This window comes from Camellia sinensis, chromosome 5 (genome assembly GCF_055761805.1).
Source record: "Camellia sinensis isolate YWXY chromosome 5, ASM5576180v1, whole genome shotgun sequence".
NCBI classification, from domain to species: Eukaryota; Viridiplantae; Streptophyta; class Magnoliopsida; order Ericales; family Theaceae; genus Camellia; species Camellia sinensis.
The window spans coordinates 190,315,761-190,387,849 of NC_138965.1; the positions used below are offsets into that span (position 1 = coordinate 190,315,761).

Below are 72,089 nucleotides of genomic sequence, written 5' to 3' on the forward strand. Positions count from 1 at the left end.
TAATGGCATGCGAACAATGCTAATGCAACATAATCAACCTAGCAATGCTAATGGCATGCAAACACAATACAATGCAACATAAGCATGCAAACAACGATGCAATGTAACAATATGCAAACAACATGCGAACATAATGCAATGCAACAACATGCTAACAACATGCAAACAACATACTATATGGACTTAAACCGAATATGGACAGACCTCAATCATGCCCAAAACAGTGGCCAAAACACTCTTGAAAGATGGCATGAAAGGCTAGGAAATGCAATGCTCACTCATTGACTCACAAATTAATCATAAGAGTACAACTCTCAAAAGTGCTCAAGGAGTGACAAACATGGAAGTGTAACAACACTATATGCTCTGAAATCAAGTATTAAATGATGCCAAATCATCTAAATAGCTCAAAAATAGCATGCTAGAGGCCCTAAGGCACAAGGCTACTACAAGGAATTACACAAAAGGCATGCAACACATGGCACCAATGATTGAACTAACCATGGACAGAGCTCAAATAGGTCAAAACAAAGACCAAATCATGCTGAGATGGGAGCTCAATGGTTTAGACAAGCATGCATACACATTAGACCACAAACAAGGCAACAATGCATGACCCTTAAAAGCATTCAAAGGGTGAAAGAAGTGAGAACATGGCAATGCTCTGAAATAACATGTAAAATGATGCCAAATCATGTACATGTTACAAATGAAGCATGTTAAGAGACTCAAAGCTTGAAACTAGCATAGGCACTTACATTATAGCTATGCAATACATGAAGCATATGGCCAATACAACCCCAAACAATCATAGAGCATGTCAAATCAGGGCTAAAACATACACGGAGTGTAACCAAAACAAACTAGCATGAAGAGCCAAAACAATAAGCATGCAAGGCCAACAAGGAGGATTACACTACGCCTACTAAAACCAAGCATGAGATGACTTAATAAAAAAAAATCAGATTTGTATCATGGAAAAATAGGACCAAATACACACTGAAATGGTGGCCCAAAAGGCTAGGCAAGATGGCATGCACAATGGCTCATACTTAAGGCACAAAGCACCAACCCTCCAAAGCATTGAAAGAGTGAAAGATGTGATTGTATGGCCACACAAAATGTACTGAAATCACATATCAAATGATGCCAAATCATGTGAATAGCCCAAGTAATGCATGCCAATGGCTTGGAAACTCAAAGCTAGTGAGCTAGAATGCACTATGGCTATACAAAGCAAGGCATGCATGACCAAAACAACATAAATTAGAGCTTAAGCATGGTAAATCATGAACAAAATCTTGCTGGAGTTGAGCCAAAAGCATGCTAGAATGATTGTTAAAAGCATGATGCATGTTAGGCTAGTGAATGGAAATGCACTACAATTTTAGAATGCATGCAAGGGGCTATCAAACCAAACCAAAACAAAGCTAAGGCATGGCAAAAAAACACCAAAAACAAGCTGAGATATGGCCAAAACATGCTAGAAAGACAAGCACAAACATGAGGCCAATAAGGCAAGCATCCAAGATACAAGGGGAGGGGATGACCCCCTCTTATTTGGGACCTCAAAACACACTTTCCACCACTGAAATTCCTCTGAGTTTCAGTGGTGAGAAGGCCAAAAAGAGGTGGTCCCAAAAGCTTAAAAGGATAGCACAAAACAAGGCCAAACAAGGCACAAGAGGGGGGTAGACCACCCCCAACACCAACAAAGCCTTAAACAAACATTTCAAACACTTGAAATCAGAACTTTTTGTAGTTAAAAGTTAGGCCTAAATCAGCATGCAAATAGGGCCAAAATCTTAAACAAAAACCAAGGTTTAAGGGATTAGAAACTTACCCTTGTAGAACAACTTCAAGGAAGCAACTCCAGCAACCTTTTTGGATCAAAAGTAGTCCAAAAACTCTAAAACCAGCTTTAAGGTGCCTCGGCTCCAATAGTATGGTGTTTCACTATGTGTTTGTGTGCAAAAGTGTGAAGAATAGGCACTTTTGAGCACAAAAATGAAGAGAATGAGCAATATAGAGATAGATGATATATCTATAGCTTCAAGCAAGTTTTTCTGAACCTGGACAAGGGAGAGAGGGCCTTCCTTTTATAGAAGACCAAGCCTCAAGCTTGTTAAACAAGCTTGAAGCTAGATACAATCCCTCCATACAGTGTATGGAGGATGGTTTCTGTGCTCACCAGCTGTCATAGCTGGCACCAAAATATCTGTAGGAAACTGCAAGAAAGTTGCCGACCAGTTAAAGTGGTCGGCCAGCTACTTGCATTGGTCAGCCGACCAGCACAAGTGGTCTGCAAAGAGACCAAGTGGTCGGCAATGGGGGGGAAGGTGGTCTGCACCAAGAAAGCAAGGTGGTGGCATGGCTGCCGACCACTTTTGGTGGTCCAAAGACCACCAAGACCAGTTGGCCGACCAGAAAACTGGCTGGCGGGGGAGAAAAGTGATTTTTAGGGAGAGAAACTGTTCTACAACTCTTATTCCACCCTCAAAGTAAGGAAAACAAGGTTTGTGCCAAACAAACCAAAAAGGATGCAAGACAAGAGTCTGCGAGTCAAGGCACGCAGCTGAAAATCTCAAAAACTAGTCTACGGGTACCAAAAGTAGTTTAGAGGAGGGAAAAGTGGTCTACGAGACCTCTGTGTCCCTCTAGACCAAGGCAACAAGGCATGGTTTGAAAACCAGGCCAAAAGGAGAACGTTAAGAGGTCCCAAGACAAGGCACGCAACCGAAGGCTCTAGAAACCAGCAACTAGTCTACAAGAGGGAAAAGTGGTCTACAGACCTCTCTTTCTCCCTCCAGGGAAGGGAAACAAGGTATGGTCCACAAACCAAGCCAACACATAAAAAGTTCAGAGGCCCAGAGGCAAGACACTCAATCGAAAACTCCGGAAACTCGAAACGAGCACAAACATGCGCGATCACTGCGTGCTCAAACGATGACGTCTGAGTCTTAAGGTCGGTCAAAAATGGGGTGTCTACAGATACGAGTGCTTTTGCTTTCACCCATTTTGTGAAGTAGTCCGTTGTCGCGAGAGAGAACTTTCTATTGCCTGGCGCGGTTGGGAGTTGTCCCACTATATCCATGCCTCACATTGCAAAGGGCCATGAGTTGGTCAAAGGTAGGAGCTCTCTGGTCGGTTGATGTATTTGATGTGCGAACTTTTGACATTTCTCACACTTTTTGACATATTTTTTCGCGTTTGCTTGCATGTACGGCCACCAATACCTTTGTGAAATTGCTCGGTAAGCCAGCGATCTTCCCCCTTCATGGCTTTCGCAAACACCTTCGTGTATTTCGAACAAAAATGCCTCGACCTTACTGGGATGGACACACTTCAAGTAAGGTCTTATGAAGGATTTTTTATACAATGTTAGTGATGGAGAGAGCCAAAATCATTGTGACTTTGCTCTAATTTTGTTGGCTTTTTTATTTTCTTCAAGTAAGATGCCATCTTTTAAAAATACTATGATGGGATCCATCTAGGAAAGGCCTAGATCGACACAACATGCTTCTTCTACTTCTAGCTCTTCAATACTTGGCCTGGGTAGGAAGTCAATTAACAATGGGTGTGGGATAGACATATCTGCTATTGACGCAAATTAGCTAGCTCATCTGCTTTACTATTTTCCTCTCGACCAATTTGCTCTATCCAAATTGCTTCAAACTTCATGATCTCCTTTCTGACCAACTCTTGGTACTTGATCATTCTATTATCCTTTGCTTCATGCGAGACACTGTATACCATCAGCTCGGTGGCCTTCATGCGAAATGTTGACTTCAAACCCGCTAATAATGCTTCGTACTCCACCTCGTTCTTGAATGCTAGAAAGCCAAGGCTGATTGCATATTCAATGGTCAAGCCTTCCGGTGAGATGAGAACTACGCCGAGTCCTGTACCGTGTCTGTTGGATGCTCTATCAACGAAGAGCTTCCATATCTCTCCTACGAATAACTTCCAGTAAATCGAGGGATCTGATGGCGCCTTAGCATTAGGGGCGTCGCCCCTGAGGCTATCTTCTTCAAAGTTGTTGGTCGTCGTTATGATCTGGTCCTCACTGTTTAGGACTAGACTTTCAATCGAGTCTTCGTTTGTCGTACTGTGGGTTGCTCCTTCTTCCCTTTCTGAAAGGCTAAACGGTTTGTTATGCAGTTGAGTGCCCTGCTGTGGGGGCTGCGTTATCCCTACGGCACCTTCCCCCCTTTCCCCGGTTAAGTCGATCGGGCAAACCTGATGACTTCTTGGGGCAAATTCGGTCACGAAGTTTGCTAAAGCTTGTAATTTTATTACGGTTCTTAGCCGAAACTTAATGTCAAATTGCCCTAACTCGACTGCCCATTTCAAAATTCATCCAGGAAAATCCGCCCTCTCAAACAAGGCTTTTAATGGGAAAACTGTTCAAATAATCACAGTGTTGGCATGGAAGTAGTGCAAAAATTTTCTGGAAGTCATCATCAAAGCTAAAGCCAACTTCTCCAATGGTAGGTATCTTGTTTTGGTGTCTAACAATGTCTTGCTAACATAAAACATAAGCAAGTGTTGTATTCCCTTATCCCATACTAACACTTCACTAATTGCATACTGGGAAACCACTAAGTATAAAAAGAGTTCCTCCCCTGGTAATGGGGTTACAAACAATGGTAGGGAGGCCATGTATTCTTCTAGGCTTTCCCGAGCGCGGTCGCACTCGTCATCCCACTCAAACTTGGCTTTTAGTGCCTGAAAGAACGGTCGATACCTATCTGACGACCGACTTATGAATCGATTTAGCGCAGCTGCTAAGCTAATGAGATACTGTACCTCCATGACTGTGTTAGGCCTCTCAAGATCTTGGATGGCTTTGATTTGAGATGGATCAGCTTTTATACCCTGGTTGGTCACTAGAAAGCCCAGGAATTTTTCTGACCCCACGCCGAACGCACTTGGATGCGTTCAGTCGCAGCTTGTCAGACTTCAAAATTTGAAACATCTCATTTAGGTCCTTGAGATGGTCCCCCTTATTCTTACTTTTGACCACCATATCATCTATGTAAGCTTCTATTGTTCTGCCCAACAATGGCTCAAACATTTTGGTAATCATCCGTTGGAATGTTGCCCTCGCATTTTTTAGGCCAAACGGCATGACCTTGTAACAATATAATCCCCTGGGAGTTGTAAAAAATGTAACTTCTTGGTCCGGTTTATGCATAGCGATCTGATGGTAACCGTGATATGCATCAAGAAAGCTAAGTTGGTTATACTCTGCAGTTAGGTCCACCAGTTGGTCTATTCGTAGTAGAGGAAAGCTGTCTTTTAGGCATGCTTTGTTGACTATTTTGTAGTCCACGTATACGTGCCATTTACCATTCTTTTTTGGTACCACTACTGTGTTGGAAATCTACCTGGGATAGTGTACTTCTCTAATTGCCCCTGTTTCCAGCAGGTTTCCCACTTCTTTCGCCACTATCTCTGCATGGTGGAGTGTCGATAGGCAAGTTCACTGTATAATTGGTTTGGCGATTGGGTGGACATTGAGTTGATGGCAGATGAAGTTGGGGTCAATACCAGGCATGTCATACGGCGTCCAAGCAAACACTTCGATGTTAGAGGTGAAAAATTCCATGATCTCTATTCTCTTAGTGCTGGACAGAAACGAGCCAAGCAAAAAGAATCTCTCTAGGTTTTTCTCATCTATCCTTACCTCTACCAAGTCTTTCACTGCCTTCTGTGTGGCTGCTTTGCCAATGTTTGCGAACAGCTCGTTGCTTTCTGGCTCTTCTACCATTTGTACGAACCCTTTTGTAGCCTCACTATTGTTTACTGTAACGAAGCACTGTTTGGACATGATTTGGTCTCTTAAGACTTTTTCAATCATTCCGATTTTGTTAGGGAATCGTAACACCTGGTAGTAGGTTGATGCCATCGCTCGCATGGTGTGCAACCATGCTCTTCCCAAAATTAGGTTGTAAGTCGAAGGGACTTTCAATACCTAAAATTCCACCTGTTTTGTCATCGTTCTTGCTTTGACTAGCAGAATTATCTTGCCAACCGGCCACACTGGCATTGAGTTGAAGCTAACTAGGGAGATGTTGTGGGTGCTAAGTCTTTGTCCTCCAATTTTAGTTACTTGAAGGTCTCGTAGTATATTATCTCGTATGAGCTCCCTTAATCAATTAGGATCTATTTGATGTCAAAATTCTTGATGTGCAGAGTAACCATCAGTGCGTCGTTGTGAGGGCTTTGTAACCTTGCTAAGTCTTTGTCAAAAAATGTGATGACATTTGTTGCCTCTGCTTTTCTCTTTTTTACGGTAGGTTGTACACTCAATGCCTCTCTCATGTGCTCAACTTTCTTAATCTTCCCTCTGAATTCACATACTCATTCAGGTTCAATGATCCTATGCATTACATTGATTACACCTTGGGGTGGACCGTCGATTGATATCCCATCCGGCCTGTTGCGGTCCTAGGAGGCTAGTTGTGTTTTCCCTTCAATATATTGGTCCAGGTGGCCTGTGGCCACTAACTCCTCCAGATGTTTTCTTAATGGCGTACAGTTTTCAGTTCGGGGCCCCTTTTCATTATGGAAGGTGCAACGGTATCTATTATTGTAGCCCCTCTATGCTTCTCCCAACTTGGTTGGCCGCCGAACGAAGGGTTCATCGTGTATCTCGCTAAGAATCTAGTAGATAGGTTTATTGAACACCGTGGTGATGGCAGTGCGGACTCTCAACTTTCTTGCTTGGGGGTCCTCTTTGTTGGCTTGCCTTCCTCGCCCATTTTTTGCTCGGTTGTTCTTCCTGCCCGACCGTGTTGACTTTTGCCGCAGGTTTTTTGCTCGACATCGCTGTTGTACCATCTTTTGCTTTGGTGCGAGTGACAACTTCTTCTACTCGGATGTGCTGATGCACTCTTTCCATTAGGGCCCCCATTGTGAGGGGTGGTGTCATCATCATTAAATCCTTCAATTTATGGCTAGTTGACAAACCTCATTTGTACTGTGCGATAGCTAGGTTTGTAGGGCAATCTCCAATCTGATAAGAAGTCTCCCATTACCGGTTATTGTAAGACCTTAATGTTTCCTTCTCACTCATGTCAATGGAGAGAAACTGGTCAATCTCCACTGGCGTCCTGGTGTTCATTCTGAATCTGGTCACAAATACCTCCGTTAGTTGCACCCATGAAGCTATGCTACCTTCTGGTAACATTTCAAACCATGTTAAACCCAAGTCACCAAGGCTGGAAGGAAATATGATACACATTAGAGCCTCGTTTCGCCGATACACGGCCATAACCTGGCGAAAGTGGCTCAAGTGCATGTAGTGGTCTGACTTCCCCTCATAAGTAGTGAATTTGGATTAGTGGAAGCCTGAGGGTAATGGTGCGTTCTCTATTACCGGAACAAACGGCGAGCTCTGCAACCTTGCTAATGTTTTGTCTGTTGGTTCATAGGCAAGGCGTGGTTCTAGCATTCCAACCTCGACACTCCCATATGTTCTAGGAGCCAACCGTTATAGTATAGAGACTCTGCGGGAGTCACGAGCCTGAGTGTCTTCTCTCATTTAAGCCCTTTCCTCTAGCATTGTCTGCAGGTCGATCGTCCCATGTAACTCTGTGTGCCTAGATGTTGTTTGGTGCGAATGTGAGGGTCGATAACTGCTTCCCTCTGTACATGACCTTTCAGTCCTCATTCTCTCAGACCTAGAGTAATGAGTCCTAGAGGTTCTTGACCGTGTGTCGCTTGTCCTGAGGCTTCTGCTTTCCGTTTGAGAGGGTGTGACTTGCTTGTCATGATCTTCTGAGTGGCAAGAGTGCACTCTGCTTTTGCCCACCTCTTCTTCTGCACCTCTTTGCCTTTTATCTGGCGCTTCATGGTCTCCATATCAGCCGCCATCCTCCGTATTAATTCGTCTTGCTCCCTTACGCGATTTTTCAGAACCTGAGGATCCATTTTCCGCCTCTGTCTGTCAGGGCTTTAGGAGTGACGAGGACTTGAGCCCCGCTTTTCTCTTGTATCTCTTTGTAGGTTTCATCGCTGGAGGTCTAATTCTGCAATGTGCGGGATAAAAGGTAAACCTTCGTGCCTTCCGTCCCCTTCCGAGGTTTACCCATCAATAGTAGAATGTGGTAAGTCTTCATCGTGCGCTATAAATTTTAACTAAAGAGGAAACTCAATCAAAAGGTTTTGTTCTTTGTATGATTTCCCACAGACGGCACCAATTGTACGAGCACGAAATAATCTTCTCTTATAATCCTGTTGATCAAGTTTGCACTCCTCTAAACGTCGTCGCTTTACTACTTGAAAACATAAATGTAAGCTAGCCAGCGGGTGTGTGCTGGAAACCTCTCCGATGCCTAAGTCAGCAAATAGACAATAGACACAAAAACTCTGTGTATTTGAGAGAAAAAATTACACTACCTGTGCATAGGTCCTGTTATGAGCTTTTATAGATTCCGCCGGGAATAATCCTAATAAGACTTCAACTTTCCTTAGTAGAATCCTCCTAGGAATCACAGTTCCAAGGATAATGCCTATCCTGGTTACACCCTACTCACTGCTGACCTAGTGAGATGGTTTTTACCTTGGTTCGGTCGAAGTGGTTAATCGAGCTAGCTTGTCTCTACCGTGCTCTTAATACAATAATGACGTAGATGGTGTTCTGCCAAGCTATACTTGGCTTGGCCTATCTCCTTGATAACACCTTGGCCAGCTTTCCAGGCCTAGCTTTAGATAGCCAAGTCAGACCCCTGACTGTGTCTCTGCTCATCTTAGTCCTCAGATGACTTGGGACCGAGCTATCTAAAACTCTCACCCCGGCCCGTAGCTTGACCAAAAGTTAAGGTAGATGGATCAAGCTCGGCCCAACCTCTTCTCCTAAATTACCCTATTAGTTTTCTTGAGTTTTGGCCCAAAATGATGAGTTTTGGTGTGTTAAAATTGTATTTTGAAGCTTGGAAGCAAATTTAAAAATTCCAGAATTCTATTTCACTGCTCGAGCGACAGAGCCTGAGCTTAAGTGACCACATTTGATTTTGCACTTCTGCTTGAGCGACCAAAAGTTGGCTCGAGCATAAAATGCATGCTCCCAGAAGTTTACAAGTTTTGTAGACTACTCGAGCGACCAGAGTTGCGCTAGAGCGAAGATCTCAGTCTCATGCTCGAGCGATCGTTGAACGTGTGTCGAGCGGAAAAATCAAGTAACTAGTACTTTTGTAGAGTTTACAGACAGCTCGAGCAACCACCCTCATTTTTGACCCTCTGCTCAAGCGAGAGAAGTTACGCTCGAGCGAGGACCCTATTTTCAGCAATTTTGACTAAGTGTTAAACAACATTTATTGGCACCCTCATTATATCTTAGGCATTCTTAAACCCTAATTAAGACATAATAATGAGGATAAGACTTAGAAATACACTAAGAACGATAAGTTAAGTACTATCCGAGTGTGTGTTTCAATGAGTGTGCCTATTATGTTTGTGTAGGTCATGCGTCGCAAGTTATCTGTTTTGTTTGCTTTGTTTGTCTGCTTTGGAGCCATCTGTGAGTAATAACTTAGTAAAGCTATGTTCAATTTTACTTATTTTCTGTATAATGAAATAAGATCTGTTTTCTGAAACATTATGTTTTGTACAATGAATGATTATCTAACTTTGACATGTATTCATGGCATCCTTAGTATTGTGTGATATCTGTTAGCTGTTGCTCGGTATCGGAGGTTCCATTATGGAACTAAATATCTCTGCAATTTGTTGCCCGTACCGGGGCCTCCATCATGGAGCTCAGCATGTCTATTATCTGTTACTCGGATCTAGAGGTTCCTTCAAGGAACTGGTTATACATAACCACCATCTGTTCTGCATCTGTTTTGTTCTGTTAGCGTTAATGGATGTACCACGTATGATTAAGCATAAACTCTGAATTCTGTAAATGATTTGAACAAGAATATGAATCTGAATTTGAATTCTAATCTTTGAATCTGATGCGAGATATCATTGAATTAAAACCCTTTACTCTGTTATTATTCACTAGACTTGCGCTCATTTTATTACTTATGTATGTAGGTGATCAGACGTATGGCCAGGCTCAATGATGATCACCTGTAGCTCTATTTTGTCAGCTAACCTTTGTGCCTTCCGAGGAGGTTCTAAAAGTCATATGGTCATGCTTTGTGAACGTATAAGACTTTGTTTTCTTTTTAGATTATGAAAAAGTTTTCTGTTTATCTGCATATTAGGCTAAGTCCCCTTTTGGTTATATCTGTAATGAATGTGACGTAAGACTACTGTATTTATGACATCATGTGCATGTATATAAAGTTTTGAAATTTCTCTCCTATGTATGTCTATATAGCTCAAGAGACTATGTATGTTATGTATATTTGCTTCCGCTAACCTTTTAATATGTAATAGTTTGTTCAGAAGCCTTTGGTGATCCTATGATTACTGCCCAGTTATAGCGCTAAACCTATAGGGATGGGTTTGGGTTGTGACATGCAATATACACATAGTAAAGTTGTATCATTATAAAAATGCAAATAATATTTGACTGTCCCATTGATTTGATATTTTCCCTACAGAAAAATACCTTTACGAGTAACGTCCAAACCAAAAAACTCATAGAAAACTTAATTAGGGTAACATCACAACTAATATAAAAAGATTACCTTGAACAAATATATGCTTTAGTCACATTTAGTGAATTATTCTTAACTTCATTCTTGGAGTGCCTCCAACTGGATACTACTGGTTGGATGGCACTAACAATTTTTTATATTGTAAATATGTATAGTGTAACTCATCTCTTCATTGTAGCTCTCCATCAGTATATGTGAGTGGATTTTATGGTCTTAGAAGATTATTCTAAATTTCCAAGGATTTATTAAAAAAAATAATATCCAAGCCAACCAATGTCATAGAAACATGAAAAATCCTATGGCGTACGCCTTATCATAAAAATATATAATTTTATTACAAAATTTCATAATATCAATCACAAAATACGTAAAATCGTCATAAATTTTATGATAAAGTTATCCATATTGTGATGAGGTGCACCATAGCTTTTTCCTCGAAACATTTCAAACATAAAGTTATAGAAAGAAAATAAAAGAGAAAAGAAGTGTTAGAATGGTTGGAAATTAGCAATAGAACATGTGGCCTAAGCATATGTAGAGGTGATAAATAGATAAAAGACTAGATAAATTGATCAAGGTGGTGGACTTGACCTATAAGAGACTCCCGTGACATCTAACTTTGATACTTCGGGATGATATTTAGATTGTATTAATTAAATTTGAATGACTTAGAGAGGCGGTACGAAACAAGTCTCTAACAAAAAGAATCAATAAAAGTAAAATTATTATTTTTTATTTCTTCTCGAATCTACCTACAAATTTTAGATTTAAAAATAATTTTTAAAAGGGAGTGTTTCCTGAGAAGAGGTCAACATATATCAATTCGACTTTCTGGTAAAAAAAAATCCAATGATAGCATTATACAATAACTAATAACCTACCAAAAAAAACTTTAAAAAATTAAATAATTAAATATTTTCCTACAATTCTTTTCATTGAAACCAAGACTGTCTTCGATATGCACCTTGAATTTGTAATTCTTACTTGCAGTCCAAGAAATTTAGAAATAAAATTGAATAAACAAAGTATTCTTACTTGTAGTCCAAGAAATTTAGAAATAACTTAGAGCATCTCCAACGGTGTACCAAATATTTCACCAAATCTGTGTAAAAAATGGGTCATTTCCTTAATTTGATACTTCGCGCTCCAACGGTTCAACATCAAATCCGTTTCATCAAATTTGCGCTGGGCAACCGGTTGGTTGACCGGCCGGTCGACCGGCCGGTCAACCGGTAATGGCAAAAAAATATATATATATATATTTTTTTTACCCGTTTGAACCTTTTTTTTTTGGAACTTTTTGAACTTTTGGTGGTCGACCGGGTGGTCAACCGGCCGGTTGACCGGGTGGTCGACCACCTAGGCAATTTTTTTTTTTTTTTTTTTGGACTGGTTTGAACCTTTTTGTGAACGGTCTGAACTTTCTCCGGGGCGACCGGTTGGTTAACCGGTTGGTCAACCGGATGGTCGACCTGTTCGTCTCATCCCAACGGTTAGGAACAGTGATTTGCTGAAATGCTTCGCCTGCACTCAGTTTGGTACCATTTTTGCTGAATTCTGGATTTGATATCGATTTGGTGAAACCGTTGGAGCGTGAAAAAGTGGGTTTTTCATCAAAATTTAAATCTGATGCTGGGTTTGGTTCACCGTTGGAGATGGTCTTAGAGCATGTTAGAGAAGTGATTTTTTTAGTATTTTTTCTTTAAATATGAGGTAAAAAAAAAAGTTTGAGAAGAATTATTTATTTATTTATTTATATTTTTTTTAAGTAAAGAAGTGCATAAAATAAATTGAATGGGAAATAATTTTTGTTTTTTTTTTTTTGGTATAAGTTGAAAAGTTGACTTTTTAAGGTCTTTTTTGGGATGAATTAAAAAAGCCAATTTATTGGCTTATAAATTTATTTTAATCACATCGCCTCTCTGTTTTTCTGAATATCTTTTTGTATTAAGTAAAAAATTTAACTTTTATGTGATCCCTAAAATAACCCTAACTTTTAAGTGAATTTTTTCTTCCGTAAAATTATATGTACACATGTTTTTATAATATTTTTCATTGTATACTCCAAATGACAGTGGGCCTCAGATCTATTTACAGTTGTTTGGTAGTGTTTAGTGTGTTTGGTTTTAATTTTTTGAATTTAATTTTTTGAAAATTAAATTTTTTATTTTTCGTATTTTTTTGATTTTAGTAAATATTTTTAGAATTTTAAACAGTTTTTATTTTTATTTTTTTAGATGCACTTTATTTAGATGTATCTAAATAGTCAAATATTTGTGAAAAAATATTTAAAGAAATTAATAAATACACAAAAATATGAAAAATGTACTAAATATTCATATTTTTTTTTTTGTATTTTTGGTATTTAGTGAATTTTTTAAAGATTTTTTCACAAATATTATACTTGTAAGTGTATTTATGTTAGATGTGTCTAAAAATTAAAAAAATTGCTGAAAATATTAAAAAATTTATTGAAAACAAAAAAATACAAAAAATAAAAAAATATAATTTTCTAAAAAGTATTTTTTGAAAACCAAAATTAAACCAGTTGATTATTATTATTTTTATAATAAAAAACAAGAGAAGAAAATATAAAACTACAAAATAATTACATTTTCGTTTTTAAAATTAAAATATAATCTTTTTTGCTAAAGACAACAAAAATATGAAAGTAAAAATAAAGACACTATTTGGTTCCATTCTGGAATCATGATTCCAACTCTCTGTTTGATTATAATTTTTAAAATATGATTCCAAATCACATTTTAAAACAAATTTGAAAATATGTTTGGTAACTAGAGAGTTTTTGAATTTTTGGGTTTATTTGGTTGTCCACGCGGACATTCTCTCGAACATCTTGCCGATTGACCAGAATAGTTTTTTTTTTCTTACAATTGCCACCTGTTATTTGAAAACAAAAATTATATTTATTTTTAATATTTTTAAAATATATAAATTATTTTTTAGATCAAAATGAAAAATTATTTGGCCATTTATTTAAAATTAACAAAAAAATTTAAATAAAAATTTATTTGTCAAAGTAATTTTTAAAAAATAAAAAACATTTTTTAAAAAATAATTAAAAAAATCCAATCAAATATACGATCAAGAGTAATTTTAAAGTACTAGTTGAATATTTTTTTAACAAAAAATAATATATATTTTTTGATATTTTAAATAAAAAAATATTTTCAAAATATTTTGAGTTTTTTAAATAAAAAATTATTTTTTTTTCAATAATTATTTTTTTGAATTGAATTTTAAAAAGAGTTTGGTTATAAGTTTTGAATAAAATTTTTAATAGAATTTTGAGATATGGGTTTGGATATGAGTTATAAGTTTTTGAATTAAGTTGTGAATTTTTTTTTTTCAAAACTAATAATCAAACAACTTTTCTTATTTCAAAACTCATTTCAAAAATTCAAAACTCAATTCAAAATTTAATTCAAAATTCTTTTCAAACAAATTTTTCCTTTTTAAATCATGATTCAACAATTTACAATCTCAAAATATAATTCTATTATCAAATTATGATTCTAAAATTAAACCAAACGCTTCTAAATTTTTTTTTTTTTGAAAAACTTATCCAATTAGAGTGTATATTTTTTTTATTTTTTTGGGTGAAATGATTGATAAAATAATATATTTAAAAATAAGAAATATATGTATGGTTGGGTCAAGCTGGAGCGTTAAAGCGGTCAAATCCAACCCAATCCAATTTCTCTTGGTTAGTCGGCCCACTCGTATTCCTTGGGTGGCATTTTACTAAGAAAATTAGATATTTTCCGGGAAAATGAGGTATTAATGGTCCGAAAGAATCCGCCATCTTAGAATCTGCTCATCCCCTGACTGACGCTACAAAACAGAATCTTCAACATTTCATAGCTTAACTTTTGCTTAGCTTAACACCTAGGCTTTATTAGGGTTGCATCATCTTCTCATCTCACTCTTCACATAAACTCTAGGGTTGTTGGTTTTTGAGAGCTGAGAGAGACACAGAAATGGTGGGGAAGGACGTGAACATCACCAGCGAGAATCCTCTGGACCTGTTTCTGAAGATCGGTTTGGACGAGCGAACAGCCAAGAACACCGTCGCTAACAAGAAGGTCACCGCAAATCTCATCGCCGTCATTCACGAGGTATACTTTTCGAATCTTCTTCACTTGACCTCGCATTTTCCCCCTTGTTTGGCTGCCCCGAAAATTGAGGAAAATTAAATTATAATTCAAGTGCCCCGAATATGAACTTATGATTTCCCGGTACCAAATCGTGAAAAGTTTGACAATTTAGGGTTGTGTATTTCGGATTTAGTTCATTTTTAGATAATTTGGTGGTAGAAAAACGTCATTTATTTTCTTCCTGGTTATGATTTTTCTTGTTTTGAGTAATTTCTTATAATTCTCCAACTTACATCATATTTTCACGATTGCTTTTTGTTTCAATATGCGTATCTGTAATGGTTGTATGTTTTTATATGTTTTTCTTTTCAGGCAGCTGTAACTGATGGGTGCGATCGGGCCATTGGGAATCTCCTTTACACAGTAAGCTAATATATGAACATGTTCATCTTGTCTGAATTTGATTTTGATACAAATTTATGCTAAAAGGAAATATTTATTTGAGCTTTCGCAACAGGGGAAACAATTTTTGTACAAGGCTCCCTTTCCCTTTTAGTAGATACTGATACATTATCAGGATTCCTGTTTTTGACCAAAAAATGATACATTTTCATGAAGCCTAGGAAAAATGCTATCATGCATATGTTAAATTTTTTGTTGAGTTTGTTTGGTGAGAGCAATTGACTCAGAAACAAGAAAAGTTGGTGAAACTTGTCATGCTAGTCTGTGATGCTAGTCCATTTTATGATGACAGGTTGCTACGAAGTTCCCAGCAAATGCTCTTGTGCATCGCCCAACACTTCTGCAATATATTGTCTCATTAAAGGTATATAACAGAATCTCTCAATTCCTGATTTACTGATACAGCCTGTAGCTATTATAGATATTTAGCATTTAGTGCTTCAATGGATTAATAAGCATGACTAATTTAGCAAACTTTTTATTTTTATTTTATTTTTAATTAGTTACATAGTTTCTTTAAATTTGAACTGCATAGTTTGAAAGCATTTTGGTGTAATTGAATTTATATATGGTTCTGCTCTTACAGATTAAAACTCCTGCCCAGCTAGAAGCTGCCTTTTCGTTTTTTGCAACTACTGGTTCAGAGAATTTTAAGATCAACGAGTTAGAAGAGGCTTGTGGTGTTGGTATGATAGAGCAATTCATTATTACTCTAGATCTAAGGATGATATATTACTACTTTAATTCGCTGTTATCAGAATCTTACGATTCGCGATTCGATTCACTATTCGATTCGCAATTTTTGCAAAATCGATACGAATCTAAGGGTGAATCTATTTTGGAAGTGAATCTCTAGTGAATCACACGATTCACAATTGATTTACGATTCGATTCACTTGTTATGATTCGTGTAATTTTTAAAATTATTGTGTCCGATATATTTTCGACTCTATTTTTCCTCCATCTTTTTAGTAAAAATGACATAATACAACTTCTAATAGCGTTTAATACCAAAATAACAAGCATATATACATGATTTTTTTGTTATTTTAGTGATCATGAAGTTTTTAATAAGATCCAATTAGATTTAATCAGACCCAACATATTTTTAACCTTTCTTCTCATTTTTTTTTCCCTTTAAAAAATCGTAATAAATCTTCTAAAGATGTTTAAGATTAAAGTTACAGTATGAATTATTTATTGCTATTTTATTAAATTAAATATTATATGTATGAGGTCAGTTATACTTTTTAAAATATTTTAAGCTTTAAAAAAAAAAAATTCTAAATGATTCTTTCTTTATTTGCTCACTGTTATTTAGAAAAGTATGTATGCTTATTGTCCAAATATCAATATCGTTATTAATTATTGTTACCTTAGAAATTGATAGTTTGTCTATCTGGTTATTATTTTTATTAAGAATGGTTGATAAGAAATATCTAAAAAAGAAAAAAAAAAGGTAAGATGGTGATCTTACATAGGAACGTTTGTTAACTTTTTACTTATTAAACTACTTGATTATCATTCAAAATACCATTTTTATTGATTTAAGTCTAAATATTTTATATTCATAAGATATATTTAACATCTAAATGTGTAAATATATGTTTTTAAATAATTTAGAAGAAGTGACCGAATCTTTACGATTCACAATTCGATTCGCGATTCGGTACGAGACCATTTCGATTCACGATACGAATTCCGATTTGACAACTATGCTTTCATTTGCTCTATGGTTCTATTGTAGATGTATTAAGTCGCTGCATTTTGCCACACTTGACTTTTTGACTCATCTTTCTGTTCCATGAACTGCTTTCTAGGTATGTTTGTAGAACGCAGATTTTATTAGATCTCAACCTGCTTATAGCTTTATAATACCATGCTTCAGTTGGCTGAGCCAGATAATTTTATGCTGTTTAAGCAATTAGCACAAGCCATGATCCATGACATATTGCACTATTGGTGATATCTGGGTTTTATAGTGTTTGATATGCCATTTATTTCCAGTCCTCCCTGGTACCTGCATAGACCAACCTACACCTCTGGTTAAAGTTTTGAGGAGCAATCTGCTAATACTTATCCCAGAGATTGTCCAAGGTGACAGTTCAAATGGGAGTTTTGAACGTAACATCCACTAGATGTGGCTTAGAAAATGGAAATTATCATCTGCTTATTTTTTTGAATGTATGTCAACTTGGGTTAATTTGTTTGTCTTACATGATATTATGTTGTATGGCATTGTGACAATCCCATGATTCCATTCTAGTGTGGAGTTTTTCTAAATCTTCTCGTTCCTTCTTGTAAAATTCTGGAAATTGAACTCTTCATTTGCAAACAGGTGTTGAGGTCTCTGAGGATGATATCAAATGTACAGTAACTGAGATCATCGAAGAGCACAAGAGTGTAATTCTGGAGCTGCGCTATAGAACAAATGGTTGGTCTTTATTCTCTCCAATTCTTATGAAGTTGTTGTCCTTAATTATATTTATTTTCTATGTTATATTATGATAATCCCAACAATAGCTTGCTTGAGGATATCTATTCTTTTGTCATGTAGATTTTGGTATTAGAATTCCTGATTTGGATACTTTGTTTTGGTAGCATTCCTTTGGTAGAGTGCATTTCAGGATTTGTTCCATCATACTCACTTTTGGATTATTGTGTATCACTTTAAAATTTCTAAATAAAATATGCACCAAACTGAGATAGAGCAAGTGCTACGCTACCCATTGCCTCTGATCATGATAGTTTATCTCACTTTGTTATGAGAATATTATCTTCAGTTCTTTGGTTTGGAAATGCAAAACTTATGTTATCTAACTGGGAATGAACCTTGGACCACCTCCCTTGCATGACTGTAGATACCAATCAGGCTAACGGCTTGTGCTATATGATAAAAATATCTTGAGACTTGAGAGACTTTGATGGAGATTGTGCAGGACTCAGGAGACAACAACCAATTGTTTAGTTTATTTAGGAGTTTTTAATTAGGATTTTAAAGTAGTCTTTTTACTTTGGGATTTATTTTCTTTATTTTATTTATTTCCTTTGTTGGGACAACCTGACATATCTATTTTTTTGGGGGACAGACCTATATATATTGTTCTTTAGGACAAGCTTGCATATATAAGGTCTTTGGGGCATGTTTGATTGGAAGGATTAAAGCATGGGATTAGGATTATTAATCCGTGGGCCCAATCATCCTATGTTTGTTTTGACATTTTGGTTTAGGACTATTAATCCAATGGATAATTAATCCAACAAATTTGTAGGATTATTAGTAATGGGGTAGGGGTGGGATAGTTAATACCACACTAATTTGATAGGATTATTAATACCTCACTATTAATATTGTGAATCAAACATGGCCTTGGTGTATTGAATTATTAGAGTTTGTTTGGTATAATTTAGAAAATTATGAGTTTTCTTTGCTTACCTCTCTGTTGGAAGATTCTCTCTCCTATGCTTCTGCTTCTCCCTCTATTCTTCCTCCTCTTTTTTCTACCTCCGCTTATTTCTCTCCTCTCCTCTGTTATCTCAGTTCATGAATTCGTGATCTCTCTCTCTCTCTCTCTCTCTCTCTCTCTCTCTCTCTCCCTTTTGCACCTGTCTCACTGTGCTGCATCATACTAGCTAAAAAAAAAGGTTGAGTGTCTTGATTGTATCCCACTTTAATAACTTCTATTAGAAATGACAGGCAAGCAATAATTGATTGTATCCCACTTTAATAACTTCTATTAAGCATACATTTTGATTTTATAGCTTGCCTGTCATTTCTAAATAGGTTATTTGTGTTCTAAATTGTTTATTGAACTTGAAACTAAATTTGTACTTGAGGTGCTTCATACCAGACAACTGGGAATCAGGGTGTAAGCTATGAGCCTCACACTTGAGGTTGTTGGTTCAGAAGGCTTCTCAACTGTCTTGTTTTTTGATAACTTGATATCCTGCCCAATGGACTGAATAATCCAGAGGACCAATACCTTGTAACAGAATTGTATAAATTTGTGTTTAGTCTGTGCAGTAACCAGTGTTACCCAAAAATGCTATTACCTGACAATATATGTTTTGGAATACACACCCTTCAAACCATGGTACACTTCCATTATAAAATGATGAATTTAGCATTCCAAAGCAATTCTCAAATTTCTTTCGTATGAATTTTCTTGAAAGTTCTCCATAGGAGAGATAAAATCTAGAGAGTGCAGTCTTGGTCAGGAAAATGTTAAAAAATTGGAATAATGCTCTTAGAATTGTGTTTTTATATGATTAATTGAAAGAATAATAAACCTAGAATTGCGTTTCTATATTTTTTTATTTAAAGAACACTAAATTATATTTTATTGGATGTCTAATTATTAAAATAAAATTGATCTTACATTTAGAAGTACCTTAAAATAAAGTTCTAAAGTGTGATCTATACAAGCCTTCCCTTATAGTACTACATTTTACATGTGGCATACCATGTTTTCTGTTCACGAAATGTTCCACATGTTCAAGTAACATTGGCAGTGAATTTGGGCTTCATTTCCAGCTAAGGTGTAGATTCATGTTTAATATGATATGGGAAGTTTAATTCCAACTTGACTATTGGGTTCTGCAAGGAGAGAAGAAGAGGGGGAAGTTTAATTCAAATTCACATGCAGATGAATCTGAACTTGAATCTGAACAAATCATATATATACATATTTTCTTGATGCCTGCAATCCAACAGTAACACTTAATTTTCTCTATTTTAATTAACACATTTGATTGTGATATTCTTAGTTGGTGAATTATTTGGTCATGTACGAAAGAGGCAGCCTTGGGCTGATCCGAAGATTGTCAAGGTAAAATACTTTGCATATATATATATAGTAGTATATATATTTGATACGAAATGCTTTTCTTAGTTTTTAACATATGATATAATTTCAGAGGCTTATTGAGGTATTTCAATAATCTTTTTAGTTACACTTCTTTGTTATCTTTTGGAACAGCAACTCGTAGATGCAAACTTATATGCATTACTTGGGGAAAGAACTGCAGCAGATGATGAAAAGCCTATTAAAAAGAAGAAGGAGAAGCCTGTTAAGGTTGAGGTGGGCACAGCTGCATGCCTCTCTGTTGTACACATATATTACTTATCAGTTGATTTAAAGTTTTCTCATGTCTTTTGATCTATTTTCATATATCTAGGAATGTACTACTGCTGTAGATACTCCGCCAAAACCATCTGAAGAAGAACTCAACCCCTATTTAATATTCCCTTCACCAGAGGAAAACTATAAGGTACCCTACTGTTTGATCTTCATATCAGCTTGTTTTAACTCTATTTGTTTGTTAACTTACATTTACATCCGTCTACTTTTATTACTCACCAAAAAAAAGGATCCTTCTACTTTTTGCCTTTTTCAAAGACACCCTGGTTTTACTATGCATGAATATTTGGAAACTTAATGGTAAAAGCTATATAGTGGCAGCAGAGATATTGCAATGAAGTGTTTTGATTTGTGCCATGATCTGTTGTGTCTAGTTTCTGAACTTCTCATCTGGTAAAAGCATGCAAAATCTTATTGGTATTGTGTTGACTTCTTACCTTATCTTTGAGTTGGAAACTACGCTTGTCAATGCCTTACAGAAGGGTGGGCTTTCAGTCAATGGCTAGCCATTGCTTTATTATTCTCAATTTCTCACTATCATAGGATTTTGTTAACATGTATAACCATCTCGTGGGTCCTCAGGTACATACTGAAATATTTTTCAGTGACCGCCCTGTGCTGAGACCTTGCAATACGAGGGAAATGCTCGAAAAACATCTGAAGGAAACAGGGGGGAAAGTATTTACACGCTTTCCGCCAGAACCAAATGGGTATCTACATATTGGTCATGCCAAGGTAACTCATATTTTCTAGTTAAAGAGTTTTTTATTTTTCAAATTTTCTTGAGTTATGGTTCTCGCTCTTCATCTGATAGCCTATTGTACAGGCTATGTTTATTAATTTTGGTTTGGCAAAAGAAAGAGGTGGATGTTGCTATCTAAGGTGAGGATGCATTGTTAGCTTTTGGATTTATTTGATGGCTATAATACTGTTGGTGGCAAACTTTTTGGAACTTGTAGTATTGAGCGTTTCTGATACAACTTGTATGTTGTATTATTTTATATGGACTAGACTTCTAATAAAAACAGGGAACCACTAGAGTGTAGAATTTTGCACCCGTGGCCTGGAACACTTTCTATGAAAATTTGTGTGCCTGTGCTTGTGCATATAGCATTTTTTTTATGTACTTATTTACAATGTATCACAACACAATGAAGTACAATGAATTGGCAATTATAGCATAAATTATAATTACATGTGAACTTCCAAAGTGGGAGATAGACCTCAAACAAATACAAAGGGAATAAGACCCACAGTGTGGTGTGTGACCTCCTATTGAGGTGCAATAGCTCTAGCTAGACAGAGCAATTTGTTCTTTTTGTTGTCTGTAGAGTCACCTTGCATGTATTAAGAACTCTTTTATGTCATCATACATATGCGATATGTCCCATCTCGATGACATCTGTTCTATTACATCTTCCTTAGTCATGAACTTAGAGAGAGAGAGAGAGTATTTTATGAGTTAGGTGAGAATGTGGTATGATCTGAGTGTGTTGACTGAAATGCTAAACATCGAACACCAAAAAGAATTTGACTGGTTATAGTTCTCAATTTTTTTCAAAGATATCTATGTAATTGTCTAGATATTTTAGAATATATTTTATTGATAAAAGCGTGGTGATAAGGAAAGAATAGTGTCTCCCTCCACAAGGACCTTTGATTTAGTTGGCAAAAATATTTATTGAATTTTTTGAAACCTTCAAAATTCAAGATTATTATTCTAGTCTCATCATATGGAGTTCAAATGTTGACTCAGAACCTAAGAAATATGGATATTTCTGAGGAGTCCTGTTACCTCAATGTCTGATCCTGCAATGGACATGACACTCCTAAAAGAACTGAAAAAAGAAAATATTCTGATATGGCCAAAACACAAGTCAAGCATGCAAAAGAAGTTACTAAATATAGAAAAGTACATGTGGTTTTAAGCTTTGATGCAGTGAGGAATTATTAATGATATTAATTAATTACGGGTAAATTGCATGGACCTCTCTTGGCAATTGGTAGAAATACATTTGGCCCCATTACTATGGGATAATTAGAGCGACCGCCTCTCAAACAGAACAGCGTTAACTCCCTTAATAGGAGTAATTTTACTAAAATACCATCAACACCCCCAATCTATGGTCCCCATCTTCAGAATCCCCAAATGTCACTATGCCCAGTTAGTTTGTGGGAGGTCAGTGGAATGTGGGTTGGAAGCTTCTATTTTGATCGAACACATTTAATTGATTTTGGAAGATTGGGGTTTGGCTTTATTATAATATTGAAATGAGGGTGTTCTGTCCTTTTGTTTTCTTGGGTGATTTTCCATATAACACTCATTGTGGGTTTTTTTTCAGAAAAAATTCCAAAAAACAGTTTTTGAAAACAAGTTGCCACACAAATTTTCTGTTTTTTCCAAAAAAATTAAATATGGAAAATAAAAATTGGAAACATGGAAACACAACAAACAGACCTTTATTTTTCATTGAGAAATGGATTAGCATGTCAAGAGATTGGCATGTTCAATGAAACTTAGTCCCTATGTATAATGAATTTGAAAAAGTATACTTGTTTGGCTAGCTCTGAACAACTGACGTGTTGTATCTTGGATTATGAGTGGGAGCTCATTGGTGTCAGTCATTAAACAAAAAACAGACTGTTTCTGTTTGTTGGAATATTACTTGCAAATGATCATGAGAATTGATTACTTTTGCTGAAAAGTTAAAAAAATTTATTGAATCCATTAAATTTAAAACAATTTTGTCTTTAGACTGCTTATAATCAACTTTGGAAAGGATAAAGAACTATAGAATGACTGTTGTTTTCTGATTTTAGTGATTATTTTTTGCAATGTTAGGTATGATGATACAAACCCCGAAGCTGAAAAGAAAGAATATATTGATCATATAGAAGAGATTGTGCGGTGGATGGGCTGGGAACCTTTCAAGGTAATTTTTTTTCATCCACATCAATAACATTTGAGTAATACTACAAACCCAGACTGAACTATCCAGAATTATCATCTTGTGGTTCAAATTCATTCTACACATGGATCCCACACTATACAAATTTAATCCCAACCACATAATCTCTTTAGGGGTAAATTAGGGTTAGTTAAGGTGGGGTACATAGAATTTTCGTAACATATTCTGTTTGCTGGCAACATTTAATATTTGTTAAATTTGCAGATCACTTATGCCAGTGATTATTTCCAAGACCTTTATGAATTGGCGGTGGAGCTAATACGAAGGGGTCATGCTTATGTTGATCATCAGGTTGCTAATTAACTTCATATCAATATTATTATGTCTGAAATTTTATTTCATACATTATTCTAACACTCTGAGCTTTGTCCTTCAGTGCTTTTAATCCTAATGCCTCCTTAACTGCTCCTCATATTTTTGAGCCAATAATTCATTTGACCTTATAGACTAAGAATGTCTGTAAAAGGATGAGTGATTTTTTCTGTGTATGTGTTTGTGTGTGCCTGGGCTAAGTTTGTTTACTATTCATTCATGGCGTTCAACACTAACAACAAGATTGACATCATGTACATGGGGAAATATACATGATTGACACTTGGATTTGATATCTAATACAGACACCTGAAGAAATAAAGGAGTACAGGGAAAAAAAGATGAACAGTCCTTGGAGGGATAGACCAATTGAAGAATCACTAAAACTCTTTGATGATATGAAACGGGGCATAATTGAAGAAGGCAAAGCAACACTGAGAATGAAGCAGGACATGCAAAGTGATAATTATAATATGCACGATCTCATTGCATATCGTATCAAGGCAAGTGTGCCACCATGAACATCTTTGATTACTTATGCTCAAGGAGTGTCTCATATCTCAGATGTTTGGATTTCTGTTGTCCAGTTCACTCCTCATCCACATGCAGGGGATGCGTGGTGTATCTATCCAAGTTATGATTATGAACATTGCACTGTGGATTCTATTGAGAATGTTACACATTCGGTATGTTGATTTCTTCTTTGAATCTTAGATTGGTAGTCCTTTGTTATTGTTCTCTTCTATCATGAATTCAAGTGGTTTGTTTGCTGGCATGTAAATTATATGGTTCATCTCATTCATGTATTACTTATATGTCTATATTTGCAAAGCATATGCCTGTAAGATAGGTTTGAAGAAATTTAAATCGTCGCCTATTGAATTTTATTTTATGTTACTGATTTTTTAGGCGTGGATATTTATGTTGGATTGGAATTTTTATATTAGAAGTGAGAATTGAAGATATTTTACTCAATAGGTCTTTTTCAACTTCTTCTGCACAGCATGTTAGAACTAAAATAACCTGTAAGTTCATGGTAATTTTGTATTACGAACATAGAAGATTCCTTCAAAGAAATATGAACATTTGAGGATTATCATGATAATAAAATCTGAAGTCGGGGTTGCTTTTATAAACATCTAAATTTTGTGTTAATGAATATTTTTCACCAAACCATTCTGTCATCTGTGGCAACTGTAACCCTGGCATTCTTGTTTTGTGGTTGATGTGAATGTAGTTAGCAATTTGTTGAATGCTGCTTATCATTTTCTAAATCAGTTGTTGAGTAGTCAATATTCGTGTATTGTGTATAATGGATGGGATTAGAATTTTCTTTCAGTGTTCTTTTATAGTTATATTGGTATTTCTGAAATTGAATCAGAATAGTAAATTGGTCTACTGACTGGTTTTGGAGAACTCCCTCAATCAAAAGTTTGAAACAGCCTTTTATTTTGTGTTGAAAATAGGTAATAGTACATTTCTGTGTGCTTTGTTGAACTTAACTTTTCTGCATGTAAATTTCTTATAGATAGTCCCTTCTAATATGCATATTTCAGTGGACTTTTGTCTTTCTAATAGGTTGGTTAATGCTTGAAGCTCAAACTGTTTCCATCATAAAATCAGTGCTAATTTTGGCTTGTTTAACTTTTTGGGTTCTATTAGATAAGAATTTGCATAGCTTTGAGACAATCATATCCTATCCTGGGCCACTTGTCTTGGTTTAGGCTTTTATGAAATGGGTTTGATTGAGAAGTAACTTAGGCCTCTTTACCCTGTTGCCTAACTTTAAAGCTGGAAATGTGAGGTCTGTGGGTTGTTTTTATTCCATGGCTTGCTCTAGCTAATGCAACTTGCACCAATTTTATTCCATGGCTTGCTCTAGCTAATGCAACTTGCACCAATTTGCGTCTGTATCAGTTTGAAGTGGCAGAGTTTTTCGTCTTCATCTTTCCTTTTTACATTTGGGTATTTTTAGAACATCATAGTATCATACTTTTTAAAGACCCCTCACTAATCTCATTTCGGTTTGAACCCCTAATCTTCTATTTGGAGGACCTTGCTTTAATGCAAATTGGTAGAAGACCAGTAGTGACTAGAGCATGGAAGGAAGAAAAAATGGGAAATATCTAATTTCACATGGAGCATGCCCATGACTTTATATTATGACGTTTAGGGTCAATTTGAGCAGATTATTATTATTGTTATATATATATATATATATATTGTAGATTGGATTGTTGCTGGATAAATTCAATGGCTTTGTATTAGATTTTAGTTCTAGGTTATTTTGATAATTTTGCAAATAGTGTAAGGGGTTGTAGGGTTGCCTGTGGGCTGCATTTCGAGTCAAATAATGTTGTGTCTTATATGGAGTTTTCATCAGGTCTAGAATATTCTATTTTGTTAAAAATGTTTTAGCGGTTGTTTGATAAAACTAAAAGTTAAATAGTTGAAATTTTGAGTAACGAATTTCTAGTATTGAAATATTTAAGTACTAAATTTTTAAAATTTGAAAATTTTAAGATAAATATGTTAGCTGAACATGAAAAATGAAAACTACCTTCTGTCAAGTGTATTAAACATTCAGTGTTTAGTCCTCCTTTCCTTGAAATTGAGACCCATTTTCAGTCAACTTTCAGGTTTAAGTGGTAGCTGATTATGAATTATCAAACACACTTAATTGTGAAACTACTGTGCAGTCCGTGTTTTCAAACAAGCCTGTAGCTTCCTAATTGTGACTTATAGTTTAGAAGAATTAGGAGTGTATTAGCCCATAAATACTTATGTGTATTTTTTGTGATTTAAGAATTTGTGTGAAACTATTGAAGCACGCATATGGGTGTGTGTACAGGTACGTTAATACGGTAAAATCTAAAAAAGGTAAGGTACAGATACGACTGGATACGTTTGTAAAAAAGTATTTATTTTTAATTTGGAATAATGTAAAAATTAGGTAAATTATTTAGTTTTTTACGATCCAACCTACAATTCAAGTTTAATGCAAAAAATAAAGGTATAAATCAAAATTAAATGTCATTATGTTAAACAACTTACAAATCATAGCTTAATTTTAAAATCATGGCAAGCATAATAACGGTAAAAGAAGTCCAATGAAACTAATTTTTACCTTTGTATTAGAAGAAAATACTATTTTGACTGAGGTACGGCTTAAGTATATTTTTGGTACGTTTGTAGTACAGCAATAAGAAGAAAAATCTAGGTACACGTTTTGTGTACCTAGTATGTGTCCAGAAGTACCATACAAAGTACCAGTATACGGTACAGGTACATGTTTGTCAAAGTATCCATGCTTCATAGTTGTGAAGTGTGATGTAATGTCTGAACCCTTGTTATTTTAGGATGAGAATATTTAGCACTGGTACTGGAGAGGGGTTATTCTTAAGGAGTTCTAAGTGGAATTTCTAGATTTCTCTCTATCTTCTTAATCTTTCACAAAACTAAGGGTACTGTTTGCAGATCTAGAATGGTACCAATCTCAGCCATGAAGCCTTACTTAATCAAGCCTAAATCATCCTGAGAATTCCAGCAGCTAATTCCTGAAATCCTGTCAACATACATATTGTAAACCATGCCAAATTCCTTCTTTTCAATTTAGAAAATTGGAAGATTTCTTATACTTGTTCTAAAAACTTAGCCCTAGAAGCCTTCTTAGGCTTAGACCAACCACAAATCTATTGTAGGTATCATTATGCCAAGTTTATTATGGCTGACGTACATTACTAGTGAGTCTATGCAAGCCTAATGCTTTCGTATATGTTTTGCACTCTGCTCCATGTCTTTCCTTCTTTGACAAATATGAAATGTAAATTCTGTATTGGAAGTGAGTCTATGCAAGCCTAAATTGGAAGATTTCTTATCCTTTTTATTTTTATTTTATTTTTGAAAATTTTATGCAGCTTTGTACACTTGAATTTGAGACAAGGCGTGCTTCATATTATTGGTTATTGGATGCATTGAGCCTTTTCCAGCCTTATGTATGGGAATACTCACGATTGAATGTAACTAACACAGTGATGTCAAAACGTAAGGTGAGCTGAATTGTTGAACATCTATTTGTTTATGCTATGTTTGGATAATAGATTTTGGTAGAGATTTGGAAAAAGAAAAGAAAAAGTGAGGCAAATTTGAATGAAATATAAGCTAAATCTTTTCCTCATTTCCTTTTTCTTTCCAAATTCCTACTCAAATCCATGATCCAAATAGCCTTAAAGAATTGTTGGATGTATTTTTCTGCCCATGCACTCTAGTATTTTATTCCATACACTTTATTGACCATGGTATGCTATTGCAGTTGAACCGTCTTGTGAAGGAAAAGCGGGTTGATGGTTGGGATGATCCCCGTTTGATGACATTATCCGGTTTGCGACGTAGAGGTGTTACTTCAACTTCAATTAATGCTTTTGTTCGAGGAATTGGAATTACTAGAAGGTTGGCTTATATATATATAATAATAATAATAATGTTTGGCCATGGATCAAAACCTCTAAATTTTTTGCTGACACCAATATACCTGGTATTGCAGTGATTCTAGTATGATAAATGTTGACCGCCTTGAGTACCACATAAGAGAGGAACTAAACAAAACAGCACCTCGCACCATGGTGGTTCTACATCCACTCAAGGTCTGTCTCTTGTTCCAATGCTTTTTCAGGTGTCAATTCTGTTGTGTTCAACTAATTGTTTGTGTTTTTCAGGTGGTTATTACCAACTTAGAAGTTGGCTCAGTAATGGATCTCAATGCAAAGAAATGGCCTGACGCTCCACTAGATGATGCATCTTCTTATTATAAGGTGACTTGTGGCAACTTAAATAATGACATTGATTTTTAAAGACGTACTTCTATGTGAGAGTTAAAGCATGAATTTCAGTTGTCATGGAAACTTTCTATTCAGTTCTATAACAAATATTGTAACCGCGCCCCCCCCCCCCCCCCCCCAAAAAAAAAAAAAGAAAAAAGAAAAAGAAAAAAAAAGGGTTCTATAAAACAGATATTGGAACAAGTGTTAGATTAGATGTCTTGATTTTTGACAGATTTTCTCATTTATGCTTCTATTATAGGTCCCTTTTTCCAATGTTGTATACATTGAGAACTCTGATTTTCGGATGAAAGATTCTAAAGATTACTATGGGCTTGCCCCTGGCAAGTCAGTCCTATTGAGGTGTGTGCAGATTTTAATTTTATATTTACTGATCCATCTAGGCAGATGGGAGTGCTCAGTATTGAGACTTTTGTTTGTCTCCAGATATGCATTTCCTATAAAGTGCACAGATGTAATTCTTGGTGATGATAAAGAGACTGTTCTTGAAATCCGGGCTGAGTATGATCCTTCCAAAAAGACAAAGCCAAAGGTTGTTTGTTGCCCCAGAATTGGGTGTTTATTTTATGTGAATGGTTTTACTAGGGTTGCAAAATATTGCAAGGTAGATTCTTTACAAGTTTTTTTTCATTATGTAGGGGGTTCTTCATTGGGTTTCGGAACATTCTCCTGGGGTTGATCCGCTGAAGGTGGAAGTCAGATTGTTTGATAAATTGTTCCTTTCTGAGGTTGGCAATCCTTTCTTTCTGACGCTTTATTTACTTCTACTAGTGGGGACCACGAATTCTCATCAATTTTTGTTATTGCAATCAGAATCCTGCAGAACTTGACGATTGGCTTGGTGATTTGAACCCCGAGTCCAAAATGGTGATACCAGGCGCATATGCTGTACCTTCCCTTAAAAATGCTGCAGTTGGAGACAGATTTCAGTTTGAAAGGCTTGGTAATTTTCAGGACCCTATAGTTGTTGAATGTTAAATATCCAAATAATGCATTACTGAGCATTGAATACAACTGGTCAACATGGATAAGTAGTTTGTATTAATCCATTATTCAAGACCCGTGCAAAATGGTTCCAGCCTATATATATATATATTCATATATGTAACCTTTTCCATGCATTGCTGTTTACCTCCACCCCCCCTCTGTAAAAGATTGACTCAAACCACTTTTTCTTTTGGTTTTGAAGAACATCATTCTTCATTTTTTTGGGGGTTTGAGGTTTTGTCATGGTTGTGCTCCAAGAACTTTTGGGAGCTGTTGCTTGAGATATTGTCTATACTGTTCCTAATACACTCGAGAGATGCTTGAACCTCATTTTTCTTGACTGGTTGTGATTTTGTTTCACCTTTGAAAGTACGGGTTCGTGTCTAAATCTATGTCTTCAATGTGTGATTTCAGGCTATTTTGTGGTTGACAAGGATTCTTCTTCAGAAAAGCTTGTCTTCAATCGGACCATCACACTGCGAGATAGCTATGGTAAGGTTGGGAAGTAGGTGAGTTGCATACAAATGATTATCAAGCAGGCAGCCAGATTAAAGAATTTATGTTTTTGAATATTTTGTGTGTAAACTATTCATTTTACTAGCCAAAAAAATAGGTCTAGCAAAATAGAGCTAACTTCAAAATTTGTACGTCATATTTGCAAAAGTATTTGCAAGACAAAAATATAGCAGCTAAAATTTCAAATGCTGTTATTTCTCTCGCTTGCTGATTTTGAACCCTAGATGTGCCTTTCCAGGTCATCTCAAGACCCTCACCCTTTTTAATTATTTCAGAAGTTTTGAAAATTTTGAAATGGGTGAAAACAAAAGTAAAATAGGAAATGAAAATTTGGGTTGTTTGTTAATGGTTTCATTTTATGTTTTTGTTTGCATTTTTTGGAAACTGGTAACAGTAGCTTGTTTGGCATATTGTTTTCGTTTCATAAAAATAGACTAAATTCTATAAATTTTAAAACGTAAGGAAAGAGAAGAAGCTTTTTTTCGCTTTTTATTTTTTGTTTATTTGTTTTAATAATCAAAACAAGTTTAGACTCACCTCTCTCTCCCATCACCTCTGTTTTGTTTTTGTTTTTTTGTTTAATATTATACTTTGATCCCATGTTTCATAGATATAGGGCTGACTATTTATTTTTTAAAATTCCTTAAGGAATCAGTCACTTAAAAATTTTAAAACGGGAATGGCCCTCTTAAGCTTGGTTGTTTCTCTGGTGTGAAGTAGTTTTAGTGGGTTCTTATTTTCAATCGGTCTCTAGTCTCTTCCACATCTCGAAACAGGAATTGCAATTGGTCGGAAATATGCCTGATGAAAAGAGCTAGAAAGCGACCTTTTAGTTAGATTCTTCTGGGCTTGTGCACAAATTTAAGATTTAAATATAATTTTAGTCTGGTAATATTTTAATTTATTTTATATATACAAAATTTTGAAAATTGTGAACAAATAGTTGTTTGGTATTTTTTTTGGCTCTCAAAGACTTGTAATAGCTTATAAAATTTATTAAATTTTTGAAATCATAAAAAGTTAATTTTTTTTGTTTAAAAAATTTCTCCTCTCGCCCTTTTTGGTCACCATCTCATAACTCCCATCGATCATCCCCCACATCTGGGTCACATTCACCAATGTCCTCCTCCTGCCATCATCTTGACAAAAATCACACACTTTCGGTAACTGACACCATCATTGATCGTCGATAAGCAACATCACCCATCATCTCTCGCTGCCAACAACCATCGGCCATTGCCACTCATTTTCAATGCCGAGCAATCACCTCTAACAATTGGTTGTAATTATTTTTGTTTGAGATGATTTAAATAAATATATTTTTTAAATTTTTTATAAAAAGATATATAAAAATAATAATAATAATAATAATGTGATTTAAATAAATATGTTTATTTAAATAAGTATATTTATTTAATTTATGTCAAATAGTACTTTAATCTCTACCTCCATGTGACAGACAAGCACTAAGACTATTATTTGCTTCACCTCTTGCGAATCACATTTTTCGTTTGTTTTTGAAATAAAATTTTAAAATATGTTTCGTATTATTAAATAAATATAAATATTTTTAATATTTTCTGTAAACAAAAATAATGAGGGATAGTATTTACAGATTCAATGGCACATTTTGGTTGGTAGATGCGGAGTCAAAGGTGAACAGCTAAAGCAGAATTCCACAAACTCAAAATGAAAACGAGGGTCTAAACTAGACGTTAATGTTAATAGGTGAGGGAGAGAGAGTAGAATGATGAGGAGGCTTTCACTCCAATGGGACCGACCACCATGCAAAAAAGGACAGTTCTTTTCAATCCAACATTTTTCTTTTGTTTTATGGACTTAAAAGTGAACCAATGGGAGACGCCGAGAAGTTCTTTCAAGCATGGAAAACAAGTGAACTCTCTCTTGCTCTCTCCCTGCCTCTCTCTAGTCTAGCCTTTATGTCGAGTGAGAGTTTAGTCTCATTTTTTTTTTTCTTTTTTTGAGAGGAGAGTTTAGTCTCTTCACGTTTATGGGTTTTGATGCTGAGAGGACCGAATAGGCTAGAACTCGAAAAGGGGGGAAGTATCTTGCTTTTCGAATATACTTCCAATTTCTTGTGGAAAACTTGGCCTGTTCTACTCACATTAGGGTGGGTAGCGTATATTCTGATTCGTTTAAATTGTTCGAACCGAATCGATATATCGCATTTTGGATATATATGTATGATGATAAGTGAACGGTTGCGGATTGATTTTTTTTAATTCGTCTAGTTTTGGACGTATGACGGATTTAAAGTTCCTTTGACCGTAATCGAACCGTCAAACTGTGAACACTTATAGTAATTTGTACGATTTTGTGTTTTCAATTTATTTAAATATTTTATTTGTATTTGTAATTGAAAAAGAGTTTAGATATTTTGCTGTGTTTTCAATTTGGAAATTCTTTTATCAAATGACAAGTGTTGATATTTGGTATTTTTGTGTGAAAAATATAAGGTTTAATTTTTTCATTTAAAAAAAAATCAAATTAAATAGTTTTTGAATAAAAAAGTAATGAAATAGTTTTGATAATGCATGATTTTTTTTTTTATACGTATTTATTATTGGTATATGACAATTTACTTGATAATCTTTTGATTATGCTTAGTTGGATTGCTATCTAAAAAAAAAAATGTTGACAAATTGTTGTATTTTGTTCAAAATTTATAAAAGTTTAAACTACCAAACTGATTCGCATACATTTATCAATCTGCATCTGTCAATCCAGCAGACAAATGCGGATTGATTTTTTTCAATTCGCCAATCTGATGGATGGCTGGCGGATTGAAAGTTTTCTAATCGCAATCGAACTGTGAACACCTCTAACTCACATGATCACTTGTAACTTAGACTTTGTTTGGGAGTGAAGTTTATATTTGAAAAGTTAAAAAAATTACTGTAAGTTATGACATCAATGTGTATTATATGACAAAAAAATAATAAAAATAAAGCTAAATTTTATGTGTTTGGTGTTTGTTAGTTTAGAGGGTGAGTGAATGCTTCAGTGGTGAAACTAAAGAAGCTGGCTAATGTCAATAATGACAGACACTACTAATACCCATCTAAGGCATCCACCATGGATGCCCTATGAGCAGGACTCTAAAAGCATAGCTTTAGTTCCTACTTCACTACAAATTTCAGTTCAATGATCATACCTATGCTTTAGTGAAAAGGACACCAATGCAACAACGGCTTTTCTATATCAAAAATGTTTGAGATCTCTAAATGAGGAGCTTTAGAGTAGCTCTAGAGATGGGTCTCTTTATGATTTGATGTTTTGACTTATAATGTTGTAATTTTTTATTTTTATTTATTTTATATATTGTCACATCATTAAAGTTGGCATTAGAGTTCCAATTCTAGTTCTTTCTATTATCACTCTTTTTATATTGGACATGACTAAACACGCGTGCACACACCAGCCATGAATTTCAATTAGGTAAAACAGTAAAATTGGTCAACCCTTTTTTTTGTTTCATTATCTTCTACTAGACGGTTCAAATTACTTCAAAGTCATGTTAATATTCCACTTAGTCGTTGTCATGTTTTTTTTTCCTATCTTTCCAAGCACATTTTACTATTACAATCCATTAACAATCTTATGGCCCTCGTGCCATAATTTTTTTCTCTGTCATCCATTATCGTGATACCTTCTTCCTCCTGTTGATTTCGATTTTTAGTGTCTCATCTCCGTTGATTAAGCAACAATCAAACACGCTACCTAATCTCCGGACAAGTATGCAGTAGAAGAGCAAAGATTTTGGCTTAGGGAAGCAACATTGTGTTGAAACCGTAGCAAGAATCACAATCCAATGAACAAGTTAACTAATCATTTATTTTTTGATTATTAATAATTTAATTTTTGTAGGATAATCATCATAGTTTAAAAAGAGATCACTTATCTCCATAAAAGATGAGAACAAAATTATATTTACCATATACACGCAAAAAGAGATGCAGAGAAAGAAATGAGAGAGAATGTGGAGAAATAATATAAATAAGAGAATATTTTAGTATACATAACATTTAAAGTGACAAATTATAGAAATTTTATTGAAAAGAAAAGAAGAGGTACAGAAATTTAAGAGAACACTTAAAACTTCAACGGATTGAAAAAGATTTATTTATTTATTTATTTATTATTAGAGAATAAAGTGTAATTTCAAAAAATTGAGGGGGCAAGTGCTAGTCCTCACGTGGCTCCCCCCTACCCGTATGGACACCAAGCAATTGGTCTGCCTGAGTTCTACACTCTCCCTATTACGCGATGCAATTTTGTCTTTCCATATGCTCCTTCTAACGATTGTAAACAAAAGAGCTAAACACATCAAGTGTGGGCAATGGGGCATTAACATAAAAACTTTGATGGATGTGTGTTGTGGAGACTGAGTCAAGGAAGGATGGAAGTCTGTGGCTGCATAGTGTAATGATAGACAAAATCAAAATAATGGAAACAGACAAAATGAAAGCTCAAACACAGCTATGTTAGTCCTTCCAGTCTTTGATTTGTTTACCATTGCTTTTGTTAGATGGTCATTATTGCATGAATAATGCTATATGCACCAATTAGTATATTAACTAATGTATTAATTGATGATGCGACATAATTTAAGAGGTTTTTCGTATTTGTAATTTGTATAATTAGCTGGATCAATAATAATGTCATAACTAGTGTTGGTATACTAATTAGTACACTAATTGGTGTATATAAGGCCGCCGCTATTGCATAACACAAAGAAGACTAGATAACCATTGAATTTCTTTTCGCTGTGTGCAGTGATGGAAAATTAGTCCCTCATCGAAGACAGGGGCTTGAAGGGTAAGGTTCATATCATTCCGTGGGAGGAATCATTGGAGACCTTAGATTCTGTTTGGATGGATGGATTTCAAATGAAGAGATTTGAGATCAAATTTTATAAAATTAATAAAACATTTAAGTGTTATAGGTCAGTTGAGAAACTAATGGGAAAGACAAATTAAAAATAGACTTTATCAAGATCGTTGCAGAAACATTAAAAACTATCAAATGTAAATTCAAATTATTATTCTTTAACGGATGGTGTCAAATTCTTTCATTTCAAATCTATAAATCCAAATACAATCTTTTCATTTGGGGTTATTTGGTCGTCAATAAACTTTCTTTTTGTTGCTGAAAAAAAAAAAAAAAAAAAAAAAACTTTTTTGGTTGACCATGATGAGTAAGGAATAACATCATCAGCTTTTTCAACAATTAGATCTGTTTGAGCTTCAATAGGTGCTGGTAATCTGAATCTGGTTTGCATGTGGTATTATTGAATTTGTGCCACTCTTCAAGAACTTGAAAAAAGGTTAAGGGTTTGTTTGGGATGTGAGTTGACTTTTTAGTTTTTTGCCTTTTTGGCTATTTTAGCCTGAGGCTAAAAAGCCTTGTTTGGGATGGACTTTTTGGATTTTTTAACTTTTGTGAGAGAAAAAATAAAATAATTATAGTTTGGATGTAACATTTTGTCTTATTGACTTTTTAATTTATTTTGTTTTTTTTTTTTTTTTTTTTTTTTTGTGTGGCTATTTTAGTCAAAAAGCCCCACGCTTTTTCTTCCCAAACGAGCTCTAAGATATATACAAGAGTCTCTCCTTTTGACTTTTGTTCTTCTCTGTATTTAAATTGATAATCATCTTATCAGTTTGTCATAGTGTAAAAGAATAAGGATGATGTTTGAGAACCTGGATTTGTCACTTCCATCTTTTTTGCTTTTCTCTCATGACTTAAACGTTTATTGTTAGATACCAAATGTCCTTCAACAGTTTATATGAATAGACTCCTACAGTATGATCCTCCTAGTTGTCATTTCCTGAAATTGACTGCACATTTGATCTTTTTAGTTAGAAGCATTATAAACCAAATAATTTCATTATGTAGAAAATGCACCCACAACACCAAAGTATATACATTGGTACTTGTATCAAAGATTTTGGAAAAGGTTACATAATTAACCTTGACCTTGGTTCATGTCCTCTCACAACATTAGTATTATCTCATCTACTAAATCATCAAGTGCTAAACATAACTTGCTTGCCAATTAAAAACAAAAAAACTAGGTTCATGAGGGTTTCGCTAAAGCAGTATTTGAGGACAAAATTTATACACCTTACTCTTTCACAGGGAGAATAAGAGAGATGCATTAACCACCTCATCAATATTTTGTATTTTTCAAATCTAATAAACTTGACTACATGATCAAGTACTAGGGTTTTTGTTTTTTGGGCACCATAAGAGATCATTCTTGTTAAAAACTAATTACAATTTTGTCATATATTGAGCCAAGAGTGTGGTATGCACCCCCATAAAATTTATGCATCATTTGTATCCTCTTCAATTATGACGTGATAATACCTTTATTACGACAACCACATCCAGTCATAATATTGAGTCACTACTCACCAAATTATTGAAGTTACAATACAATTTTAGTTGGCTGTAACTTCAAACATATTACATAGTAACTTGAGCTTGTTCTGGCAACTTATTAAAATAGTCAAAAAGTCACTATAAAAAAGTTAATCCTTTTCTCTACTTTTTTGTAAAAAATTAGAAAGTAAACTAAAATATACAATTTTCAAAACAACCCTTAGAGAGCATTGTAACTGAAGAGGTGCACACTACAAATTTTGCTACATTATGTGTCAAGATAAATTACATTGTTCACCTTTGCATTTTATAGTCCTTTTTTTTATTGTAACAATCAACACTTTACAATTTTAGTTAAGTAGCGAAGTAGTCCTTCTATTAGTTTGATGTTAAATTGCCTAATAAAAATTGTTATGTGACCCTTATATGAAGCATTTTTTAGGGAATAAAAATATAATTTTCTATTTATTCTTTATTTTTTACGATATTTTCTCTTTTGACTATATTTTTTAAAGGCACCACCACTAACCACCTCTTACTACTTCCCATGATGGGTTTAAAATAAAATAGAGAGAATAAAGTGAAAAAATAGAGAAGAAGAAGAAGAAAATTACATTTTTTTTTTATTTAAAAAAAGGACTCATGTGATGGTTACACGACAATTTCATTAGTTAATTGAACACCAAATTGGTGGACAGATTATATTGTAACTTGACCAAAAGTACAAGCAATTAACTGTTACAATTAGAAAATAAAGAATCAAAATAAGATTTGATGTACAATATAAATATGTAAAGTGTAATTTACCCTATGGATTAATATAGTACAAAGTCAAATGCCTCATGATGAGTACTTGGTAGATAGGTTATTAGTACAAAGTTAAATGCCTCATGATGAGTACTTGGCACGTAGGTCCTCCAATAATAAGAAGTCCACCCTAGATGCCCAACTCTTCCGGCTTCCTAAATTGCCACAACTCATCCATGTTGTTCCATAAGGTACCGGCCATGTCATCACCGATCCAATTGCTTCCCGCCATCTGTCCATCCGAGAACAAAAGGTCACGAGGCCCCTCTACCGACATGGGAGAAAGCAAGTTGAAGTCCTCCACTTCATAGTTACCAATATCCACATAGTAACAATCATTTACAAGTGAACTATTGTCACTATTGCCAAAGGCCTCATGAGCTGGACTTGTTGGGTGCTCTAAAATGTCAGGCAATTGTGATGTTCTCATTGAATCTGAGAAACCAATTATTGATTTGGTCATTGAACTTGATTCTTCAATGGGTTGATTGAGACTTTCTAACTTGCTTGGTTGTAGAGATGATAATGTCAAAGGGGCTTGCAAGTTGGGATGTAGAGAAGTAATAGTAAAGTTTTGAGCTTCCATGGTTGAAAGAGGAGTAGAATGAGACGATGACGAAGATGGTGATGGAGTTTGCTTCATTTGTTCAAGTAATCTTGGCATCCAAACACAACGTATTGCCTCAAGAAATCCCTTGCTGTTACACTCAATTTTGAGTTGGCGCGCCTGTTTTTGCACCCTTGTTCTCCAATAGTTCTTTATTTCATTGTCGGTTCTTCCATGTAGGTGTTGTGCAATTTTTGACCACCTAACATCACAAAGTTGATAAGTTTCGAAGTCATAAGATTCCGTTAGGTTGTGTTTTGATCTTTGATTTGTAGAGATTTTTGGATGGAAAATGAAAGGAAATTTTTTTTCACTTTTTCTTTCAATTCCTTTTTATTTTCTGTCGGTAAATCCAAAATACAAGCATAGCCACTGCAAACTTATATATCATCACACTATGCTCAATAATAATCAAAATTTTAACATAAATAGCTAGATACCGACCTGTTACCCCACTTGGAATGGAGTTCAAGGATCAAGAGTTGTTCTTGTGGGGTGAGGTTTCCGCGCTTAATGTCAGGTTTTAAATAATTTAGCCATCTCAATCTACAACTTTTTCCATTTCTCTTCAATCCTGAAACAGTTTTTTTTTATCAGCAAAGAAAATATTTATTGATGACGAAACCATACATTACTTCAATTTTGAAACAGTAAATTAATTGAAGAGAAGAAGATTAAACTGAAAAGGAGAACAAAGGGGGTTTGGTAATAGTAAACTTGCCACCTGATTTTGGACTCTGATATCAATCTCTACTAATAGATAGTTTGATATAACTGTAAATACTAATATATATCTCGATATCGTTATTTAAAACCATGCTTATAATTACCTGCACTTTTGGCTAACAAATTCCAACGTCCTTCACCATGGCAAGTAATGTAATGGATAAGCAGATTGTCTTCCTCAGGAGTCCATGGCCCTCTTCTTAGCTCAAATTCTTCTTGACTACCATTGCTCACCCTGTCACTAACTGTACTCATTGAGAGAGAGAGAGAGAGAGAGTATGGGATTTTTTTTAAATTTTATTATTATAGGTAAGGTGTTTCTATATGGTGATTTATAGACTCCAAGCAGTGTATCTGCACATGATTTTTTTGCTATTTGTTTGATACAAACCCAAATTGAAATTCTCTTTAGATGAGATGGGTCAGTGTGTGCAATGCTACTTTGAGACAACAAAGTCAAGTATGTACAAGCATCTAAGGCTGCCGAGCTTATTTGAGTGGACCCCACCATAAATTTTAGATGGCTAATGGACACCCTTGGTTCTGCGGGACAAACAAACCAAAATGGAAATGGACTATACAGACATTTCACCATTAATCCAAATTATGTATTTTCTATGTAGGTCATATGAATTGAAATATGAAGTTTCAAATGAAAGTAAAATAGCTAAATGTATAAAAATTAAAGATTAATAATCTCTTATAGTTAAAATACATTGAATCAATCTTGGTAAAATAAATTCTGAATGCCTGGAGATTATGTATATCAATTAAGATTGGACTCAATATCATATTAAGTCAAACCTAAGACGTGCTCAAATGTAAATTATACACTTACTCAAGTGAAAAAGGTCAATATAATTATATTATGAATTTTATTAATAAGTAGCTTAAGATCATTAATTAACAAAGCAATATATATATATATATATTAGAGAGACCACTCACTTTTTATGAGATTTGCAGTCATTTTAAACATTTTAAGAAACATTCTAAAGTCACATGTTAATAAGTAAGTGACAAAAAGGAACAATGCCCATCTTATATTCTCAACTAAAGGAAGGAAATAACTGCGAAAGTCCTAGAGAAAAGGAATAAAAGAAAGAAAGGCACGTCTTAGAGAGTTGCAAGATAAACTCGGGAGTTTCATGTGCGAATGATTCATTTATAATAATAAAAAAAGGATTGGGTTTGTATTCAGCGAAGAAGTATGGATACGAACACGTGATACGTGACACGACATGAATACGATATAAACACGTCGATATGTTAATTTTCATAAAATGCAGGACACGACATGTGGAGGACACACATGAAATATATGATTTTATACATTTATATATATGAATATAGCATTCAAAAATAATAAAAAATGTAATATGACACTAATTTTTATAAATTTATATGCTTCTTGTTTTATTATTATATTATTGATTGATGTTTATTGATTTAATCTATCTATTACAAATGGTTCCTTATATAGATGTAGGTGTAGTGGAGTAGGTGGTGGTAGGTGAGGAGTAGGTGAGTGTAGGTGAGTGTAGTAGGTGAGTGTGTGGTAGGTGATGGTAAGTGTGTGGTAGGTGATGGTAAATTTTAACAGCCCCCCGCAAACTCAAGGAGGATAGAAACTAACCAACTTGAGTTTGGAGAGAGTAACAAAACAAAAAAATACATAAAAAAAAAAGGATAGGAGACACTGTATGGTCGTGTCAGACCGTTGGTGAAGACACTGTATGGTGGTGTCATAACGTTGTAGAGGACACTGTATGGTGGTGTCAGACCGATTTAGAAGACAACTATGGGGTTATGTCGGACCGTTGTAGAAGACAGTTTATGGGGTCATGTCGGACCGTTGTAACAGATAATTTTGTGACAGTTGTTGTGACAGTTTACGGAGTCTTGCTGGACCCTTGTAGAAACTAACCGGAATCTATGTCGGGACAGTTTACAGAGTCTTGTCGGACCCTTGTAGAAACTAACCGGAATCTATGTCGGGACAGTTTACAGAGTCTTGTCGGACCCCTAAAAAGTCGCACCCTCAAAAGGTGTGCCCAATCTTTCAAAAGGCGTGCCATAAAAAGGCGTGCCCAAATTCATCAAAAGACGAGCCATCAAAAGGCGCGCCAGACACGTGGTGATGCACGTGATCGACAGTGCGCGTGTCGGCCTCTTCGTCATGTTCTATATAAAGCAATGCGGAGGCTGAGGCAGAAAACCTGCTAAAATCTTCTGAAAAAAAACTCTTCCTTGCCTGAGAGAGAAACTCTGTAATACTCTGTAACCAACCCGTCTCTGAAACACTCAGTAACATGGCCTCTTCTTCCCGTCCAGCTACCCAAAACATGGCCTCCTCTTCCCGTGGTCTGCTCACGCTCTTTCCAGAACTGAACGAGCCCACAAGAGAAATAACTGGTGCGGTGGCCAGTGAACCTCAACCAAACACCTCTGGTTTTGCTCCGTTGAACTTTCCGATGCGGTCGGTGGAGCAAAAAATGGCGGTGCAAACTGATATTGAGGCCAATCAGTATACTCTGAAGTCATGTGTGGAAACCATGACTGCGGTCACAAACCTGTCGCACCGGCTGCAGAGCAGGACAAATGAGGTGCAACAGTTAAACTCCCAGCTGGCTCTGCTCCAACGCATGTATAAGGATGCGCGAGCAGAGATAAGTGTGCTAAAGACAGAAAACAAGGAGCTGAAGCGGAAGGCCACCGTGATGTTCCGATTTGGAGGTCCACCATATGCTGTAGTGGAGGAGCAGGGAGGAGGTGACTTGCTTGGTGGTCTAGGAAGCACGGAGGCAACACCAGCAAGGACCACCCAGGACGGAGGCAAGAAGAAAAGACCGGCGGCTGAGTAGAGAAGAAAAATCTCACTGTGGGTGTGGTAGTTTTGTTTTTGTTTGTGTGGGTTTTTTTTTTTTTTTTTTTTTTTTTTTTTTTTTTGATGTAAAAGTGTGATCGGGGTTGATCCCCTGATATGAATAAAATGACAAGGTTGTGGAATGTTGTTGGTGTTATTTTGTGGTGTTGTTTTGTTTAATAAGAAAAATAAAATAAAAGAAAATAATGGATAAAGAAAATAGAGAAAAATATTTGTTGATGAAATAAATTAAGAGAAAGGAGAGATATGATTAAAGTGGGTTTGAAAGTGGGAAAAGATGAGAGAAAGGGAGATAGAGTGGGTGCATGATGATGATGTTGGGTCCATGGAGAGAGAGAGAGAGGGATGTCCAAGAAGCTTGTGCTTTTGATAGTTACACATTACCCAAGCTGTATGTGAAGATGCATGTTACTGTCTTACACTTCTGCAGGCTTGGTATTCTTTGTGGGGCACTTGCAACATGTGACATTGAAAATTGTATTCGAAAATGATGACATCTCCAACATGAAACGTCTTGGAAGCAGCCCAGGCCTTGTAATCAATATTCCCAATGATGGTTCAACCAGCGGAGTCCCCAACCTTGTACACTGCTGCCATTGAAACCTTCAAGCCAGCAAACATGGCTACCAACTACAGAGCCACAGCTCTACACCCCACACCCAAATCCATGGCTACGAGAGAGAGAGCAAATCGGGAAAAAAAAAAAGCAGTGACAAGCAGAAAAGCAGCACCAGAAACGCCAACGACGACGACGAGTAAGAGTACAACCACGGATATGTGAGAGGCGAGGTGAACGGCGATAGAGGCTAGACAATGATACGGGTGCCGCCGCCGACATAGCGGAGGAGGGGTGTAAGAAAATGTTGAAGAAGTCAAGGTATGTGTAGAAAATAAGCGGAATAGGTTGAGGTCCGGCGGGCGGCCAAGGCGAGGTTGCCGCCCGCCGGTGAAGCGAGAAATACTAAGGTCTTAACCTTGCTCTGATACCATGTAATAATTTATGTATTATTGATTGATGTTTATTGATTTAATCTATCTATTACAAATGGTTCCTTATATAGATGTAGGTGTAGTGGAGTAGGTGGTGGTAGGTGAGGAGTAGGTGAGTGTAGGTGAGTGTAGTAGGTGAGTGTGTGGTAGGTGATGGTAAGTGTGTGGTAGGTGATGGTAAATTTTAACAATTATGTTTTAAGTTGTTTTGTTCAAACTTATAATTGATTTTACATGTGTTTAATTGATAGGCGTGTGTATTTAAATAATAGACATGTATTCTCCAAGCGTCCAAAGATTGTCCGAATTTTTAAAAAAATTTAAAAAATAAGATACGTTTTGAAGAGTGTCGGACACGTGTCTTAAGAGTGCTAAAAGAGTGTCGGTGTCCGATGCAGACATGACATGTATACATCACCTTCTCAGAAGTGTCTGTACTTCTTAAGTCTTCAGTTTATTACGTGAATGACCAACTCATTCTAAAGTCTGTGGGTTTATAAAGATTATTTTTTTAATATCTTTTATTATGTAGATTATTTATTCAAAAAACAGATTGATTTGATAATTCTAATTTCATGATTTCATCACATATGTTTTTAAAAAAATGGATGATCTGTTTTTAAAATTATATTTGTTATTCCTTTTTTGAAGATTTAAATCATATGGCTGTACATCCAAGATCAATTTGATCTTTTTTATGGATAATTTACACACACAAGCCTAAAAAAGTAATGAATGAAGTTATCAAAACGAAATCCATGAGTGGATTTGTACGCTTGGTTAGACCGGTCAACCTTTCTAAGATACGTTTTTATAAAAAAGTTAAAACAATATGAAGAAATATATTCCCATTGAAAAGTATGTCGAAAACGTAATGTATGGTGTAAACGTTTGTATAATTCATGATAAATTTATTTCAAACCTACCAATTTAATACTTTTCTAAATGCTTCTTTTGGATTCTTTATGTGGAAAAAAATGAGCTTGACTCAACAAAATCTTTAGGGCGAATTACATTAACAGTCCCTATAGTTTGAGATTTGTGTCAGTTTGATCCTTAACTTTTCAATTGTGACACATTTGATCCTGAATTTTAAATCTTATTCCAAATAAGAAAAATTAAATATACTATTGCTTAATTTTAAAGACAAAATTGTCAATTTGATAAAATATACACTAATTTGACAAAAATAAATATCAAAAAATATTTAAAATTTTTAAAAATTATTTCTATCCACCAAAGATAAAATTATGTAAAATTAATAAATCTTTTAGATATTTATTTATTTAATTTTTTTTTAACCAAATTAATTCTTAGTATGTGTTTGGATAATGATCATGCAATGAGTAGTTATTACGATTTTAATGTGTAATCGATATATTTAATATATAAAATGTTTTTAGTTTTGAATTTTTTGATTTAATGGATTTGTTTAATAATGATATCAAAGTTGTCACTATATTTGACTTTTGAAAAAATAAAAACTAATTTAATGAAGATAAAAACAACTATCCATTACATAATAATCAACCAAACACATAATAAAAATTAATTTGGTAAAAATAAATAAATGTCTAAAAGATTTATCAATTTTATATAATTTTATCTTTAATTGATATAAATAATTTTTAAAATTTCAAAAATATTTTTTGACATTTATTTTTGTCAAATTAGTTAATATTTTATCAAATTGACTATTTTGCCCTTGAAATTAAGCAATTATATATTTAATTGTCCTTATTTGGAACAAGATTCAAAATTTATGGTCAAATGTGTCACAATTAAAAATTCAGGGACCAAAGTGACACAAGTGTCAAACTATAGGGACCGTTAGTGTAACTTGTCCATATCTTTATTTATATAGTATGCTCTACAACTAACTAAACGTGGGATTATTGATAATTTCCGTTTGGGAAGAGCTAAACCAAGTGTTTTTGGGTATTTTAGCCACAAAAGATAAAATAGGATATTTTAGTCACAAAAAACAAAACATCATATCCAACCCATAATCATTACGCTCTTCTCTCACAAAAAAAAGAGTAAAAAAAGTCAAAAAGCCTTTCCCAAACCAAACTTTTTAGCCCAAACCAAAATAGTCAAAAAAACTAAAAAGCCAAAAAGTCAATCCACTTCCCAAACGACACCTAGTATAATATGGCGGCAAGCATTTGTGAGCATGTTTTAGATTTTAAATACTTGACTATATATTTAATATGCATTCCAAAATAAATACAAAAAATGTACTGAATTCTCATTTTTTTTTGTATTTTTGGTATTTAGTGAATTTTTAAAAGGTTTTTTTCAAATTTTTTTTACTTTTTAGGTATATTTATGTTAAGTATGTCTAAAAATTAAAAAAATTACTCAAAATATTAAAAAAATTTAGTAAAAACAAAAAAACACAGAAAATAAGAAAATAGAATTTTTTGAAAAGTGTTTTTGAAAAATGATAATCAAGCATAGTAAATGATTTTTTTTTTTTTTGAACCAGAAAAAAAAACCGTGCTTCTTGGTGGTATCATTGCAACCCCTAAGCTCTGGTGTGTAGGTCAGATTTACCCCAACTCATAAGAAGAGACTTACCACTGAAATAAGAGGGAAATGCACAAACTCCTAATATAAGAGACAGAGTTACGAATGAAATATAGTATGATGAATTTCAACCATAAATAAAAAATAATTATGCTCTTAGAAATCAAATCCTACTCACTTATGTGAAAGGCTAGCGCCTTTCTTCTCCATCACCACACCGCTGGTCACTCCAATACAAATGATAGCTGCCCAAGACATGACTTTGATTTTCCCTACACTCTTTTGTAGTTGGGAAGTGATTGAGACCCGGTGGTGGTAGAAATCACTAATTTTGTAGCTCTAAATCTACTACTAATAAGGTGGCATAGTAAAAAAAAAAAATATAGACACAACTCATTAGTGGTAGCTCTAATTAGAGGTCCCAGTCATTTTTCGATTGAGACCCCCTCTAATCACCACTCCCACCACCCCCTACACACAAGTGGCGGCTGGTGATTGGAGGAGAAAGAAAAAAAAAACTGGCCAATCAGAGAGAGAGAGGATGTTAAGGGGGTGGGGGAAAAGGGGGTCCGGATCATTTTTCCTTGTAGTTTTTCCAAACCCCCACAAAATTTGAGACAAGGACTCAATAGGGCAACAGAAAAAAAAAAAATCCTCTATGATACTGGAAATTATTCAATAATTTCGGAACACTATGTGATCATATTCTAAGTCAATCATCAATTACTTAGTCTCATGTTGTTACCTCATCCCCAATATAAATCGTGGACTCATACCCTTCTCTACCAATCAAAACTTTAAGGAGTATCACGTGTCTATACTCCGAGAATACTGAATAATTACCCCTACGATACCTTGTTGACACTAATTATACATATATATATCATATGAAAATAACAAGCAATAATAAAGGGTGTAATATTTAATTAAGGGTGATGCTAAATACGTCTACAAAATTTATCTTTACAATGATTTTTAATATGCATTCCAAAACAAATGATTTTTTTTTTTTTTTGAACCAGAAAAAAAGCGTGCTTCTTAGTGGTATCATTGCAACCCCTAAGCTCTGGTGTGTAGGTCAGATTCCCAATTTATAAGAAGAGATTTACCACTAAAATAAGAGGGGAATGCACCAACTCCTAATATAAGAGACGGAGTTACGAACGAAATATAGTATGATGAATTTCAACCATAAACAAAAAATGTGAAAGGCTAGCGCCTTTCTCCTCCATCACCACTCCGGTGGTCATTCCAAGACAAATGATAGCTGCCCAAGACATGACTTTGATTTTTCCTACACTCTTTTGTAGTTGGGAAGTGATTGAGACGCCGTAATATTAGAGATCACTAATTTAGTGGCTCTAAAACTATCATTAATGAGATGGTAAAATGGAAAAAAAAAAAAAAAAAGACACAACACATACTGTGGTAGTGGGTGGGACCCGCTGTCACATCATTAGTGGTAGCTCTAATTAGAGCTCCCACTCATTTTCCGATTGAGATCCCCTCCAATCACCACTCCCACCACCCTCTACACACAAGTGGCGGCTAGTGATTGGAGGAGAAGAAAAAAAAGAAAAGAAAAGAAAAGAAAAACTGGCAAATCAGAGAGAGAGGAGGTCAAGGGGGTGGGGGAAAAGGGGGTCCGGATCATTTTTTTTTGTAGTTTTTCCAAACCCCCACAAAATTTGAGACAAGGACTCAATAAGGCAACAGAAAAAAAAAAAAAAAAAAAAATTCTCTATGATACGGGAAATTATTTAATAATTTCGGAACACTATGTGATCATATTCTAAATTAATCATCAATTACTTAGTCCCATGTTGTTTCCTCATCACCAATATAAATCGTGGACTCTTACCCTTCTCTACCAATCAAAACTTTAAAAAGTATCACGTGTGTATACTCCGAGAATACTGAATAATCACCCCTACGATACCTAGTTAACACTAATTATACATATATATATATATATATATTTATATCATATGAAAATAACAAGCAATAATAAAGGGTGTAATATTTAATTAAGGGTGATGCTAAATACGTCTACAAAATTTATCTTTACAATGATTTTTAAATTGGGTTTGAACCATGAATTTAAATAGAAATTTGAAAAAAAAGAAAAATACAAAAATAGGTGAAATGTATAGAAGTCAATGTAATTATGTCGATTAAAAAAAATACAATTATGTTAAATTTGTGAGACTTATTGTATTTTTTGTAATTTTTTGAGGTGATCACTGTAATTTACCCAAGTTATTCCTAGACCTATTTGATGCAGATTCCTGCAAATTGAAACTTGAGAATTATAAGAAAGAAGCCAAAAGCATCATTCATTTTGTTTCACAATAATCGTCTTTTTATTTTCTTTTAAACTTATTTAAATTATTTCTCCTTAATAATTTCTAAACAAAAGTCATACCAACCACTATGATAAGAGTGTTGAGCCATCATCAGATAGCAAGCCACGTCTGCAGCAGCTCAAGACTCAAGATTCAGTTGTAACAATAAAGTAGAAATGCTTAGTTAGTTAGTTGTGAGTGAGTTGAGAGTCTGTTACCTGTAACAGAATTAGACTTGTATAAATATCATGTACTGAACTATAATGAAGTTTTAATAAGAATCAGTTTATTTTTTTAAGTGTATATATATATATACTAGTGGGTGGCACACACGATGTGTGTGCAATTTAAATAAGTAGGAATAAAAAAAAATAATAATGAAATTAATATTATAATGTGTACTTAGTTTAAGTGGTATGAGTCCTCGTACTTTTAAAAAAAAATACTGTCACATAGTATGAGGAGAGTAAAGCTTCAAGACACCAAAGTTCCTGTTCACTTTATAATAGTATAGATAAGTAAATCTAGACGTTATACCAAATAGTGGAGTTATTTGGTGTAATTTGTTTATAGTTTTTTATTTTTGGAGTCTGTACTTGACTGTTTAATACAGTTTTCACATATAATTTTTTAAGTAGAAATAACTTAAATAAGTTAAAAAAACTAAATTTTGAAAAGTTTAATAATAAATACTTTTGATTTCTACTTTTAAATCATCAGTTTCTAACTCACGATAAATTGTGCACCAAAAGTACTAATACCACTATGATGGTGGAAGAGAAGGCAAGGGTATGGATAAGATGCAAAAGGGATAGAATCAGAATAAATTATTGAAAGGAAGAGCACTAATTAATGCTTGTACTTTGTGTGGAGATATTTCATTCCGACTATAGCGTAGAGGTTTCCACATTAAGCAATGAACCCTTACTAGTGGGATAAATTCTTTGTCCTTTTTTATACCTATTTTTGGATATGAAAAAAGTTGAAACTAGCCATGTGATGTAGCTAGCTAGAGGAGGAGCTTAAACAGTGCAAATTCTCATTCTTTAGTACGCATTATTCTTGCATATAATTGTTGCGACTACTAGCTAGAATGATATAACAACAATATGCACAAATCGAAGACGTGGGGGGGCTAACTATGTGGATTGAATCCAAGAGCACCACCTGTGAGAGAAACAGATAATGAATCTACGAGTGATCCGCCACTTTTGATACTAACGATTAGATGGGTTAATTTAGTACATATTGCATTCAATAATGCTATTTTATTTGTTTTATTTTTCTTTTTTACGTACATTTTGTTTACTATTCAATATGTTTACATTCACAATTGTTTCATGTCTGCAAGTGATTTGGAGATGATTGCTGTGATTTTGTTTGTGATTATTCATGCAACTATTAGATGATTAATAAATTCAAAAAAGAGAAACGCATGTAGTTTGATTCAATTTTTTGAGTTACTATGTACCTACAAATGATTTAGAGTGGGCTTGTTACATCTTTGTTACTTTTGGCATCATTTGTAGAAATAGGTTTATTGGAGTAAATTGCATTGTGGACATTTAACTTTCTTCAAATACAAAGTGACAGAAATCTCGTAAAGTTGCCCTTTTATTTTTTATTTTTTATTTTTTTATGCACACTTAGATGGAATGACATGTTAATAGAATGGTCTATTTGAGCCTGCTGTGATTGTTGAATTCTCCTAGTTTGTATTATCTTTGAAAATACATGAAGCCTAATTGACAAAATCATTTGGTTATAATTATGGGATTAATTTTTTTTTTTTTCTTTTATGGATGATATACATAATAAGAACTTAAAAGATTAAATCATCAAAATGTGGAGATAACCTAGATCAAATTAAGACAACCTAGACTCAAATTAAAACAAAGCTTCTCGAGTTTGAGTTCATGGACCCATCACGAGTCCCACTTCGATAATTTAATATGTTAATTTTTTAGCCCTTAGCGTGTTGGTCATCCCCAAATGAAAATAAATTGATCATCACCAGATTGAATTATCAAAACACATGCTTGAATTAGACCAATCCAATTCACATGGTAGACTGAAGACAATCTAAACTCTAATTGAAACTGCGAGAATCATTATGCATTGTAACTTGTTACCAAAGTAGGCATGGAACGGTTCTTCAAACATATTTGTGAAATATTTCCATGAGACTTTAGGAAGCATATGTGAAACTTTGGAGCTGTGTCTTGGCCAGATGCTAGTACTGAAGCACAGTGTTTTGCACTTGCTCATATTTATTCTTTAGAAACATCCCGGACATGACCCTTATACATTTCCCAATGGAGAAAGCCTAAGTGCACTGTGTCCCCTTCTGTGAAATTCTTTTACATTTAGTGCATTTGTTGGCACCCCAACCACATTCATATCTCAAAATTTTCTATTCAGAATTTGGTAATTTCTGATTTGTATTTAGTCTTCGCCAATTGGCACTACAAGAAAATACACCTTTGGCGACTAAATTTTTAGTCGCCAAAAGTCCCTTTTTAGTCGCCAAATGTCAAATTTCCACTTTCCCCGACAAAATCTTTTAGTCGCCGGGTTTGTCGCAAATAGACGGTCGGCAATACCTTTGGCGACAAAAAAAACTTTTAGTCGGCAATACACAGGTTTTCAGCGACTAAGGTTTTAGTCGCCAATAGTCAATTCCATTTTTGGAAATTATACCTTTGGCGACTAAACTATTAGTCGCTAATAGTGAATTATTATTTTTATTATTTATACATTTGGCGACTATTTTTTTTTTAGTCGCCAAAAGCATTTTTGAAAAAAAAAAAAATTTTCCTTTGTGCCTCAGAGCTCCCACGGTTTGAACCTAGGACCTCCAAGTTCCAAACCTTAACCATACACTCCACCCCACTATGCCATCTCATGACTATAATTGCAACTTATATTATTTATATATTACTTTCATCAGTATTAATACACAACTATATATATAAATGTAATTATATATATTCAAATATAATTTATGTAAAAAATAAATTATTTATTAAAAAAATTTTAGATCACTTTTGGCGGCTAAAAAAATTATTTAGTCGCCAATTGTATTATTTTTGGGCTACTAATTAATTTTCCGTCGCTAAAGAAAACCATTCCGCCTAAAAACCTACCCTTTTGGCGACTAAACTTGTTTTTGGTCGCCAAAAACCTCCCCCTTTGGCTACTAAAGTGAATTTTAGTCGCCATAAACCTGTTTTTAGCTACTAATTTTTTTTTAGTAGCCAAAAAGCTTGACCTTCAGCGACGAAACTGTTTTTAGTCGCCAAAACAGGTACAATCAGCGACCAAAGTGGTTTTTAGTCGCCAAAACCTTAACGTTTGGCTACCAAATGGTTTTAGTCGCCAAAAACCCTAACCTTTGGCTACTAAAAATATGTTTGTCGCTAAAACCCCTATATTTGGCGACTAAACTGCCTTTTAGTCGCTAAAACCATTACATTCGGCGACTAAAGTCTTTTAGTCGGCAAAAGTGACCAATTTTGGCGACTAATTCCATTTTAGTCGCCAATTCCATGACTTTCAGCGACGAAAATTCCCATTTTAGTCGCCAATAGTGTTTTTTGTTGTAGTGTGGGTATATAGGAGAAGATGATCAATTTTGACAGTTATGATTACTTGAATGCCATGAGCTAACATTGAGCCCTAACATGGCCAATCATACACCAAAAGAACAGAAAATCTTAGTCAGCATACTATTACTGTAATAAAAAAATAGAAATAAGTAAATAAATAGAGAGAAAATAAAAGAATAATGAGAAAAGCTCACGAGAAAATAAAAAAGAGTAATGGGAAAAGAAGAGGTTGGGCTTAAAATTTCTAACTCAAACGGCTCATGGAACCCAAATCGACAAGCCTCGGCTTCGTTTGGGAACAAGTTATTTTAGTAATTTTTTGACTTTTTACGAAAAGATATGTAGAAAAATAGAGAGAGTGATTTGACAACTTATAGTGACTTTTTGACTAAAATATATAGTTGACAAACGAGACCTTAAAAACCTATTAGCATGTCTAAATCTACTTAACTTTTGGGCCAAACTAATTTGGTAACACTACAAGAAATTGCATTTTTCGCAACGCAAGAAAATATGTTGCTAAAAGGGAAAATTCGTCGGCAAAAACTTTTGCTGACACACAGAGCTACGTTGGCAACCGGTAGGCAAAAGTGAGTCGGCAAAACTTTTTGCCGACGAAATTATCATTGCATTAGTAAAAGTAATGCCTTTAGTGACAAACATAGTCGTCAGTAAAAGCTTTCATCCATTGTCTGCAATTTACCTTGCGTCGATAAAAATAGTTCAAATATGATGATTGTGTGGCACTTTTCCCGACACAAATTAGTGTCGGCAAAAAATATACTTTTAGCAACACAATGTAAGTCGGCAAAAGTAAACTTTTGACGACACATTTATGTTGATAAATGTTGCTATTTGCCGACGATTTGTTTGTCGAGAAAGCTTTACTTTTAATAATGACAAAGTTGCATTGGCAAAAAATACACTTAGCAACACAATATGAGTGAGTTAAAATAAACTTTGGCAACACATTTGCTGACAAGTTGTTTGTCGAGAAAACTTTACTCTTTGGCAACAACAAATTTGTAACGGCAAAAATAATTAAAAATCATTTATATTTTTTTTATAAGATTTACAGATTTACAAGAGGCATCCCTCAGGCACCACTATTACAAACTAATAACATTGATATGAAATTACCTAAAATTGATGTGCATGCAAAAAAAACACTGCTGATACTGCTTTTAGAAGCAGTGTATAAAACCTAAAAGACTAAACTCACTAAAGACCATTTACAAGACTCTAAATAAAGACCACTATTACAAAGTTGCAGCAGACCAGCATCTAATAGCAGCTGCCTCACAACAACATTGCAGCAGTAGCAACCCAGCAAGCATCAACTACCAAGGCAGTAACAGCAGCAAGAAACCAACAGCTGCAGCAGACCAGCAACCAACAGCCATCAGCCACGACCAGATCAGACTAGTAGGGCCCTTTTACTGAGACCATCAAACCAGCAACAACCCTTTTCTTATCTTTCAATGGTCCTCTTGAAATTTCACTGAGAACCTTGGCATCAAACACTACATACTGTTTCTTGATCTCGATCATTGCTTTCTCAAAGGAAATAAGATAGGCTTGATAATCATTTGCTTCAAGCACAATCTGGGACCAACTTAAAAGGGTCATCATAGAACCAAATAGCAAGAAAGCTACATATTGTAACTGAAAATTCAAATAGACAAGAATTAATACCCTTTTGACATTGTTCAAGTCAAAATGTCTGTCTAAAGGCATCTGTTTAATCCCGGTAGGGAAGTTGCCCTCAAAACTAGCAACAACTTTCCAAATCACTACCCTGCAACAAGTATTTAAAGTTTATAACAACAGTTAAAAAAGGGAATAGAGAAAATTTTCATTTTGTCTCTGATAGAAAAGAATATAGATGACAGTGTATGGTTGAATCTTTCTTGAATAAACACAATCATAATATAGCAACGTAAATATGATTAACAATTTCAGAACCAGAAAATGAAGTTATGCAAATCTTAGACATGTATAATGTCTTGGCCACAATGTTATTCAGGCCCTAATAATAGTGCTGCTTCACTAGCTAAAATAGGAGCCCTATACTTTCTTCAACTATGAGGAGTCCTCCAAATTCTTTTTACGAGTCTCTTTAATTCTAATGAAGGAAAAGAAAAGAAAAGGGACTATGACCATCAATTTACCCAAAATACTCCTTATGTAAGCAAGTTATAAAATGACTTACAAGCATAAATGCATAATCCATATAAGAGGAATAAACTGAACAATTCTCAATCTTATAAGATTATCAAGCACATTCATTCATTTAACATGTATTTTTTAAAATCTTTTTCTCTCTCCAAGGTATCAAAGAAATATACACCACACCAAAGGTACTTGCAACATAACCCTAACATTCACAACATTATTTAATTCTCCAAACTCTTAATGTAACCAAGTTGCTATTGCTACTAGATGTGCTAATGTTTACAGATATAGAGCTGCTGCCAGTTGCTGCTGCTGCTACAGAGCTGTGTAGGGCCTTGGGTGTTTATTTGTAGCTTTGGGGATTATTTTACCTTGGTGTACTATGTTGTTTCTACTGTTTTATTTCTCTTTATTGGCTAGTTGATGGGATCCTCTCCAATCTTGGGTTAAGTGCTGGTATATGATTGATAAGAAAGCAGGGGAAAAGTAATGAGGGAATTACTCTAATCTATTTTTTCTTTATTTTATCTCTTTCAGTTGATTGTCGTTGTAGTTTTAGTCTCTGTAAATTGGTAGAGAAAATTGAAATCAGTCCGAAGATTCAAACCAGCAGCAACAATAGATCAGCAGCTGCAGCAGACTGGCAAGCAATAGCCATCAGCATCAGACCAGCATGTACCCAAAAAAGAAAAATAACAAACTCCTACAGAAATGGAAAAACATCAGCATATCAGCATCCAGAATAGCAAAAGATTGCAACACACTGCAACAGACAACTAATAGCCAGCATCCAAAAATAGCCAGAGACATGCACCAAAAAAAATAAAAATAAATAACAAAGTGCTACATAATTGGAATAACAACAACATATTCATATCGAAATAGTTTGTACAGTAGCAACAACATAGCAGGCCAAAAGCACATCAACACAGGTGCCAGGCTTCAGAAATAATTTACTGTTTTTGGACATCTTTGCAACTATAGATATGGCATATAATTAAATGAAAAGAAATGAGAAACAATGCTATGATATTTGAAAAACAATGCCATGAAATGTAAATCAAGCAATCCATTATGTGAGAATTTTTTATGTTACAACAAAGTTCCTTTACAGTGATAGGCTATGAAAAAGGGTGACCTAAATTAAAGGAAAAAAAGAAACTAAGCAAAAGGCAGCAAAATATGTTAAATAGATGAGAATTTGAATTACTAACTTTAACCCTGTAACTTCCTCTCAGGGAGTGGGAAAAGACACCACTCAAGCTAAGAGCTGGTGGTTGTTGTATTTCTTCTTAACTCTTAACAAATTCAAAAGTGGGAGATAAGTGCACTAAAGGATAAGTTAGCAAAAATCCCTACTTCGTATTCACAGAGACAATATCAGTAAGAAAATAACATGAAAATAACCACTTCACCAAACTCCTATTAATAATAAAAACAAAAATTATCCTAACTTTTTTGATTAAATCCTTATCATACTTTTTTTTCTCTTTTATTTCTTTAGCAAGTTTCATGTCAAATTTCAGCAACTACCGTGTCAAATTCCATATCAAATCTCAGAAGGCCAAGCTGCAAGCTCTAACAAAACAAAAACACCATAATTAACAGCATTTGAACTTTAAGAATGCAATTGTACAAGAGTAAAGACTAAAATTCACCGCTTACTCAAATCTAGGAAGCTTTAAATTTTGAAAAGAGAAAAAATTTACAGGAACAAACAAATCAATAAGCAATAAACTAAGCAGCATGTGTCAATTCAAAGTCAATGCCACAAATGCAGATCCAGATGTGCTTGATAGGAAGACCAATTTGTGGTGTGAATGTCCATCTATGGACCATATATGACTGTAAAATTAGCAAAAAGTGGTGCTTCAAGGGTTTGCATAGGTGTGAAAAAGGGTAAGCTTTTGGTGACTTAGTAAGGCAAGGGATGACACAATTTTTAAAGCTGTGAGAGTGGCAAGTAGCCCTCCATAAACAACCAACAACAAACTAGTTCACACAATTAATGATTATTAAAAAATTCGTAAAAGTTAAATAATTCCAATACTGCTACAACTCACCAATACTAATTTGTCTACTAATACTATTATTGAAACCCTGCTATAGCTTAATTATGTTTGAATTCTAAATTTAAAGTAAAGTAAAATAAAATAAAATAGAAACTATTTTTTAACTCATTTTTTTTTTTACAAATGATAATTCAAATTCAATATCGAAACAAATTCATTCCCTCATCATGAATATCATGATTGTTGTGTACATTTTGTGACTTATGTATTGTTATCTCTCTCTATAGCTGTAGATGCGCTCCCAGGAACTCTCCGACATCCGCACTCGCGAGGGGGGCGTGAATCTCGTTTCGTTCCGAGCTTACTGCTACAGTTTGGACTCAATGTCACGGTTCTGAATCTGGTCTCGCAAGGTGCAATGCAAGACCGATAAATCACCAAAGAGTCTAAATCCAGCAAATCGTTTTGGAAAACTGATTTTTATAAAGAAGTGCCAAACATGAACTGCTTTGCCAGATACAGAGTTGCCACCTAAATATTTTATTTTGGGGGAATTTAGGAAACCCTGACTCATGCCTAAGGCCACGTGTCCATCATCACCAAAGTTACCTCGGCTCGGGAACTTGGGTACGATTGGGGAAGGTCATGCAATGAGCACCCCCGCTCGCCCGATCAAAGATCGGCCACTACTAACATGATATCTTGTTTTTGAAAACACATGTATTCTTGTTCCGGTTATTAAACCTAGAATTACTATGTGACGTGCACAACAAACAAGTATATACTAGATCGCCTAAGTTGGAACAAAACATTGCATATCCGTTTATTTGAAAACGGTTTGAAGTTTGCTCCTCGTAAGTAGGCTAAATCACGGATTTCAATGAATTGTTCCAATTCAAGTAACCTAACCTCCACCCACAGGCATTCAGGCAGTTATAGAAAATAAGCAATGAGTCTCATGGCAAGCATGCTTTCATGGCAATCAATAACACACATGTAGTATGCTAAAGCGTAAACACTCACAGTGTACTCCGAGCCAAAACAACAACTAGTTAGTAATCAATGCATGATCCTAGTTCATGTTAAGATGACTAATGCAACACATGCAAAAATGCAACTAGATAGGCTCGGCTATTCTAAGATGGCATATGAAGTGCAACAATTGATACATGTATTCAACTTGGAATTGAAATACAATGCAGTTAGTATGATGCGCTGAGCCTGGTGCATGCAATGCAGATGAATGGATGCAAACATGCAAGCATAAGGATGCTAATCAAAACATGCCCTAAAACTAACCACTGAAAGTAGGTAAGTAAAAGGGAGAAAGAAATAGGGATTGGAAGACATGCACACACGCACGTACACTTATTACAAAATTCGCCCTCTCGACGGAGGGTCCGAATAAATAACACAAACCAACTAATTAACTAACTAACAAGCTAATTAATTATTACATAACCGAATGAATAACTAGCTACAACTAATTATTACAAAACTTAATTAATCAACAAATTAATTAATTAAATTACAAAACCAAATGCTAATTAGCAAGGAAAACAGTAAACAATGCTGTTCCAACTCTGGTTGGGGGAGAAAAGGATGCATGCTCGGTTGTCGCCCCGAAAAGCTCTTCGTTGCTCTTTAGAGGCTCTGTTTGCAGGGTGTCCTCAAGAAATTCCTGCTGAACCTTACCAAAACCAGTCTGGGGAATACACCAGTGGCGTGCCGGCCATGGGGAGCCACTGCCGACCCCCCTGCTGACCAAGAGTGGGCACTGCCGGCCAATAATGAAGGACTGCCGGCCATCTGCAAGGCACTGCCGGCCACTGATGTGCTGTGACACCAAACTGCAGCAGAGCACAAAATAGAGAAAATGGAGGGTCTCCCAAGGGTATGTATGCACTATACCACCCCATATCACCTCAAAACATCACGGGAGAGACATAGTCGGATCCAAGACCATCAATCACGCATCCCGATGCATGATGGCCAAAGATCCAACTCGTGCAAATTCAATGTAAAATGAATACACAAAAACACATAAATGCCTAGAGCTCTATCATGGATAATCAAGAGCGTCGGCAACCGAGAATTGAGACACGTTTCATCCCTTAAAGTATGAAACGTCCCTCGTTTCTTGTGCTCAGATTTAAGACTTAATCCAAACAACAATGCAATACAAGCATGGCATACACAATGCGACTCAAGCATGCAAATATATAATGCAATATGAACAACCTAACAAGGCTAATGGCATACACAATGCTAATGCACGCAACAACTAAGTATACACAATGCAAATGATGGCATGCTCAATGCAAACGATGGCATACTCAATGCAATGTAACCTAAGCATACACAATGCAAAGTATAAGGCATAGGCAATGCGATGTAATGCAAGCATGCAAACAACATGTAATCAACCATGCTCAATGGACTTAAACCGAAACGGACAGACCTCATATATGCCCAAATCAATAGCCAAAAGTGTTGGAATGAGAGCACAAAAGCAAGGTATGCATGCACAATGCATTAGCCCAAGAATTAAAGCATAAAGACACAACTCTCAAACATGAGCAAAGAGTGACAATCATGATAAGATGGCAATGAGGTAAACTTTGAAATATCATGTAAATGGATGCCAAACCCACTAAACAATGTAAGCATAGCATGCTAGGATGTTCAAAGCATAAAACTAGCAAAGGGACTCAAGCCAAGGACACATGAATCAAACCCTAAAGGGCCAAGGACAACCAAAATAGTCCTAGATCATGCCAAAATGAATCTAAAACATGCATAGACCAAGGCCAAAATAAGTCAAAATGGAAAGCATAAAGCATGGTGTAAGTAAGGCCAACAAAGGGGATTGCACTACACTTATTACAACCAAACATGGCATGACTTAACCAACAGAAAACAGAGTTATGGCATGATAAAACAAGCCCAAAAAAACCACTGAGATGGCATCCTAAGGATCTAAGCATAGAGGCATGCACAATGATCCATCATGAGGCATAAAACACCAACTCTTCAAGGCATTGAAAGCATGACAAAGGCAAGTGTTTGACCATGAAACATGCACTGAAATAACATTTCAAATGATTCCAAATCATGCAAACATCACAAGTATAGCATGGTAGGGGCCTCAAAGCACAAGACTAGTCAAAGCATTTACACTATAGCTATACAAAACATGAGTGATATGACCATGGCAGCCCAAACAAATCCTAGAACAGCCCAAAATATAAATAACATCATGCTGAAGCATAGCCAAAATATGCTAGAATGATGAGTCAAAACATCATGCACATAAAGCTAGTAAGCAAGATTTGTTCTATAAGTACATGAGCCACTCAAGAGACTACCAAACCAACTTTAGACAGAGTCATGACATGTCAAATGATGATAAAAAAACCCACTGAAATGGAGCCAATACATGCTAGCAAGACATGCTACTTTGATGAGCCACAAATGGGATTACACTACACATACAAGATGCACGCACAAGGTGACCAAACCAGCCATGGAAAGAGTTAAGGCAGGCCCTAAAAGTCACAAAAAAAGTGCCTGAACTAGGCCTCAAAAGTATAGAGATACATGCTCCTTTGATAGGCCAATAACTCAAGCAAACAAAACAAAAAGAGAGGGGTTCACCCCCCTCTGATTTGAAGCCTCAAAACCACATGCCTACCACTGAAAATTCACTGGATTTTAGTAGCTAAAAGGCCAAACCAATACTATTCCAAAGGCCTTAAAGCATGGCACAAAATATGGCCAAACAAGGCATACAAGAGGGTTGTACACCTCTAACACCAAAAAGACCTTAAACAATCATCAAAAGCGCTTAAAAAAAAAAAAAAAACTTTTTCAGTTGAAAGCAAGGCCTAAAACAATATGCAAGGATGGCCAAAATGAGATACAAACAAAGGCTTAAATGGGGAATATACTCACCCTTGAAGATCAACTTCGAAACCAGTAACCTCAGAGGCTAGAAACCAAGTTTCAAAGCTCAAGTAACCCTCCCAAGAACCTCAGCTCAAAGATGGTGGTGTATCACTGTGTGTTGTAGTGTAAAAGTGCAAGAAAAATGGACTTTAGAGCATAAAAAAACACAATATATATATATATATAGAGAGAGAGAGAGAGTGAGAAATATAGAGAGAGAGATACAACTTCTCCAAAATTTTCTGAACCTTTGATAGAGAGGAAAGGCCTCTTCTTATACAGAAGAATGCAAGAAGAAGCTTGTTAAACAAGCTTGGCAAGAGCTTCATCCCTCTATACACGTGTATGGAGGGGAGAGGAGTGAAACCAGCTGGCTCAAAAGATCTGGCAGTGGCTCATTAATGGCCGGCAGGCCTCATCAATGGCCGACAGTAACAAAGGCATGGCCAGCAGTAGCATAGGATGGCCGGCAGTGCACTAAGAGAATTATGCTGGAAAGACCAACACATGGTCTAAAAATGGGGCAGAAAGGATACAGGGTTTGGAAAGCTCAAACCTGTGACGTTCCGCCGCGAAAGTCGAGCACTCGACAAGCAATCGAACTTGTGGCTGGATGTACCTGCAAACACAACCAAGTCTTGAGGACGGTCAAAAATAGGGTGTCTACAATAGCATAGAAAGAGAAAGGCTGCCGGATAGTGACAATGCTGGAAGTGTCACAATGCATACACATGTTTGGTGTCTAAAAACATTACCTGAATTAGGGTGGATCTAAAGGGAAGTGGTTCTATAAATTGTCTAATTCAATTCTGGCAACTCAAAATTGTTGCTGATGTATGACCTGAATTGGGGTTGATTGAAAATCTTTAGAAAGTCACACTTAGAAAATTGTAATTGATTTCACAAATATTATTTAAACTCCAAAAGCATTTCGGCATATTTTCCAAATGGTGTGAGTGATCATAAACAAGAAAGATTGACATTTTATTGTAATTGGAAGTCAGGTTGAGCTCTACCAAAAATATGGATGAACAACCCAATAAAAATAGTGATTTTTGGCCTATTAACAAGACCACAAAAGCATAAGAAACATATATTATCAAAATATTTATAATTTCAAGATACCATTCACATATTTTTAACAGTCTAACAGTCATTCTTTAGATATGTTGGTGGAGATATACTAGAACTCCAATTTGCTTCTGAATTTTGGGAAAAAGTTGGGAAAGCATCATTTTTTTTTTCCTTTTTCTTTTAGATACATTTTGAAAATGAACAACCCAATAAAACAGTGATTTTTGGCCTATTAACAAGACCACAAAAGCTTCTTTTTTATAGGAACTTGGGAAAGTTGGACCACAAAAGCATCAAAGCAATGAAATCGGCAACAAAAAGGTTTTGCTACAGATAAATCAAATTCTAAAGAAATAGATTATGTACACTGTCTTCTTACTTCTTTTTTTTATGATATTATTTCGTAAAAAATTAAAATATTACTAAAAATCAATTCACAAACCAAGCCTTAATTATGTTTTTTTTTTTAAAAAAAAACCCCCCTTAATTATGCAAACAGTTGATTGAGATTTTTCGTTTCCCAACCTTTCTTTTCTTTTCTCACCAAAAACTATCAATCCAAACAGAGTGTAAATAATCTAGGACTTTTCTTTGCTAAAATGCCTGGATTCTCATGAGATGTTAAAGAACCGACTCATCCATGGCCATTTCCACAGTCTTGGGATTCGTCCGAAAGGTATATATATATATATATATATCAAACCTTCTTTGTATAAACATAGATTTGTAACCATTAATTTCATTTTCATGCAGGTTCGATTAGGCTCTGTTGCAACATTTGAAACAGTTGATGAACCAGAGTCTCAATGTAGACACCAAGCAAACCCAACACTCAAATAGATCCAACAACCCATAACATTAATCCAAACCCATACTCGAAATTGCAGTTAAAAACACCAAATAATTGAACAAATATGGAGTGAATGTGTGTGTGTGTGTGTGTGTGTGTGCGTGTGTGAGAGAGAGAGAGAGAGAAAAGGGTGGAATCTGAACATACCTTAGAATCGAACTGATATTTTTTCAGATCGAAGAGAAGAGAACGAAACCCTTCCCTTTCGAACCGTCAATCGTCGCCGCCGCTGCCCAAGCAGTCTCACCGCCAAAGAGAGAGCAACGTTTCCAAGTTGAAATCTTGCTGCTGCCGCAGTCTCCCTTTTGAACCCCCCATTTTCAGTTTTGCACACTTACACAATTTTCAATGAAGGCAGAGAGTTTGTATTTGATTAAAAAAAAAATTCCTTGTAGTGATAGCTAATAAACAACAATAAAAATAATTTTCATTTTTTTTTTGAAAAAATTAAACTAATTTGAGAAATATAAAAATCAAAAATATATTTTTAAAATTTTAAAAATTATTTATGACCTACTAAAAAATAAAATTATGCAAAAATAATAAGTATTTTTTTTTACCATTTTTTTTAAAGTTTTTTAGAAAAAAATTCTGAAAATAAAACCAAACATAATGAAATTGATAATATAACCACATTCTTTGGAAAAGTTTGGATTATCCCAAATTAGCCATCTCAACTTAATAGTGTGTTTGGGCTTAATGAGTTTATTTTGTGATCTAATTCGAGAATCACTTTAATTTTACAATTCAATAACTTGAATATTTAAAACTCTTTGAAAAGTTATACTAAAAACATAAATCACTAAATCACTTCATTTCACTAGCAAAACTTTTACCGACGAAACTAGTCATTATGCATTGTAACTTGTTACCAAAATAGGCATGCAACAGTTCTTCAAACATATTTGTGAAATATTTCCATGAGACTTCAGGAAGCATATGAGAAACTTTGGAGCTGTGTCTTGGCCAGATGCTAGTACTGAAGCACAGTGTTTTGCACTTGCTCATATTTATTCTTTAGAAACATCTCGGACATGACTCTTATACATTTCCCAATCGAGAAAGCCTAAGTGCACTGTGTCCCCTTCTGTGAAATTCTTTTACATTTAGTACATTTGTTCGCACCCCAACCACATTCATATCTCAAAATTTTCTATTTAGAATTTGGTAATTTCTGATTTGAATTTAGTCTTTGCCAATTGGATATATAGGAGGAGATGATCAATTTTGACAGTTATGATTACTTGAACGCCATGAGCTAACATTGAGCCCTAACATGGCCAATCATACTTTTGGCTATATATTTTGTACGGGCCAATCACAGTTCGATGCGTGGAAAACTAAGGGCAATACATGAAGACAATTCAAACCTTTGATCGTGATCGTACATGTGGCAGTTAGTATTGGTTCTTACAAGATCTGCGTAGCACTAGATCAGCAAAGAGATGTAAAGTGACGTGGCCTTAACGGTTACTCATATATTTAAATTCAAAATTATGAGGGAAGCCTAACTGCATATGACATAGTGGAGCTAACTGCAAGGAAGCATGATCAATGATCATGGAGGGATGGTTCGACAATTAGAAGTCCATTTCGACGGTTGTCATTAAGAAGTATAAAGAGCATAGAAGGCCTCAGGGAGACCCCCAGTCTCAGATCCAAAGAAACCAGTTTTATCTACTTTATTTCCTTTCCAGTTTTACATTCCCTGTTCTTTGTATTTCTGTACTTTAAAATTCTTGCACTGCACTTCGTTCATAGGAGTAGTTTCAAGTAAATTGTTGCTGTAAACCTCTACGAGGCTGACTTGGATCTTTGTAAGTATTTCATTTTTACTTAATGAAATATTACAATTGTCCTTCCTTTAATTGTTGTTTATTTAATTCTTTCTAAATAAAGCCGCCAGTAAAAGTCCTCTTCATTGAGACTGAAAGAACTAAAACATAATCGTCTGCTAACTAGTTGGCAATTAACATTCTGTAAGGACTGATTGATCCTTACTGGCACGCTCATAATTACAAATATAACCTTCGAAAGCCAAAAAGTCAACATATATTTTTGGCACCCCCAGTAGGACTAATTAAAATGGCTAGACGTAGGAGACAAGGAGAAAATGAACGCTTGGAAGAAGGCATGGAAGGAGAGGTAGAAATACCTAATCTAGAGGAAAATGTGATGACACATCCTGTGGAGGCATCTGTCATATTAGAACCCATGGTCGAACAGACCAGCACTTCGGAACAAGTACCTAATTTTCAAAGTTTTGGACGAGCCCAAGGAATTGGACCATCCACTGTTCCATCTACTCAGCCAATGAATCCATGGGGAGGCCTAGTAGATGCCATGGGACATCTGTTAATGAACACAATGGAGAGATGGGCAACATCCTTTTTGGATCGAATGAATGCTCATCAACCAACTAATGCAAGGCATATAGAGGAAAATTCAAATGTCCCTTAGCAAAAATTGGCTAGAAACAAACAGCCTATGCAGAGTAATGGGCATACTAATGGTCAAACTAGTAACCAAAATCATAAAAGACCACCACCTCAGTCTTGGTATGAGCCTCTTTCGAGACCTATGGCAAATCAAAATATCTAATTACTTAACAGTGAAGCGATGCAAATTGGTGGATCTGGCCCAACACAAGATAATGGTGTAAGGATGGTTCCAAATCCCATGTTCGAAGCGATACCTGGCACGAGGGGGTTCACTAATCCTTTGTTTGAATTTATACCCGGGGGTTTGGAAGGGTTTCCTACAAATGGAAGAGACACAACACCTATTCCAGCACCTTTTGCAGGACAGGCTCAAAGAGGTCATCCATACCCTCAATAGCAGCCAGCACCACAGGGACAACCAGTCCCAAACATGCCACCCTATGGACCAAGAGGACCCCAGGCATAAGGTTGTCTACCAAATCCTGTGTTTGTTCCTCCGGTAGTGGTTCAACAAGCACAAAACATGGTCCCTAAGGACCAAATTGTTAATATTGTTAGAGAGATGTGTGGACCAATGGCTCGGGGGGTTCAAACTCCTATGTACAGGAAGCCATATCCAGAATGGATAGATAGGGTACATGAATACCCAAGGGGGTTTAGGGTACCCGACTTCGTTCTTTTTTATGAAAATGGAAACCAGTCAACGGTTGAACATATTGCTAGGTTTGCTGCTTAGTGTGGTGAGTTTGCCAACGATGAGTATATGAAGTTAAGATTGTTCCCAAATTCTCTAACCGGGGCAGCCTTTGTATGGTATATTAACCTTACACCTAGCTTTATCCAAACTTGGCAACAAATGGAAGAGGCATTTCATGCTCAATTCTTCCAAACAGAGCTAGAGGTTTCCATGGCAGACTTGGCAAGATTGAGTCAAAGGCCTGATGAGAAGGCTACTCAGTTTATTGCCATATTTAAAAGAGCACGAAATAAATGTAGGATCATCTTACCAGAGCCTGAATTTGTGAGATTGGCTCAAAATGGTCTAGAGTTTAGGCTTCGAAAGAAGTTCGACTCAACTGAGTTTAGAGACTTAGTGGAATTAACCTATAAGGTGTCTAGGTATGAAGCATTACTAGAAGAAGAACAAGATCGAAGTAATGCATCATACAAGATGTATTATAAAGATCTTAATTATGAGATTGATGCAGCAGAGATTGTAGGGAAAGAACCTGTGATCTATGAAGCATTAATTCATAAAGACACAACAATTGACCAACAGTTTAAAAAGAAAGACTTTCATAGGAAATACTCTTTCGACTTAACAAAGGCAGATGATATTTTTGATCGTCTGCTTGCCGCAAACTTCCTGAAGTTACCAAAAGGAGTCAAAATTCCTTCTACAGAGGAACTTAAAGGAAAAGTGTATTGTAAATGGCATAATTCTTGGTCTCACTCAACTAAAACTACATTGTTTTTTGAGACAGGATCCAAGAGCAGATTCGAAAGGGGAGTCTAAAATTCCCAGCTAAAATAGAAATGGGGATTGACACTAATCCGTTCCCAAAAATTAGAGAAGTGCCAACCAATGTTATTGTGCTAGACTTCCAGAACTTGTCCTTGAAAGAATTGGAAGAAGTCAATGTACAAATGCATGTTGCCAGTCAGACAATTGTCAAGGAAGACACTGGAAATCTACCAGCAATTGGACAAGGTTTCTCAGACCAGATGAAAGATTCTGATGAAGAAGCACTGGATGACTATTCTTTAGAAACAGTTGTCATGCAAAGAATGTGTCCCAGATGCAGACTGAGCTACAAGTGGTTGAAAGGACTTCCAATTGATGGGAAACAATATTACAAGGATGTGCAGAGGCGTCCTAAACCAACCAATGCTTATTACAAAAGGCCATATCTAATTGGTACTAGGCAGCAGCCATTAATGGCTGAGCCAACAGTCACTAGGGTGCACTCCAAAGGCAAGAGACCTCTACACGAATCTAGGCCACCTAACTATTACAGAATGGAGGGCAATTATCTTGAAAGAAGATTTGAAATGGGTTCAAGTTACGGGATCAAAACCAGGGGTTGGCATCCTAGACCAATCTCACATAGGACATAAAATGGCCATCTTCATCGAAGGCCTGAATTGGGCCCGAAATAGGAAGTCAGGGCCAAACAGTGGCCTTCACAGCCAGTTTCAAAGATGGATTCGAAGGACAAAAGAGACAGTTCAACAACTGGACCAGTGGGTTCATGGGTACCTAGAGTTCCAGATTGGTTTGTCATGCAGAACAAACCCAGAGAGATGTTTACCCAAAGGAATGTCGTTGGAAACCAAGGTAGGATGGTTAAATCTCCTTTGGTGGTTCCAAACAATTGGGTGTTACTTAAGCACCCAAAAACAAAGGAACCAAATATGGTCCCGGTAATTTCTAGGTCCCAAAGAAGGAAGATCCAACGAAGGTACACACAGTACCAGAAGGACCTGAAAGAAAGTTGAGAAAGCTCTTCATTAGTCCAGCCAAAGAGCCAAGCAGAAAGAGAAGAAAATTCAAAGTCAAATCATGATCCAAAATTAACTCTTCCAGACAAAATGGGTCGCAGCAGAGAACAATTGGTCAAAGTTCACTCTAAACTAAAAGCCAAAGAAATGACCAGTTTGGCAGGATTGGAAAAGGCTCTGATGGAAAGTGATAGTGAGATAGAGGAAGAAGTCGGCCTAGGCCAAAGGAAGGAAGTGGTTGAAGAAGAGATGTTTGAAGCCTTCATGGCTGAACAGACATTTTTGGTTGAAAAACCAGCAAAAACAGACCATTCGAAGAAAGCTATTGGTACTGAAGTGCCGGAGTGCAGCATGGAAGATGCTTTTGAAGTAGTTGAACAAGTCGACCAGGAAAGAAAGCAGGTACAGCCAGTCGTCCAATTTGGCTCGTTTCCTCCAGTGTTAGTGAATATGGTGCTCATATTACCACAAGAGTTTCAAGCTGAAGATGACAACCAAGGTCAGGAAATTGACGCAATCCCAGTTTCCAATGAAGACTCACAAGTGAGTATGGTACAAGACGAATTTGAAGTGGCCACACCAATGGAGACTGAAGGTGGGAGTAAAGAAGAGGTAAGTATTAACCTCTCATATCCTTTTGAATATCCTACAATGTCCATGACACAGCATGTCAAGCCCTTGTATATCAAGGCCTTCTTTGATGGAGTACAGATGAATCGGGTATTGGTGGATAATGGGACAGCAGTAACTTGCTTCCAAAATCGTCTTTGAAGAAATTAGGAAAGAAGAACCCCAGACTGATTCCAACCAGTACAACCATTGCTGGTTTCGCTGGAGACAAACAGATGGCTCAAGGTATTTTGCCCATCAACCTGAGTGTAGGAACCAGGGACTGTATGACTGCATTCTTCGTTATTAACAGCAATGCTAAGTACAATGCGTTACTTGGTAGGGATTGGATTCACACTAACAAGTGTGTGTCTTCCTCTCTACATCAGAAAATAATGATGGCTTTGGATAGTGGAGAGACAGAGGAGATCAATGCAGATCCTCAACCCTTCATAGCTTGTGCAGATTTTGCAGAGGCCAAATTGTGTACTGAAAGAGTAGCACCATTCAGTATACTGAGAAAGCCTGATGGATCAGCCGAAGTGACGGCTGATGAGGAATTAGCACACATAAAGCACTTAGTCCAGGAAAGTGCTGATGAAGAGTTTGTCGTTAAAGATGACAATGATGACTGGTTGTTGGTGAAGAGATAGAACCCAGGAGGCCAAATCTTTGGCTTTAATTAAGTTTTCAACATTGGACATACAATCAATAGTCCAAAAAATGCAAGAACAAGAGAAAGAAGCCATGATAATTGGTTGGAAGCAGGAACAACAACAGGTCAGATGTTTGGCCTTAGATAAATATTGTGCTTTGGATATTAAAACAAAAGTCCAAGAGATACAGGAGGGAGATGCCTTGTGGACAGACTTTGTCTATGATGAGGAGGGTAAGGATGTCGAACCAAAGAAACTGGGAGCAGGACAGAGCAAAGAGATTTCTTCGAAGTCAGAAGGAATCAAAGAAGAAGCATCAGTGAGTTCTCAGGTACAAGACCGCTTGGAAGAAGTGGAATTGGGAGAAGGTTCCATACAACAGCCTGCTTATATAAGTGCTTGTTTGAATGCTCTTGACAGAGACCAGTTGTTGGTCTTGAAGAGATACAAAGATTGCTTTGCATGGTCTTATAATGAACTACCAGGATTAGACAGGTCATTAGTGGAACATAGGCTTCCTATGAGGCCTAATTTCAAGCCATTCAGAAGGTCAAGGAGGAAATTCTTAGGCTCCTCAAGGCAGGCTTTATTAGGACAGCTAGGTACGTTGAATGGCTATCCAATATTGTACCTGTAGTAAAGAAAAATGGGAAAATGAGGGTATGCATCGATTTCAAAAACTTGAATTTAGCAACCCCAAAAGATGAATATCATATGCCTATAGTAGATCTGCTGGTAGACAGCTCAGCAGGGCATCAAATTTTATCAATGATAGATGGACACTCTAGTTATAACCAAATTTGTATTGCAGAGGAGGATGTCCACAAGACAGCATTCAGATGTCCTGGGAATATTGGCACCTTCGAATGGGTTAAAATGCCATTTGGTTTGAAGAATGTTGGGGCTACATATCAAAGAGCTATGAACACTATCTTTCATGATCTTATTGGAGGATATTTAGAGTGCTATATTGATGATATTGTAGTAAAGTCTCAATCCATGGAGGAACATTTGTTTCACTTGGAAGCAGCTTTTGAAAGAATGAGAAAATTTAAGTTGAAACTTAATCCTCTCAAATGTGCTTTTGGCGTATCAACTGGAAACTTCTTGGGCTATGTAGTACACAAGAAGGGAATACAGATTTATCAGAATAAAGCCAAAGCTATCATTGAAGCCAGACCTCCATCAAGTAAGAAAGAATTACAAAAATTCCTTGGGTTGGTTAATTTTCTTTGAAGATTCATTTCTAATACTGCAGGGAAAACTAAAGTTTTTTCTTCCTTATTAAGGCTAAAAGAAGAAGAGGAGTTTGTGTGGACAGCAGAGCATCAAACTACTTTCGAAGGAATCAAAGCCTACTTGGCCAACCCTCTAGTGTTGATGCCAGCAAGGGGTGATAAGCCCTTGAAGTTGTACATAGCTGCAGCAGAGGATTCATTATGAGTTTTCTTAGCCCAAGACAATGAAAAAGGCAAGGAGCAAGCTGTTTATTACCTTAGTAGGTTTCTAAATTCCTGTGAATGTAAAAACTCAGCTGTAGAAAAGTTGTGCCTTGCATTGTATTTTGCTGCAATAAAATTAGGATACTATCTTTTGCCTACAACTGTCTTGGTAATTGCAACCACAGATTTGGTTAAATATATGTTATCTAGACCCATGTTGAGGGGAAGAATTGGCAAATGGATACTAGCTTTATCAGAATTTCATTTAGAATGCATCCCCTGGAAGGCAGTAAAAGGACAAGATTTAGCTAATTTTTTGGCAGACCATCCATGTCAAACAGAAAGCCAAGAGATTATGGAACTTGGCATGGCTAGTGTTGAACCATGGCAAATGTGGTTCGATGGATCAAAAGCCAATGGTTTAACTGGAATTGGTGTAGTAATTAAGTCACCACAAGGAGTAGAAACCACACATGGTTTCAGAGTGGATGAAATTACTTGTTCCAACAATCAAGCTGAATATGAAGCCTTAATAATGGGACTGGAAATACTTATTGGATTACAAGCTCATGCAGTTGACATATGTGGAGACTCTCAATTGGTAGTTAACCAGGTGAAAGGGATTTTCAAATGTCAAAGTGTAAACATGTTGCCATACTATGTTGTTGCATTACATCTGCTTTTTCAATTTCAGATAGTAAATGTAACTTATATCCCAAGATTCTTGAATAATAAAGCTAATGATGTGGCTCAGGAAGCTTCGAATTTCAAGAGAAGGAATGATACTCAAAGGGACATAAGCCAAACAACATATCAGAAAGTAATACCACCATTAAATAAAAGGAATGTGGTCTTGGAAGTCAATCATAATGATTTACAAGAACAAGATTGGAGGCATCCAATAATGCAGTATCTGGCTGGCCTATCTTCGAAAGCCAGCAGAAAAATTAAATTACAAGCTATACAATACATAATGTATGGTAATGCTTTCTACAAAAGGGGGGCAGATGGTTTATTATTGGAATGTTTAGGTTCATGAAGGCATCTGTGGTGCTCATCAGCTTGGTGTGAAAATGAGATGGCTACTTCGAAGACATTCCTACTATTGGCCAACCATCCTTAAGGACTGCATAGAGTATGCTAGAGGTTGCCAGGCATGCCAAAGGCACGGCACAATAAAGCATGTACCCATAACTGATCTACATGCGGTTGTGAAGCCTTGGCTATTTAGAGGATGGGCTATGGATATGATAGGAAAAATGCATCCACCCTCTTTGAAGTATCATTGTTTCATCTTAGTGGCTACAGATTATTTCACTAAGTAGGTCGAGGTTAAGCCATATAAGACTGTAGACCAGATTGAAGTCATTGGATTCATTAAAGATTTGATCCACAGATTTGGTATCCCACAGACTTAACTGTTGATAATGAGACTGTATTTAATGGGAAAATGGTAAAGTCTTTTGTGACAGAGTTTGGAATTAGCCTTGTTAATTTTACTCCTTATTATGCACAAGCCAATGGTCAAGCTGAATCATCCAATAAGTCTTTGAAAAAAGGAATTCAGAAAGTTGTGGAAGATAATCCCAGGGAATGGCATAACTTGTTGTTGGATGTATTGTGGACTTATAGGACTTCACCAAGATCAAGTACGGGAATCACTCCTTATGCCTTAGTATATGGGCATGATGCAGTGTTACCTGTGAAAATTAATGTTAAGTCCTTAAGGGTGAGATGTCAGGATCAGTTAGATCTTCAACAATACCATCAGAGTATGTGCTTGGAATTAGAAAGTATAGATGAAGCTAGAATTCTGGCATTAAATAGCATTCTTTTCCAAAAGAGAAAAGTAGCCAAAAATTATAATAGAAAAGTCAAGCACATTAGTTTTGATGAAGGTGATTTGGTATGGAAGACAATACTCCCAATAGGGATTAAAAGCCACAAGATTGGCAAATGGTCACCTAATTGGAAAGGATCGTATCAAGTTCATAGAGTCTTGCCTATGGGAGCATATCATTTGAAAAATTTGAATGGCTATGTATATCCCAAGAAAATTAATGGCAGATATTTGAAGCCTTATTATCTAACCGTATGGGAAACACAAGGAATATAATAAGTGTTAAATAAAAGAACATGAGAAACACTCAAACGATAAATAAGAATTTTTATTTCATAAAGAGTTAAGTAGATGTAGCCATAGATTGGCCTAGAAGTCAGTACAATGCCTCAGTTGTTCTTTTACAATAGATGCTCTATTCTAAAGTGATGGGAACAACTGGATGGTTGAAGCCATCTCCTGCTTTCGATCAGCCAGTCCTTGATTGGTAATCTGCAATTTGATGGCAGTTCGATCTAAGGCTTGGTCGACTGCTGATAGCTCCTCTTCAAGTTGAGTTTTCTTCTCCAATAGTTGAGCTCGAAATTGGGAGACGGAGGAATGTTGTTTCTTCAATTCTGACACTTCAATATGTACCTTGGAAACGAAGCTCCGATCTCTCACCAATTTCTCCTCCGCAACCTTGGCAGCATGGCAAATGTTGATGTAAAAATCAATGGTGGCTGCTGCCTGAGATAAATAACTTGAGACAGCCATGCCGGATTTCTCAACAACCTTGTAACACTGGAGGAAGCCATCTTTGATTATAGGCCTTTGTAAGGCTTCGAAAGGAATCCTCGAAAAAGATGCCAGCAGCTCCAGACAGCTGTCCAAGTCTATCGAAGGCAAGGAAGTCTTACCACTGGAGGAAGAGTTCTCAAAAATTTCTAGCAAAGAATCAGCTAGAACTAATGGCTCAGTCTCATTACTAGTTATTGGAGAGGTGGAAGGTATGTCCAAAAGACTGGCTAGTCTAGCCTCAAAAATATCCACCTCATCCATTGACATGTAAGGTGCAGAAAGAGCTCTGGTAGAAGGAAGAAATGACTGCATAAGAATCGGAGAAGAAAGTGGAGTATCCTTAGCAGTCTCTATAGTTTTTGCTACCAGTTGGTCAAGAGAAGAAGGACTAGAGCTAGGCAAAGATAATGGATGATGGATTGGAGAGCTACCAGTACCCTCTATATAAGAATCAACTACCATCAAAGATGAAGTAACATCTGGAATTTCCTTAGGAAGAGGAGGAGAAGCAGGGCTCGAGAGAGAATCAAATTGAGTAAAATCGAAAGACAAATGAGGGAGGTATGGAGTTAAGCTAAAGGAAATAGATATAGGAATACTTGACCTCAAGAAATTTATGAAGAACATGGGACCAAGAGGTGGAAGGATTGTTTGAATTGGCTTTGTAATTTGAGGACTTTCAACTTCAAGAGAGATTGAGGGAGTCCTTGTAGAGGAAGGAGGCAGAGTAGTCATTCCTGCAAAAGAAGAAATACAAAATAATGTCAACTCTTAATACCAAGAATTTGACAAGAGAATAAAAGAATAGAGGCATGAAAGAAGTTACTTGTTTCAGAAGTGATAGCAATGATGGGAGAGCTATGAAGGGAATAATGCTCAGCAATGTGC

General features: G+C 35.7%; 2 protein-coding genes across 2 annotated transcripts; one reads left to right on the forward strand and one right to left on the reverse strand.

Annotated features, from left to right (window-relative positions):
• Positions 1 to 14,299: 14,299 nt before the first annotated feature.
• LOC114272251 (glutamine--tRNA ligase) lies at positions 14,300 to 30,148 on the forward strand. Its single transcript, XM_082870907.1, has 23 exons — positions 14,300 to 14,758; positions 15,110 to 15,160; positions 15,492 to 15,563; positions 15,786 to 15,885; positions 17,538 to 17,633; positions 19,967 to 20,028; positions 20,179 to 20,280; positions 20,378 to 20,470; positions 20,923 to 21,075; positions 21,167 to 21,222; positions 23,183 to 23,273; positions 23,514 to 23,600; positions 23,927 to 24,124; positions 24,209 to 24,307; positions 27,539 to 27,670; positions 27,934 to 28,070; positions 28,165 to 28,264; positions 28,337 to 28,432; positions 28,701 to 28,801; positions 28,886 to 28,991; positions 29,098 to 29,187; positions 29,273 to 29,402; positions 29,861 to 30,148. The coding sequence occupies exons 1-23, from the start codon at positions 14,621 to 14,623 to the stop codon at positions 29,953 to 29,955; spliced, it is 2,385 nt and encodes a 794-aa protein (XP_082727033.1). The 5' UTR covers positions 14,300 to 14,620; the 3' UTR covers positions 29,956 to 30,148.
• Positions 30,149 to 37,037: 6,889 nt separating this feature from the next.
• Positions 37,038 to 38,903, reverse strand: LOC114272249 (transcription factor MYB62). The gene is made up of 3 exons (XM_028213908.2): positions 38,615 to 38,903; positions 38,229 to 38,358; positions 37,038 to 37,986 (listed from the first exon to the last, which is right to left on the reverse strand). The coding sequence occupies exons 1-3, from the start codon at positions 38,763 to 38,765 to the stop codon at positions 37,308 to 37,310; spliced, it is 960 nt and encodes a 319-aa protein (XP_028069709.2). The 5' UTR covers positions 38,766 to 38,903; the 3' UTR covers positions 37,038 to 37,307.
• Between the last annotated feature and the right edge of the window lie 33,186 nt (positions 38,904 to 72,089).

What these genes read in the sequence shown, in the direction of transcription:
- LOC114272251 (XM_082870907.1), top strand. Translation starts at nt 14,621, where the DNA reads ATGGTGGGGAAGGACGTGAACATCACCAGCGAGAATCCTCTGGACCTG. An exon ending in TCATCGCCGTCATTCACGAG is followed by an intron (nt 14,759 to 15,109) that starts GTATACTTTTCG and finishes TTTTCTTTTCAG; the next exon opens with GCAGCTGTAACTGATGGGTG. An exon ending in TTGGGAATCTCCTTTACACA is followed by an intron (nt 15,161 to 15,491) that starts GTAAGCTAATAT and finishes TTATGATGACAG; the next exon opens with GTTGCTACGAAGTTCCCAGC.
- LOC114272249 (XM_028213908.2), bottom strand. Translation starts at nt 38,765, where the DNA reads ATGAGTACAGTTAGTGACAGGGTGAGCAATGGTAGTCAAGAAGAATTT. An exon ending in TTTGTTAGCCAAAAGTGCAG is followed by an intron (nt 38,359 to 38,614) that starts GTAATTATAAGC and finishes AAACTGTTTCAG; the next exon opens with GATTGAAGAGAAATGGAAAA. An exon ending in CATTCCAAGTGGGGTAACAG is followed by an intron (nt 37,987 to 38,228) that starts GTCGGTATCTAG and finishes TTGTGATGTTAG; the next exon opens with GTGGTCAAAAATTGCACAAC.